The 72,089-nt window shown below is 34.8% G+C and overlaps 5 protein-coding genes and 2 non-coding genes across 8 annotated transcripts; 1 reads left to right on the top strand and 6 right to left on the bottom strand.

The window, feature by feature from the left end:
• Positions 1–4,906: 4,906 nt before the first annotated feature.
• LOC145602937 (thioredoxin H1-like) lies at positions 4,907–6,124 on the bottom strand. The gene is made up of 3 exons (XM_081659079.1): positions 5,640–6,124; positions 5,412–5,534; positions 4,907–5,295 (listed from the first exon to the last, which is right to left on the bottom strand). Exons 1-3 carry the CDS (start codon positions 6,003–6,005, stop codon positions 5,161–5,163), a joined length of 624 nt encoding a protein of 207 aa, XP_081515205.1. The 5' UTR covers positions 6,006–6,124; the 3' UTR covers positions 4,907–5,160.
• Positions 6,125–16,578: 10,454 nt separating this feature from the next.
• Positions 16,579–18,143, bottom strand: LOC145602119 (thioredoxin H-type 2-like). The gene is made up of 3 exons (XM_081658280.1): positions 17,651–18,143; positions 17,130–17,252; positions 16,579–16,997 (listed from the first exon to the last, which is right to left on the bottom strand). The coding sequence occupies exons 1-3, from the start codon at positions 18,056–18,058 to the stop codon at positions 16,866–16,868; spliced, it is 663 nt and encodes a 220-aa protein (XP_081514406.1). The 5' UTR covers positions 18,059–18,143; the 3' UTR covers positions 16,579–16,865.
• Positions 18,144–37,752: 19,609 nt separating this feature from the next.
• Positions 37,753–37,825, top strand: TRNAA-UGC (transfer RNA alanine (anticodon UGC)). Its single transcript has one exon. It is a non-coding gene; the product is annotated as a tRNA-Ala (tRNA).
• Positions 37,826–38,641: 816 nt separating this feature from the next.
• TRNAA-UGC (transfer RNA alanine (anticodon UGC)) lies at positions 38,642–38,714 on the bottom strand. The gene has a single exon. It is a non-coding gene; the product is annotated as a tRNA-Ala (tRNA).
• Positions 38,715–41,362: 2,648 nt separating this feature from the next.
• Positions 41,363–42,264, bottom strand: LOC145601920 (thioredoxin H2-like). Its single transcript, XM_081658009.1, has 3 exons — positions 42,012–42,264; positions 41,805–41,927; positions 41,363–41,705 (listed from the first exon to the last, which is right to left on the bottom strand). Exons 1-3 carry the CDS (start codon positions 42,114–42,116, stop codon positions 41,574–41,576), a joined length of 360 nt encoding a protein of 119 aa, XP_081514135.1. The 5' UTR covers positions 42,117–42,264; the 3' UTR covers positions 41,363–41,573.
• Positions 42,265–42,714: 450 nt separating this feature from the next.
• LOC145601744 (uncharacterized) lies at positions 42,715–49,015 on the bottom strand. Its single transcript, XM_081657813.1, has 4 exons — positions 48,160–49,015; positions 47,862–48,064; positions 43,809–43,883; positions 42,715–43,725 (listed from the first exon to the last, which is right to left on the bottom strand). Exons 1-4 carry the CDS (start codon positions 48,860–48,862, stop codon positions 43,336–43,338), a joined length of 1,371 nt encoding a protein of 456 aa, XP_081513939.1. The 5' UTR covers positions 48,863–49,015; the 3' UTR covers positions 42,715–43,335.
• Positions 49,016–50,172: 1,157 nt separating this feature from the next.
• Positions 50,173–62,380, bottom strand: LOC145601326 (AMP deaminase-like). Of its 2 annotated transcripts, none has more exons than XM_081657324.1 (19): positions 61,681–62,380; positions 61,197–61,303; positions 58,343–58,550; positions 56,825–56,997; positions 56,639–56,690; positions 56,424–56,551; positions 56,153–56,332; positions 55,850–55,917; positions 55,628–55,770; positions 55,436–55,497; positions 54,469–54,582; positions 53,508–53,648; positions 52,429–52,581; positions 52,228–52,281; positions 52,021–52,131; positions 51,403–51,576; positions 51,247–51,327; positions 50,523–50,621; positions 50,173–50,435 (listed from the first exon to the last, which is right to left on the bottom strand). In XM_081657324.1, exons 1-19 carry the CDS (start codon positions 62,162–62,164, stop codon positions 50,364–50,366), a joined length of 2,604 nt encoding a protein of 867 aa, XP_081513450.1. In that variant the 5' UTR covers positions 62,165–62,380; the 3' UTR covers positions 50,173–50,363. The 2 variants fall into 2 exon arrangements, with proteins under 2 accessions (XP_081513450.1, XP_081513451.1); XM_081657325.1 differs by having other exon boundaries at positions 61,197–61,300.
• Between the last annotated feature and the right edge of the window lie 9,709 nt (positions 62,381–72,089).

The raw sequence follows: 72,089 nt of genomic DNA, 5'->3' as shown, positions 1-72,089 counted from the left end.
ATTTATCGGTAACTCGTCCAGAGTTGAGTTACTCTGTTCATACTCTTGCACAGTTTTTGAGTAACCCACAGGTGCAACATTGGGATGCTGCAATTAGAGTACTACGCTATATTAAAGGTAGTCCTGGTCAGGGTATATTGTTACGTCCTATGAAGGACATGTGTTTGACGGCTTTTTGTGATAGTGATTGGGCAGCATGTCCTATGACTCGTCGTTCTTTGTCTGGTTATATGGGTTTTCTTGGTCGTTCTCCTGTCTCATGGAAGACTAAAAAACAACCGACAGTATCTCGTTCTTCTACAGAAGCTGAGTATCGTGCCATGGCAGTTACTACTTGTGAATTAAAGTGGTTGAAATCTTTGTTGTCTTCTCTTGGTATTTTGCATTCCAAGCCTATGAAGTTGTATTGTGATAGTCAATCTGCTCTTCATATTGCTAAAAATCCTGTTTTTCATGATCGAACTAAGCATATAGAGGTAGATTGTCACTTTGTTCGTGATGAGTTGGTGAATGGTAATCTAGCTACTGCATATGTTCCTACAGGTCATCAGTTAGCAGATATTTTGACAAAGGCACTTGGGAAGCGACAGTTTAGTTTTCTTCTTAACAAGTTGGGCGTTCGTGATTTACATGCTCCAACTTGAGGGGGAGTGTTAGGATATAATTAAGTTAAGTTAGATATATTTTGTGAATATCTTTGTATATATCTTGTTAGGAGTTTTGGCAAGTTAGGTTAATGTTGTAAGCCTATATATATGCGTTTAATGGTAAAGGCACATCAAGCCGTTTTCTCCTAATTTTCATGGGAACTTAACAGAGAGAGTGAGAGGGGAAAGTGAAGAAATTGGGACCAAAGTGCTCAGAAGATCAATCCATCAAATACCAATAGCACAACATGCATTCATAAATTCCCAAAAATTTCAGGACAAAAACCCGATTATAAACAATTTATCAAATACCAATAGCACAACATGCATTCATAATAATTACAATCAAACATTTTCACAAAAAAAAGACCATATATAAATTAATAACAAGAATTCAAAGAGGAATTTCATCGAATACCTTGTATGCAACACTCTTTGAGACAATTCCGGCCACACCCACCAACAATCCGAGAAGACCCATCAACCTCCTCCTTCAATTCTGATAATTCGAAAAAATCGTCGCTTCAAAGGAAAAATCGGAGTAAGCTTCAATGGAAGACTGAAAGTGGTAGGAAAATAGAAGAGGAAAGAGAAAGAGAGTAGGAAGAGAGAGAACGGGGAGTATGCTTCAATGGAATCAAACAAGAAAATTTAGAGGCTGAGAGTAAATCAGGGAAAAAGAAAAATGAGGAGAGAGACTGAAAAGTAAAGAGGAGAGAGACCACCCATGTGCACATGTAAATTAATTAGAGGGTAAAATAGTTCGACCACTGTAGATAAGGAATTTCTAGGCTAAAATATAGGGGTAATTTCGCCTTGGCACTGTTCATAAGTATTCCAACCTTTGAGCAATTCTAATTTGTGCTCCCTCGCTTTTATAGGGTGGGGATTCAACTAACATGATTATGTACTCCCTCCATTTTCAAATACTTGCTCTAATTCTTTATGTGCGGAGTTTTAAGAGAATATGGTGAAAGTAATAAAATATGGAGATAGTGGGATAGGTGAATATTAGAATATATTGTGATATGTTCTAATTTATATAGTTGTTATATTTGTTAGGTGTATATTTAGGGCCTGTTCACATTTACTTAATTTCAGTTCAGTTCAGCTCCAATCAGTTCAGTTCAGTGCAGCTCCAATCAGAAGTTCAATTCACTTCAGTTCAGTTCCTAATTTTATTCTCCCATAAAATATTCATTTCAGCTCAGTTCAATTCAGTTAAGCTCAGCTCCAATCAGTTCAATTCATCTCCAATCAGTTCAGTTCAGTTCAGTTTAGTAAATGTGAACATATCCTTAGTCTTATACTTAGCCCTTAATTGTAGCTAGTTATGTTAGGTCTCTAGTTGAGAGAATTGAATTAAATACTGTAAAAGATTTCCAAATAAGGAAATGGAGGAAGTATCAAAAAAATGGTCAAAAATGGAAAGTGGAGGGAGTATTTCCTTTTTGTTTCCGATACTCCCGTAAAAATCAAATATCAAATGAAAAATCTTGTTAAAAACTGAAGTATAAAAAAAGGCCTAAGGCAGCTTTTTACAACATATATACTACCTTCGTTTTTATTTAGTTGACACGTTTTGACTTTAGCAATATTCACACACACCTCCCTTTGACTGTGTTTTGTGCTTTATACGTAATGAAAAATATAGTCTTGTGGGATCTTAGCTTGTTAAATTTGTCACGTTATACACTTTCAAAATATCAACTTTTCATAATTTTTGCTTATCGATAATTACAAAGGATTGAATAAGTGCATTGGCAAACGTGACTAAAGAAACGTGTCAACTAAAAAGAAACGAAGGAAGTATGTAACACCGAGACATAAATCTTCTTAGTTGTGTATTGGGCACACGCTTTCGGGTTCTTCATCACCAACAAATTAAAGGAGAAGAAGTGAAAAAAGAGATGAAATTCTATGCTAGCTCAACATGAATATATGACTTTAAGCATATTCATATACCTGTAAATGCTTTCATGTTACTATCAACAATTGACGGTTACCAACATAAGCTGTCTGAAAAGACAGGGTAACATAAAAAAGAATTCAAAGGTAAAAAGCCAGTATAAAAGAACGAACGAAAAAGAAGAAAAAACTAAAAGGAATAAATAAGATCATAAAGAAGAAATGCTCTTGATCTTGAACACTGTATATGTAGCTTGTCAAATTCAATTTTGCAACACTTAATTTTTTGAGTATTATAATCAAGCTGTTTTTGGTTGGATAAAATTCAAGTAGTGAAGTTGACTTTGCAGTTGTAATGTTAGACAACATCTTGCTAACAATTTGTGTAGATTCTAAAGACAATGGATGAATCAAATCATTGTATTTTTGTGTACGGTTGTGCTACAATATGGTTATACATAAGTCAAATCTACATTAAATTTCTAGGGGGAAATATATTCGAATGTATTTAATGAGTTGGTGACTAGAAATTGTGGTTCAATTTTTGGCTATTGGGGTAATCATCTAGGCTTATTTTGAGATTAATATATTATATGTGATGAAAAACGAATTAGTGGTCACTGATGCAGGACAGATAGTGCATGCTAATCAATTTAGGCCCCGTTCTTTAGAGCTGCTTTGCTCTGCTCTGCTTTGCTCTGCTGAAATCTGCTCTGCTCTGCTGAAATCTGCTCTGCTCTGCTCTGCCCTGCCCTGCTCTGCTCTGCTTAAAAATAGTACTTAAAAATAGCTGCTTCAATCTGCTCTGCTCTGCCCTGCTGTGCTTCAATCTGCTCTGCTGTGCTTCAATCTGCTCTGCTCTGCTCTGCTGAAATCTGCTTTGCTTTGCTTTGCTCTGCCCAGAAGCTCAAAAGAACAGGGCCGTTGGTTAAATTGTTGGAGAATCGAGACTGAAGATCATATTTTGTTTACATCAGTGTTTCATGTGGTTTTAGCTATTAGTCTCTCCCTAACAAAAATAGGATACTGAAGCTGGATAGTATCTTACTAGCAATATGTTCCTCTTGGGAATTTATTTAGCCTTTACTCCCATAGCTCGCCAGAAAATAGTTTCAACCTACCATGACTTGCCTAAATGACTCACTTTATTTCATTTAAAGTGCTTGTCGACCCACAAAACCATGATCAACTCTATTACTTCCTCTGTTTTATTTTAAGTACATTAGAAATACAAACAAATTAATGAATTACTCCATCCGTTCCTAAATAATGACACATTTGACTTTTTTACTATTTCTATATTAATTTGACAATCAATTTTTATTAACATATAAAAAGCAAATTTCATCATGAAATACATCGTTAATAGGTATTAAAATAAAATTTCATAATATCTACTTTTTTATATATATATTTTTTACTAATAATTAATCATATAAATCTATATTCAAACTAGTACACTAATATGTGTGCATGCTTGATTGTGTCAATTACTCAGAAACGAAAGGAGTATGTAAACTCAAAATTATAAATTTGATATTTGAAAATTAATTATTAAGATGATTTTAAAAGGGTCTTATACTACTTTTTTTTCCAATAAATTAAAAAAGAAGTGAAAAAGTCCAAATAACTATGGAAATACAAGTAGTTCCCAAAATTAAACATATCGACTAAAAACAAATGGATGAAAGTATACGGAGTCTTGCAATTGATGGGGCAGGGAAGGATTATTTTCCGTCATTTAGTGTCATGGCTTGATTTGTAATATTGTGGGCTTTGAGCTGGGTTTAGTCTTTTGGACTTCCTTTATACAAATACTTCGTATAATTGTCATATTATCATCTACTAAATGATTCAATGAAGCAAAGACAGGATTCTCATTGTCATATCTTATGTCGAACACCAACACACATTCTCTTGTTTGTGTTAATAAATAATCAACTCTCGTTTTACAATAAATGTCTCATTTTGACACATACAATAAATGTACATAAGATTAAATGTTGTTATGTGTGTATTTGTTAGAATAGTTTGTTCTTTAAAACAAGTCTTAGAGATTGTATAAAGTCAAATGGGGCAAAAAATAAGGAACAGAAGTATAATTTATGCTAGTGTTCATTTTGAACAGCCATATTCACGTTTAAATTGCACCAATTGTCTTTCAAATATTTCATGTTATACATAGTTAAAAAGTGTACATATTTATCTGTTAGCTAATTTGGTGTACTAGTATCCTCTATGGTTTGGATGACATTATATCATGTTTTTTTTTTTTTTTTTTTTTCATTCTTTTGCAGCCTAGCTGTTATAACTCAAAAATACACATGAATGAACACTTTGTTATTTAAAAATGCAATTCTTCATTTAAATATGAGGCCAATACAGCAGTCCCAAATGTGGGAAATTGAAAGAAAAATGTTCCTAATTTAAAATCGAATATAAGGTCGTACAACTCTAGAAAGTAATCGATAAAGAATCCCTAAAATGAATACTTGAAAAATAATACGCTAGCCTAGCTTTCGAATTAATCCAACCTAACTCATCATTCGAATGATAATCAATTTTTTATACTTCGTAACAGGTAGTTATAGAACTACTCTAGGTATCAATTTGCTCTGTGTTTCTCAATTTTCGTCTGAAGATCTTCGGTCTTTGCACCAGCGACCTTGTCGATCTCTTTTCCATTCTTCATGAACAAGAATGTTGGCATTGTTTGTATTCCATACTCACACGACACATTCTGTTTACATTCATCCAAAAATTTTAATAAGTCAGCAAGGTGTACAAATAAATAAAGAATACATGTCTTTTTATGTTTGCAAGATTAAGCACCAAAAGGGGGTCTAAGGGTCTTACAAATAATTCATCCACGTCAATCTTGACCAACTCGACATTGTTGTACTTAGCAGCGAATTCTTTGATCGTCGGCTCCATGGACCGGCAAGGTCCACACCATTTAGCCGTGAAGTATATCACAACCTTCAAACAATGAAACAAAAACTTAGTATTGCATACACAAAATAGTTATTGTCCAAATTAATTATAGTTGTCACATTGTTAATTCAATTACGAATATTTACTAACCAGCTTGTTGGACTGTTTAGCAGCTTGAAAATATTCCCTCCATTTGGTGGATGAGTGGAAAGAAATAATCTCCTTCGACGTAGTGGCTTTTGAACGTAAAGCAAAACCAGATCCAGAACCGGTAGCAACAGATGAATTATTGGTAGCAGGAAAAGAGGACTGAACAAATCTGTTGTTAGAGGACACACTATAACTAGCTGAAGGAACTGCAGCATAAGGAGCATAATGATCAGGTGTGTTCCTGAATTCTGCGAAGTTATTAGACCAGTGATTCGCAGAATGCCGATTGTTATCAGCAGCAGAAAATGAAACAGGAGATGCAACTGCAGTTCTAACAGATCCTCTGCTTTCTCCAAATGAATACATTTCTAGTTCTGTTTTTTTAGTCTTTTAATTGTTGATCAATAAAAAGACAATTATAAGTACTAGTAATGTATAATAGAGTGCTCTATATTTTGGTTCAATTTGGGTAAAATGTTGTGAAGATTGGGTTTTTATAGCTGAAATTTTACAGCATATAGCATACCTTTTTGACTTTTTTGCTTTATTAATATTCTTATTCTATATAAATGTTACTTGTTCTTAAACTTGATGTTGTTCCAGTTGTGCTTGTTGCGCGTTTAAGTTGATTCCCTCGTGTAAAAGACGGGAATACTTCATATTAATTGACAGGAACAAAAGTTAGAAAACTCGTGACATCTAATATGTTCCATATGATCTATGTAAATGTATTCATCCTTTAATTAGGAATTTAGAATGAGTGAATTGGCCTGGATTTTCATATTGGGGAGGAATGATTATTTGTTAAAATTTTGTAGAAAAATGGCCAACCTTACTTATGAGTTATGATAAATCAATATCAATTAATCCTAGGCTATCATTTACGTTTGTGGTTAGGTCAAAAAACTACTGCGTAGAAGGAATGAAGAAGGATACAAACTACTAGAAGGATGAAAATATTATAGTGCACCCGGGTGCACCATGCGCATGGTGTATCCGGAAAGAACATTAGACATATTTTAAAGAATATGGGTAAAAAAAAGAACATACTAGTGTTTAAAAAAGAACATGCATACTAGTGTTTGAAAAAGAACATGTTTGTGTTTGACAAAGAATATACCTATATTTGTTCTTCTATACTCTATGTTCTTTAACATATATTGATTAAACATGTTTTTTGGATTTCAATAATGCAAAATATGTTCTTTTAATTTGGCTCATATGTTCTTTATTTTTTATTTATTTATTTATTATTTTTTTTTTTTGACAAGAGCAAATGTATTTATAAAATCAGAGTTTACAAATACAGAGCAAGAAATAAAACTTAAAGCATGGCTTTTAACAATTAAGCCTTTACAACAATTTTTGACATTAAAAACGAAATTAAACTTTAAGGTAATGAGTTCTTTAACTTTTGTTATTTTATTTTATTTTTTTTTTAAAAAATATATATATGTATATATGTTATTATTTTGAAAATGAAACCTTATATTATTTTTAGTTGAAAATAATTTTAGAGAGAGAAAACCAAATTATTATGGAAAGTTGAATTTTTGGAGAGAGAGAAAACTATTTTTGGGGGAATGAATTTTTGGTAAAGAGTTTTTCGTTAATGTATAATTTTTCATGAAATTTTAATAAAGTTTTTATCATGTTCTTTTTGTAATGTCTTTATGTTCTTTAGTAATGCATGTTCTTTGTTAAAAACAAACATGTTCTTTTTCAAACAACTAAATGTTCTTTATGAAACACCTAATTTTCTTTCCGCCTTTTTATGTTTAATCGGGTGCACCATGCACATGGTGCACCAACCATACATTACTAGAAGGCTTGAGGAAGGTTTGGTTGACAAAGGAATAAATTTCTTATTGGCATTTATATTTTATGGGAATGAAAATCCCACACATCAAAATTTCCTAGGTTGTATAGTGCGTTTTTGGTGCGGCCAGCCGTACGGTGCAACAAAATGTCGATCACGTCAGTAACCTCTCTAGTAAACACCTCAAGTAACCATACTTAAGTAACCCCTCCAGTATCCCCTCAAATAACCCCTCTAGTCTCCCCTCAAGTAACCCCACTTAAATAACCTCCCAAGTAACCCCTAGTAACTCCTTCGAGTAGCCCCACTTAAGTAACCATCTAGTAACCCCTAACCTAGTAACCCTTGACCCACCACCACCCCCAAAATGCCACTAGCCCCACCCCCAATATGCCATGCCACCACCACCATACACCAAACCCACAAACAAACATAGGTCCAACCAAAGGGGCACAACCAAATCGATAACAAAAAAAATTAAATCGAACAAATACCTTTAATTAAAATTAACAATGGCTTCGAATTTCACTTCAAATATGGCCAAAAAGGCCAAATTCGACCATGAAAACTCTAGATCTAGAGTTTTTATGGCCGACTTTGGCTTTAAAAACCTTTAAGTTGTTTTCTGATGACGGAGTACGAGGAGCTCACGGAGTACGACGACGGGTTGGTGGAGGACATGCGTTCTTCCTTTGTAATTGCAGGTGGTTTGTTTTGCAAGTATGCTGCCCTTTTTTTTGGGGAGAAAGAGGAGAGAGAAAGAGGAGATAGCTTGGTGAAGGGGGTGATATGGGTGGACTAACTGGAGAAGAAGAAATTAAAATTGGGGAGAGAAAGAAGAGAAATAGAAGAGAGATAAGAAGAATTTAAAAAATAATAATAAAAAAAAATTATATTGTGGCTGGCTGTACGGTGCGGCCAGCCACATAAGAAACTTTGTGTTTGGTTGTTATATGGGTATTATAAATCATGGCAATTTTGAGTTACCAAGAGAAATCTTGTAATTATATTCCCATAATTTATGGGAATTGGAAATTCTCACGATCTACGTTACACTTCTCACATTTTCACTTTTATGATCTACCAAACAAGTTTTCTAATCAATATCAATAACATATTGCTAAAACAAACACCAGATTGTATCATTCTTGGTGCTGTCTTTTCCCTACACATTCCCCCCCTCTCATTTTAGCAAATTTTTTTGAAATATTTGTTTAATAATATAACTATAATAATATATATAATAATTGTATTCCTTTTTGTTTTGTGCTCTATTTACTTAAAATATTTACACAAGATTTTGAGACTATTTTTTATAAAAATTTTTTGGGGCTTTGCCCCTCGCGAACACCAAAAAGTATATATAAAAAAAGAATAAGCTATGATTTAGAAATATAATCGAGAATATAAAATAACGGAGTTAATATTAATATTTAAATAACCATTATACATATAGCTGTACAATCAACAGTGGGTTCAATGCAAAAAAAAAGGTTCTATTCATGGTGTTGATTTGAAATCTTATAAACCAATTATAATTGAATTAGTTTTTAGTTATAAATTTCTATAATAATTTACCAACGTATAACCTTTGTTCATTTAACTATTAACTATTAACTATTACTAAAATAGGACATGCTTATAACGATCATTTTGGACACATGTCAAGCTATATCATTAAAAAAATTTCCGCTAATACAGTATATGATGTCAGCTTTAAGTTTTTTATTGTATAGTTTTTTTTTTTTTTTTTTTTTTTTTTTAATTTTTTTTTAATTTTTTTTAATTTTTTTAAGCTAATTAATTCGTTAAAAAAAGTCATATAACATTTACACTGTACAGTTTTTTTGGGAGTAACGTGCATCATTAATGTAACATAATATATACTGTACTATTTTGAAATGTTTTCAACATAACTAGTCAATAAATTTTTTTTTTCAATTTTAGTTTTAATAATTTTTGCCTTATTATTTCATCTTTCATATATGCATTGCTTTTGTTTGCTCCACGTGAATGGACTCATCATTTTTATATTATATAAAATTAATTGTAGGATAAAAAATATTATTACTATCGTGCATCGTACGGACACTAATCTAATGTGCAATTAAACATCAATAGGTGTTATTACTTGTTAGTAGTTGACATGTGATATGTCATTGATCATATAATTTGTCAAAGTTGCTAAAATTTTAATTTCTTCCCTATATTAGAGAATGGTTGAGGGTGAGATATACCAGATAAGAGAATTCTCATCTCCAAAACACAATATATTTTTAGTCCCACAACTTGGAAAGTTATGGTTATGAGAACATGAAACTAGACCTTTACCAATTGTCCATTTGTTGACACCCAATAATTTATTGATGTCACTATTAAAAGTGGGAATTGACTGTATTGTTGTTCTATGATAAAGAAAGTGTTGTAATTCCTCTCTTTTTTTGAAAAATAGTACTTGGACTTCGTATAAGAAAAAGAAAGTGTTGTAAATGAATTTTTTTTTATTTTTTTATTTTTTTTGGGGACGTGGGGTTAAGATTCTTATAAATATCCCCTACACGATAGAAAAGACCAACCACTCTAATAGCATAACGGCAAACATTATGTTAGATTATTATTCCTCCTTTATTTTTCCCCCTTACATAATAATAGTATAATACACTTTAAACTTTATTTTTTCTTGTTGTTTTCTTAGAGGATTTTTTTTTTTTTTTTTTTTTTTTTTTTTTTTTTTTTTTTTTTTTTTTTGATACAAAGTTTAAGGAATTAATCCCCTTTAACTTACTAAGGGTATGTTCTCTTTAGCTTAAGTTCAGTTCAGTTCAATTCCTAATTTCCTCCTCATAAAATATTCAGTTTAGTTAAGCTCAGTTAGTAAATCAGAACAAGCCCTAAGTTCGCCGTTGTCAATATGTATTTTTGAAATTTAATAGTCCCTCGTCCCTCCATTCATAAAAGTTCGACTCACTTTGCATTTGCACGATTTTCAATAAACATCTTTGACCATTAATAACTTCGATTATATATATATACGTAAAATTTTTAAAAAGTTGATATTTGAAAAAATTATCATAAGGGGAATCTAATAATAAGAACAAACTTGTTAATTTATTTTGATTATACAAATCATAAAATATTAGTAATAGTAATAGTAATTAGTGAAAATTACCAAAGATTAGTAATAAATCTGTTATTTTTTGAAAAAAATAATTCAACTTATTTAGAAGCGAGATTTGACATGATGAAATTTTTATTAAAAGGATGGCATCTTTAAGAAATGAGACATGATTAGGTCGTCTTATTATTATTATTAACTCTGTCAAAACGGTTTGACAGTTCGGTTTCGGTTCGGTTTGAAATCGGTTCGGTATTCAATCGGGTCGGTTTGTAATCGGTTTAATTGTCTCACGGGTCGGTTTTGATTCGGTTTAAATAGTTATCGGTTCGATTCGGTTTCGGTTGATTCTTAAGCAGTTTTAATTCGGTTCGGGTTGTAAACAGTCCGGGTAGTAAACGGATTGGTGCAGACGGGTTGCGGTATGTTAACGGTGCGGTGTAAACGGTTTTTATCCCGATTCAAACAGTTTCGGGTTGGAAACGGTTTTGGGTTAGAAACAGTTCGGTTCTTTTTTGGTTCAGTTTATAACTGGTTCGGTTCTTTTTTGGTTCAGTTTATAACTGGTTCGGTTCTTTTTCAGTTCAGTTTTTAACTGGTTCGGTTCTTTTTCGGTTCAGTTTATAATTGGTTCGGTTCTTCGATGGTTTAACCACTTTAACGTTATTCATATCGGTTCCATTTCAAGTTTACTAAATTACGGTTCGGGTCGGTTTTCGGTTTCAAAAGATAATTGTTTATCGAGTTGTTTGGATTCGGGCAGTTAAATGGTTTTGGTTTGAAATTTGCTATTACTTGCTAACATTTTGCGTTCACAAGTTTTATATAAAGTCGCGAATCATTTCATATTTACTATTTAGGCATCATATTATAAACAAATTCTCATTGATTTTATAAATACATATTATGTTCTGTTTCAAGTTTAGTCATACTGATCTTACTAGTTTATTACAAAGTAGATTATAAGAGTTAGTGTATTAATGTATTATTGTGTTTACAATTAGGTTATTATATGCTTCTTATTTAATCATTTATATACTACGCATAGTATCATAATCATGATTTGATGAGTTCTTGTGAAATGAAAATTTGCAATTTGGTAATTCAATACTTGATTAGTCAACAAGGCTGATAATTATGACTCGTTTATCATTATATATTTTCATGAAATTATGAAGATATTACAAAGTGCTTTGATTTGTATAATGAAAGAAAACACTAATGACTAATTAACAAGGTAATATTGATTAGTTCAATCGATCATATATACACATTATTAACACATGGCATCTAACCATCTCACAGTTAAATATTCGTATCATCGTTATTCGTATGTATTAGTACAAAGTTATAGACTCATTAGTGATCTTTTTAAATTTATCTATTTATACATTTTATTAATATAACATTTTTATAATCTTTACGTGTATGGAAATAAAGATATACTAGTAGATGTTTTAATACGTGTCTTGGGCACTGATCCCGATCAAATGGGGCAAAAAAATACTAAAGAATTGAGGGAATAATATTTTTGTAGATGAATGTATAACACACAAACACACACGGATCACCACTCTCAACCATAGATTAAAAAAATCAATGGCTAGATTCTTTCTCCCACAACACACACGGATCACCACTCTCAACCATAGATTAAAAAAATCAATGGTTAGATTCTTTCTCCCACAACACACACAGATCACCATTCTGAACCATAGCTTATTTTATGAATGCAGATTTGATCAGTAGTTTGTTGGTTTTAATGCCTAGAGGTTTTTACTGATAACTTGAGCTTGATATAATTTTGAATGAATTTGTGTCATAAGCTCTAAACATTTACAATATTCAGCAATCCCATGATATATTGTTTGAATTTGGATGTTTCTGATTTTCTTTGGAAATAATGGTGGCATTCATAATCAGAAATCTTTCGCAAGACATGGAGACTGAACTTTCTAAATTAATGTTGATAATAAGTGAGTTCTGTTGGTTCCATTATACTGCAATTTCCAAATTATCAGGGCTATGCTCAATTGTATTTATCGTGGAATATTTTCAATAAACAAATTATAGTTGAATCTGAATTAAAACATAGCCTAATAGTATATTCATGTCACTAGCACACTCCCATCTTTATTTCATTATTACTCACAGAATCAATGTAATCATATGCTTAATAGTCTCCGTGAATTAATTTTATTTATTACGCCTTCAGCCAAGCCTTGGTACTTAATATTACAAGCTTTTTGTTCATTTGATTTCATCACCTCAAATGTATACATGACTAGAGGCAGTAGTGTTGCTAATAGTTTGAGGCAGGGCCTGAGCCTGCTTGTTTTGCTCTTGTTTGTGAACACTGATTATCCTTAATGAATGATTTGCCTTGCTATTTTAAAAAAAATATTCTAAGATTTCTAATATTTAATCCATTTAATTATATTCCCGTCAAAAAAAAAACCATTTAATTATATAAAAAAGTTTGTAAACGGTTCGATTTAGAAGCGGTTTGGTTCATAAACGGTTCGGTTTTTAACCAGTTCGGTTTACAAACAGTTCGGTTTTTAAATGGTTCGGTGCAAACGGGTAACAGTTTGCTAACGATTCAGTGTAAGCGGTTTTTTTGCCAGTTTAAACGGTTTCGGGTTGGAACCGGTTTCAGGTTAGATACGGTTCGGTTCTTTTTCAGTTCGGTTTTCTTTCAGTTCGGTTTATATTTGGTTCGGTTTGTTAACGGGTTCGGTTCTTATACGGTTTAACATTATTCGGGTCGATTCGGTTTAAGTTTACTAAAATACGGTTCGGGTCGGTTTTCGGTTTCAAAAAAATCGGTTTTTAATCGGTTCGGTTCTCATTTGGGTCGGTCAGTTTCGGGCAGTTAAACGGTTTCGGTTTGAAATTTGACAGCACTGATTATTATTATTTGTGCATTTTCAAATTTAGAATTGTGTTTCTTTAATCTACTGAAATTCAACAACAAAAGTTAGAATAATATTGTTTTCCATTGACATGTGATTTCATCTCTATTTGTAGTATTGCCAATTTATGTCTATATCTATCTATACTTTATTATTATTATTATTATTATTATTATTATTATTATTATTATTATTATTATTATTATCTATATCTATATCTATACTTAGTTAGTATTTAAAAAGTATAACCAAGAAACTAAGAAAGACACATGTCTCCATCCATTCTATTACACTTCTCTAACCATAGTGCCACATGTCATCTTACACTATTAATTATTTATTACACCATTTTTTTTTTAATTCTTTCACTAAACCTATACTTCATCTCTTCATCTTCTTCTCTCCCCTTTAATTATTCAACCTTTTCCTATCCTCTCTTTAAATTTAGCACTTCCACCTTCTATTTAAGCCTCTTTTTTTTTTTTTTTTTTTTTTTTTTTTTTTTAATTAAAGTTCCAAAATTTTAATTTCTTTAATCATGTTTCCGATTACATATTATAACCTATAATGATTTACTGATATTTCCTCACTTATCTCTCAATACAATTTTATATGAATAACCCGTGCATTGCACGGGCCAGAAGGCTAGTTATATATTAAAAAGCGTTCTTAAAAATGTCAATTGCAACGTGTATCTCATTCTTACACCACCATAATGCCACATCATCATTCAATATGCCATGTGTACTTCTAGCATATTTTTACTTCATGTCATGGTTAACCAAAAATGCATACAATAAGGTTTGAACACAAGAACTCATTGAATGAAGACCAACTTATTACCATCCAAGCTATAAGGTAATGTTGTTCTATCTATGCACATCAATATATAAATACATATTAGAAATAAAAGCAAAAATTATTTATTATTATTATTGTAATACTATAATTTTCGACAATAAAAAAACTCTTTCAAGCTCTTTAATAATAAAAATGATAAAATACTCAAAATAACACCAGGAGCAACGCCCGGGCCGAACACTTTTTCCATGTTTTGAATGAATTTTAGTTTCAAAATGAAGGAGGTAGCATGCTCATTAAAGGATAAAATAAATGTATTCACCAAAAAAAAAAAGGGTAAAATAAATGCACTCATATAGCCTACCAAGTTATTACAAAAATAATGTGTTCAAAGTTATTCAATTCTAAGTTAAGCATAAACTTTCTTAGTATTTATTTTTATTTCATTTTTCTAAGAGTTACTTCTTTTGTGGTCCTTGTTATTAAATTTAAACTAGCTTTTTGGCCCGTTCAATGCACGGGTTGTTACTTGGGTTAATTATGTTCATATGTAGGTATGCTTTATTTCTATAACTTAAAAGGAAAACAAATAAAGGGTGAGGATAGAACTGTGAAAGAAGATGAAGGAATTTAGTTATATATATATTTATATACATAAAGATTGTGGGATATGAAATGACACTCTCTCCGTCCCTTAATACAATGCCTCTTTCTCTTTATTAAGTGAGGAATAAATGCTCAAAAGAGGCATTGTATTAAGGGACGGAGGGAATATTAATTAAGATTATATTTCAAGTCTATGAGATGAAAAGACAATTTTTATTATAATTCATATATATTTATGTAATGCGTAGTTTTTTTGTTTTTGTTTTTTTTGTTTTTTTTTTTTTTTTTGAATAGATGTAATGTGTAGTTGTGTACTAATTAAGTAATTAATTGAACATTATTTTGTTATGGTGGAAATGAAACAGTTCACTTTCTTAATTAAATTTGCAAGTTGTAGAATGCATAAAGATTTAAATATAAATATTTATGACATGGGGCATATGGGGTAATGAATGACTTATGATGCCACTTGTCATTTAAAAAAGTTGTGGTTTGTGTTTTTAAATACTAAAAATAAAGTATAGAAGTATAGATATAGATGCACAAACATTGCATAAATGGACGTAAACCAAGGGTCATAAGGCCCATAATAACAACAGATCGCAGCTTGCAACGAGAGGATCTAGCTCAATCTTTATATACACACCATTAAATATGCACGCGTAGCATCTAGCTAGCTAGCAATTCAAAGTAGCAAGAGCAACCTTTTTTTTCCCTTTCCCTACACACTACATGAGTCATTTTAGGACTTAATTCTTTCTAATTTTCAGGTTAACGATAGCAACCCATTATTCGAAGAGTACATGTATGGATATAAACTTTACGTACTTCCTTGTTTTTTCTTTCAATCAATTTGCAATTAGAGAAGCGAAAAGAGCAAGAGACATGCAAGCCTTTACATACGGAGAGAAAGAGGCCGGATAAGCAAAAGGTGCAAGCTAGGGAATAAAGAGAAAAGGCTTGCAAGCCTACTAGTTGCAATGATACGGCCGAAACACAATTGTGTCCACAATTGCTAGATTGCTCATGCCAGAAACTATATTTTGAAGTTTAGGAGCCTCACAATACAATCTACACATGGTCGCGATGGTGTAGATCCAACCTGAGCCAGTAATTGAATAAAAGGACTTACATGATTGTGATTACCTTGACACTACCATGTTTGCCACTAGTGCAACCAATGTTGAAACCTAACTTTTGACACAATTGTGTTCGTTGCCTCAACATTGATGTTGAACCTCATCACCACTAATCATTATGTGCGGCAATGATTCTACTTATGCTCTTTTCGATCACAATACTTTATTACTTGTCTCGCTTTGAGGTGAAGTATGTTTGTCATACTTAATAGTTAGGAACTAAAACTAACCCCTTGCCCTTCTTTATAATCCCTTCACCAAAGCATGACTCTATTATAGACTTAAAGAATAATTCAAAAGGAGGTTGGACCGGCCGCTTCATCCTAGTTGAAATGTATACCACCTTACTTGCCCTAGCTACTACCAAGCTAATTAAGGAAGTCATTTTTTTTCATCATATTCCATACATCATATGTATGCATGCAAGGCTAGGCTAGGCTAGGCTTACAAAGTATGTATAATGGTGCTTATACAAATTAAATAAACATTTACATTTTTGCATAATATACTTTGTTGTCTTAATGTTAACTTCAATACATGCATATATATAAATGTACTATTACAAAATACAAAGTAGGTTTTTACATATGCTTAACTACTATAGCAGCCACCGTATTAAATGGCATGATTGAGAAATGAAATAAAGAAAAAAAATCCTTAACCTCAACTCCTCAAGTTTACAATAATGCTATACCAGCAAATATTACTACTACATACGTACATATATAGTATATGGTAAAGAAAACGCTCGCTCATTGATCAAACATTTATTGATGCTTCACTAATTTAAACTACTTAAGCTTAATATCTCTATGAACCAAGCACTGCAAATTAAGCCCTGTGCTTCTCAACCTTATTCTGAAGATCTTCCTTCCTGGCTCCGACAATCTTGTCGATTTGCTTCCCCTTCTTCATGAGCAAGAATGTTGGCATTGCTTGTACTCCATACTCACGCGATACATTCTGTTTTCATTCGTAAATATAATTTATATGTTAGCAATAATAACGCGAACCATGTATATATATGCCTTAAAACTATGTTAGCAAGAATAATATGTTGTAACAATAAGATTAGTTTAGAAAAAAGGATCGTACAAATAACTCATCCACATCAATCTTGACCACCTCAACATCATTGTATTTAGCAGCTATCTCTTTGATGGTTGGCTCCATGTAACGGCATGGTCCACACCATGTCGCAGTGAAATATATCACAACCTGAAATACATTTTCTCAAGAAATGAATTAATACTTCCTTTGTTTTATTTTAGTAAAGTACATACTGAAAACAACAATATTCAATAAATTAAATGACGGACAAAAAGTACAATGATGATACCTAATTAAAAGAGTAAAATTGTTACGTTTTTTTTTTTCCCTCATATATACTACGTATATCCTTTTAATTAACATTTGAACAATATTGATGCATTTCAAGCGGGAATATTTACACAAAAATGTGGCGTAAAATTAATTCAATTGATTGTATATGGTGTAATAAATATGGAACATAAAACCAGTTTAACGTTATTTCATTGGCTACTCTTGTCACAAAAAAACAAAAAAAAAAAAAAAAAAAAAAAAAAAAACAAAGACAACTATGGTAAAAACTTTACCAGCTTGTTCGACTGCTTGGAGGCTTCAAAGTATTCCTTCCACTTGGTAGAGGAATGGAAGGTTATGACTTCCTTTGCACCGGCGGCTTTGACAACACCACCAGTATCACCACCGCCACCACCAACATCGCCGCCTCCATTTACAACAACAGATGGGACCCTAGAGGCAGAAAAAGAAGGGGCCATAAAGTTGTTATTATTTTTAGAGGGGTTGGAATAAGCAGGGGGTAATGTAGCACAAACAGGAGCAGCGGGTGCCCTATTATTATCAGTATAGGTGTTAGACCAACGGTAGCGGTCGCGATTAGCAGCCGGTTTATTGTAAGCCGGAGGGCATGGAGCCGGAACTGCGGTTGCTGTAACCACAGATGATCTATTCTCTGGGATTGTAGACAATCTTGCTCCCATTTTTTCTTACACTAGCTATATTTTGGTGATATCACTAATAACAATGTGAAGTTGTAGTAAGGAATTATATTCTATGGTCTGTGAAATGTTTTTGGTTGATGTATTGAGGTAGGAATATGAGGGGTTTATATAGAATTATAGGTGGGGCTCTACAAATTGATTTTGGTGTTATGCGTTCATCATGCATGTACGATTATTCTATAATTTTGGATACGATAATCGAGTATATATTCTAAAGCCACAAGAAATAAATTTTTATAGGAAGTTATATTTCATAAGAAGTTATTTCATCTGTCCTTAAATATAGTAGTTTTTATTTGAAAATCAACACATGAATTAAGAAATGGGAGGAGAAAATAAATCTAATCTTAAAATTATATGGAAAAATCAAATTGATAATTACTTGGAAAAAAAGAAGAGAGAAAGTCTTGAAAGTATACTGGAAAGCCATATTAATATGCATAAGTCACTGAAGAACAAATTAAATAATAAGACAAATTAAAGGGTACTTTTGATACTTCACTTAATAAAGACAAAAGAATGAGGTTAAATGAGTAATTTTTTTTTTTTTTTTTTTGACAATAGCAAATGTATTTATAAAATCAGAGTTTACAAAATACAGAATAAGAACTAAAACTTAAAGCATGGCTTTTAACACTTAAGCCTTTACAACAACTGTTGAAATTAAAAATAGAAATAAACTTGAAATGGCCGGACATGTTGCAGATAAGGTACTCCTTACAAACCAAGGAGCAAAAACATACTACACACCATAAGGAGAGCAACGGAGAGGATCGAAACTGTTTGACCATGGCTAGCTTATCCTTACCTGGCGGGATCAACTCATCACCAAGTAAGGTCTTCAAACGGGTCACTTGAAGTAGTGACCTTCCAATCAATAACATTCCTTGTTGGCAAGAAAGCTTTGACAACGTCGAGGCTCGAGAAACCCCAAAACAAAGTTTGGGCGCCTGCTTCAGATAACAAATTTCAAGAGTAATGATCAAAAGAATCATTACAACCGAAGGGAAAGGGACCAAACCAATACCACTCCAACAAAACACACACTTCACCTTAGCCAAGGCCAACTTCTTGTTCAAACCCCCAACAACCAAACCTGTAAACTCTCTTACCACTAAAACCACACCACAATCCTTCATAAAGGATCTTAACTCCCTCTGCACACAACCATCCAAAATACTATAGCCAAAACAACTCAATAGCCCGGAAAACAACCAAAGAAGGCTAAAAATTACCATAAAACAAACTAAAACAAGTAAACTTGATTAATACCAATAAAAAAACATACTTAGGAAAGAGAACAAACCCTTCGGCGAGCACCGTTCGAACCAAGAAACCCGAGACCACGAACACAAGGGACCTCGATCCCTAGCCCTAACTTCACCGTTTCCGTCACGAACTTCTCTTGACGGCGGCGTTAGGCCTAGCCCTCTAGCGCAAGGACCCACAAAACCCTAACCCTAACTTTACCGTTTCCGTCACGGTCAAATTTACCGATGACCAATGACGGCGGCGTTAGGCCTAGTCCTTAGGCCTTGTTTCACCGGGAGACCCTTAAAACGATATCCTTCCACGCACGCTAAGGTGGGGAAGGGGCGGAGTCGGCGTTCGAACTTACTGCTCTCGCAACTTTTTTAAGAGGGAAAGCTCACCCAAACACCTTCAAACTAGAATAAAGAAACTTTGGAAGGTGAGGGCTTCGGTTTTTGTAGTGTGAGAATTAAAGACTTCCAATAGAAGAGGGGGAAAGGGAGAAAGAAGGACTAGAAGAAGAAAACAAGGAGAGGAGGCTCGCCGGATTACCGGAGTCGCGGCCAAACTCCGGCGACAGCAGAAGGCCGAGGGGTTGACGGGAGGTTAACTAAAGAAGATGCTCGAGGGGGGAGGGGGAAGGGGAGAAGAAAGGACAAGAAGAAGATAAAAGGAGGAGGAGGCTTGCCGGAGTTCGGCCGCGGCGCCGGAACTCCGACGAGTTCCTAGGGTTAGCAGGGGGAGGGTTTTAATGGGTTGAGGAGAGAGGACAGAGCATTGGGCTTTAGAGAGAAGAGAAAATAGTGTTAGAATTCATTAACTATCAATTGAACGAATTATTTAAATGAGTAATTTCAAAGGAACAACAAATGGTAGAAAAAAAAAAGAAATAAAAAGATCATTCAGGATAGCCAAAAATGAGAATTGAGAAATACGAACTATATTTAGAGACAAAGGGAGTATTTGAAATTCTCAAGAATTTCAATTAAGTTATTTGGTTGTGACAATAAGAAATGGAAATTCTCATGAATTGAAATCCTCCTCACAATAATAATGCTATAACAAAAAATGCTTAAATTGTTATATATATATATATATATATATATATATATATATATATATATATATATATATATATATATATATATATATATATATATATATTATTTATATAGTTTTGGAATTAGAAGTTGAAAGTAGCAATTTTGATAAATAGATTTTTCTGCACTACCCAATAATTCTCAATGGTGACCCTCAACTTGTGAGGCATAAAAATGGTTACTCTCTTGAAAATGAATTATACAAATTGACCTTATTTAAGAATGTTTTTCCACTTATAACCTTATATTTTCATAAATAATTATTAAAATTAGGAAAATTGGCTTAAAATAATACCAACTATCAACGGTGTGTGCAAAATAATACGAACTTAACTATTTGCTATTAGCGGTACCACCTTTTATACTATATGTGCAAAATAGTACGCCAATCCCCGAAACGAATTAAATCAAAAATATCCTATTTACTATTGTATAGTAGACTGGTAGTAGAAATAATCACTACATGTATTTTGAAATAAATTATTTAAATACATATTGACAGTTAAAAAAAAACCTAACAAAGGGGGTGGGGCAGGCATTATTAATTTGATTGTAAAGGAAATTATTAATGCAATATGTATTTTGAAAAAAAAACAAAATTAATAAAATAATAGTAATAAATATAGATGAAATATTACTCAAAATACGTTTTTGGTGACTTGCATACTATTTTGCACATATAGTATAAAAGGTAGTACCGCTAATAGCAAATAGTTGAGTTCGTATTATTTTGCACACACCGTTGATAGTTAGTATTATTTTAAGCCAATTTTCCTTAAAATTAACTATGGTTAGATTTATTCTAAAAAATAAATAAAAATACATTAACCCAACCATACCCTAGTCATCCCAATCACCACCTCCACCCCACCTGCCTAGTGACCCTCCCCCCCATTGTCGACGCCCAATTTCCCCCTACTGGCGCCCAGGCTTCCCCCCGCCAGCGATTCTACCCCAATATTCTAGCCCCCACCCCGACACATCACCCCCTCTGATTTCCCAAATCCTAACCACCTCTCTATCCTCCGACCACGACCACTGCACTGAAACCCAAACAAGACCCACGACCCGTCTCTCCTCCGCATAGACCTAAACCATAGCCCACAACCTAAACCACTTTGGTTAGGGTTTCGATTAAGGTGGGTTGGTTGGGGTTAAGGTTTCGGTACGTAGAGGTGCATGTGGTAGGGGTGGATGGGGTTAGGGTTTCGGTGTGGTGAAGGTGGTGGATCGAGGTGGCTAGGTTGGTGGTTGATTGGTTAATTTTTTTATAATTAATTTAACCCTAGTTAATTTAAATTAACTTCTAATGCAAATAAGATTATATTCAATCAATCAAAAATTTAATCCTATAAGTGGTGAAAAAAATTCGTAAATAGAGTCATTTTCTATAATTCATTTTTAGGAGGGTTGCCATTTCTGTGTCTCACAAGTTGATAGAAAATCTAATAATAGTGCAATATTCTCTAAATTTCCAAGTGTGGGGGACAATAATTAATATTATTGTTGTGTTAAATATCAAAGTTATAGTTATCTTCACAAGTTAGTGACACCAAATAGAATCTCAATCTAGGCAATAATTTTATCAACTTGGCAATAATGCCAATAACCATTCATTTTATATATTATAATTACTCCTAAAATTTGTTGTCTAAGAAAAATGAGTTTTTTAAGGAAAAATTAGATTTAATAATTCAAACTTTGGAAGATTTTCTTTTTAAAATCAATCAAAATTTTAACCTAAATGATCGGTGAACTGATGAATGGATTAATTTTTAGATTTTTGTTTAAAATTGCCACGTGTCACATTATTACTAGTTTATGTTTCTTTCTCTCTTCTCCTTTCCCTAAGATTTTCTCTTTTCTCCCCTACCCTTTGGCAACCCACCTAGCCACCCCTTAACCCCCACCCCTTCCCCTTTCCCCATCCTCCACCGGTTGCACCCCCACCACTTTCCTTATCCCCATTAGAAAACTCCGCCCCCCCCCCTCCAAAACCTCCCCCTCCATTCCTCCACCCCGTAAAACCTAACGACCCACCCCCAACTTCAAAGATTAATAATCAGTTCAGGACTTGTGTTCTTGGCGGTGATGGTGGGAGGTGTAGGGGAAGCGACATCCAGTGAAGTTGGGCGAGTGAGGCTGCGGAATTGATTGTAATGGTGGCGGTAAGGATTCGTATGTACTAATGGTGAGAGACAGGAATTTGAAGTTGGCTGCCGCTATTGGTGTAGCTAGGAAGGGAAGGGATGAATTTGGGGATTGGGGAGGGGGTGAATTACGTAATTCTACAAATCCCTATTGTTCTCTACACTTTTCTGTGCTTTTCCGACGCTTATAAGTGTCGGAAAAGTTACTACCGACGCTTAGAAAAACGTCGGAAGTTCGCGTGTCGAGAATTACCATTGTTTCCGTGGGGGAAGAGGAGGGGGTGAGGTGTAGCCGATTGGGTGGGGCTAGGAATCGGGTTGGTTGCCGGCGATGGGCTCGTGTTTGGCTAGGTAATTAGCTTTTTAAATCTAATTTTTTTGGACTATTAAGGGATTGTCATGTGTCCAGTGACTTGCTATAGTAGATTTGGTAACCTGTTAGGTCTGATAATAGTAAATACCCTTAAAGTTGGGATTATTCAAGAATAATCCAAAGTTAAAATATTTAAAATAACATCACCCAAATTGGGAGTACTAAAACCATTTTTTTTCTTTATTTTATGATAGAGAAACAAATCACTTATTAATACGAGTAGTATATTAGAGAGAATATGAATACTAGTATATTAGGACATGTTCCTCTATTTATCAACAATACAAGTTTATAGTCTAATCTGAACGAGAAAACCAGCTAGTTGTCTGAGCTTTTCGTGTACGTGAGAAGTATGTTTACTGCATCACATTGTGTTCCTTTTTTCCTTATATTATGACCTATTTTTAAACAAAATTATCTTTCAAGAACTATGTAGTGTTTAGGAATAAAATGCTCCTAAAAAGGATGATAAAATCATGGTCAAAGATTGTATTTGTATGAGAACCACTGAAAACTATAATAGTATAACAACATTAAATTAATTGTATTATTGCTGTTTATAAAATTGGAGGACTATATGAAAGTAGTATTAGCTTTTCAAAGCATATCGTTTTCGGAATAATATTAATGGTGATACATAAAGTGGTTTACAATGGGATTAGAGAATGGAGAACCATTCATTACAATCTCTCAAATTTAAATATAATACTCCTCATAATATAGTTCTATATGTATTTTTTCACGATATTTAAGAAATAAGAAGAGAGTGTGGATGAAGTATATATTAATAAAAGTGAAAAAAGTAGAATTATACACAAAAATTAGCGAGAGAACATGGAAAAAAGTACAAAATATGTGCAAAATTCAAGTGTAATTTAGGAAGTACAGTGAATAAAGTAAAAAAAAAAAGTGAGAATATAATGCTATTTACATGCAATCTAAAAATAGAAACAGGATCAACATTTTGGAACTTCAAAATAGGAAAGTAGGAACTATATTATGGGACGGAGGGAGTACTGCATAATAATACTTGTAATTAATAATCAAATTAATGAATTAATAAGACTATTATTAGAAGGTTCCTTGTGTAAGATAAGAAATCTGAATAACTGTGGTCTAGGCCCGTTTATCTTGGTATCAGAGCCAAGTTGAAGCCAACGTGACATAAAGGTTACGGGTTTGAATCTCATTTACCCCTCCTTTCAAAGTGGAATATTAAGCGCAAGGTAAGAGGTAGGCCCATGTTGCATCCACATTTCAAGCCTAAAGGGCTCTCGTACATGTGAGCGGGAGTGATAGAGTATAAAACATGTTTTTGAGCCTCAACCATCAGCTTAACCGTTTGATTGAGTTGATCCTTTAACATTTAACATGACATCAGGGCCCAGATTGGGTTGTATTGTGATCTGGGCTAGTATTATGGACAACTCATATGTGAGGGACAATGTTGAGCCTATGAGAAAACTCACATGTGAGTGAAAGTGTTGTCCCACATTGAAAGAGTATAAGTGAAGACAAATATTGGGATATGTATCTCAATTAAAGAAAAGAGAAAGACGTGTTCACTTTATAACGCTAAGGGGCTACTCCCCTCATTGCTATATGGGTTTGAGGTGGAACCTCCGTAGTCGAATAAAGTGGACACTTGTGACGGGTGTAGCCCAGGCCCGTTTATCAATAACTGACACTACTGACTTCTTGATACACCCATCCTTGTCTTGGTAGCGTGTAAACATGGTATGAATTACATCTTCTTAGACAATTATAGGTACGGATAAAAAAGCTCATAGTTCTCTTTGAAAAATAAAAAATAAAAAAAAGCCTCGGCCAAATTGCTTGTGTTCCTATTTGATTTATTATCAAATCCAGGCTCTCTATCGAATGCATCAACTATGGACTTGATAATAAGTTTAATTTAAGTAATTTTGTCCATACAACAAAAAACCAACAATTTTTTTTTTTTAATGCTCCGTATGTGTGTTAAGGAGAAAGACTTTGTCAGATGGAATTCTCTCACAAGTGATCTAGACTCTAGAATTTGACAAAGTAGCACGTACTATTGTAGAGTCGTCTTTACATACTATCTCCGTTACATATTATTTGCAACGATTTGACATAAAGTAGAGAGGGAAAATGTCTAATCGTTGCAAATAATATGAAACGGAGGTAGTATAAATATATCAAAAATTGCAACTCGGATGGGATGTAAAGTTAAAACCAATGTGTGGCAGAACTGCAAATGAGAATCTTCTTTAACTTTACTGCTTGCAAAATGCAAATTATTCAAAAATCTTTCAAACTCCATGCTTGCATGTAATTCAGCCGTTCTCCATCTATAGGGCGTTGCGAGTTTAGGAATATGTGCCAAGGCCTAGACACAATTGTAAGCCCGTCTATTTCTTACTATCTCCACCTTTTTAGTTAAAGTGTTTGTTTTAATTAATTGAACTCAGCTAAACTGAACTGAATTGAATTAAACTGAAAATTAGCTGAGGAGAACAGACCCAAAATCTTTCTTTTATCACTTTTATTAATGTAATGTACGAGTACAATTTTAATGATAGATATCTTTAATCATCATCAAATAAAATTTGAATAAATGTGAATTATAAACTACCTAAAGCCCATCTCGATGGATTGAAAATCTATATATATATGCACTTTTAATTAATACAAACCATAAATGGAGTATATATTTTAATGTGTGTGGTGATGTATGAAAAAATAAGGTTGCTTTCATAAATAAATAGAAACTCTGTAGTATTAGCTGAAAATTTTAAAATAATAGTGTATAGGTTAGCTGAATAAAAATGAGTTATTTGTTTTAATTAATTGATAACAACTGTATAACAAGTGTGGGTTATTTATATGGACAAAATGGAGTTGATATTATGAATAAACGAGATCACTCATATATATAGGCCGTGTTTTAACAATAATGTTCGCTAACATCCAAATGATGCTCATCGACAATTTGAATAAATTAACATTAAAAGTTTGAGACGAATAATCTATAAATTATACTAAGGTTGTGTTTAATTTACCATATTTTTACTTATTTTGAAATAAAAATAAGCTAAGATTAGATCAGAAAAATAAGGCTAGATAATATCAATTCACAAAAAATAATAAGTTCGGATCATATTATCGTTTTATGTGCAGTTTTTAATCATTAAAAATATTTAATTTTGTAATGAAAATAAAAAAAATGAAATTACATATTAATAAAACGAATCTAACAAAACCCACTTGATAAATTTTATAAGATCAAATTTTAGTCAAATTAAATAAATCAAAATTTCCCCCAAAAAAAAAATAAAAAACAAAAAACAAAAAAATTAAATTAGATCAACAAGAATAAGGTATACTAAACAAGCCCTAAAAATTTGATCATTTGTAAATGTAGCTTTAATATGGAATTGAAGTTTTCTATTAGAGGTAGAACTTAAGTAATTTGTTGAAATAAATTCTTTAATTATTCACGATCAAATTTCACCTTTATTAAGATGACAACTAGTGTATGGCTCGGGCGATGCCCCGCGTTGCTAGTTTGTACATGTTGGTTTCGAGTTTAAGTCTTGCTATAAACATTTTTTAGTTGTCAAACTCAATCATTACATAATGGAAACAAATAGCACAATGAAATACCAATTAACTTATCTAAGTTAACTATAATTTTGTTGGATAAAAAAACACAATTAATAAATGGCTAAGATGGTAAGACTTGTTGGTCTTGAGTTCAGGTCTTGTTATAAGTATTTTTAAGATGCAAACCATGTTGTGAAGATGACATGTCATGTTTTGTTTATAGTGACATGTGGCACATACTGCTGACATGTCGAACTTAAAAAACGTGACATGTGGAACTGAAAAATTGAATAGAAACGCTTGACTTTCTCATTCACCACTTAAGAATATATATAGTTACATAAGATATTCCTAATTAACCCTAACATAATTAGGAATAAGATAAAATATTAACATAACTAGGAAATCTAAAGATATTATACAATATTTCCTAATATTATCTTAACATCCCCCCTCAAGATGGAGCATGTAGATCTCGAATGCCCATCTTGCCAAGTAAGAATTCAAATTGCGCCTTTCCTAACGCTTTTGTAAAAATATCCGCCAACTGAATCTTCGTGGAAACATACGATGGCTTAATCTCACCTTCTTTAATGGTATCCCTAATAAAATGACAATCTACCTCAATGTGTTTTGTCCTCTCATGGAACACTGGATTATTATCAATGTGGAGAGCCGATTAACTATCACATTACATGTTCATACCTTGTTTATGTTCTACACCCAAAGACCGGAGTATTTGTTTCAAGTGTTTGAACTCACATTGCAACCCTGTCATTGCCCGATATGGAACTTGTGGAAACTGTTGGTTGCTTTTTAGTTTTCCAGGACACAGGTGACAACCCAAGCAATACAAACCAACCGGTCAACGACCTACGAGTCAAAGGAAAACTCGCCAAATCTGAATCACACCATCCTTCCAATTGTAATGCACTATCTGATCTCAAAAGAATGCCTTGACCCGGACATTTCTTCAAGTATCTAACTACTCTCAATGCCGCCCCCCAATGTTCCTCTTTCGGACATTGCATAAATTGTGACAAAATATGCACCGAATAAGCCAAATCCGGCCTTGTGACGACCAAATATATAAGGCGACCAATCAATCGCCTATATCGTTCACCATCTGCGAACTCTTTCCCCTCTGCTAAAGCAAGTTTTTGATTTTGCACCATCGGAAAGTCTGCCGGCTTTGCTCCTAGTAACCCTGTCTCAGAAATAATATCTAAAGCATACTTACGTTGGCACACATAGAAACCATGTTTACTACGTGCCACTTCTAGCCCCAAAAAATATTTCACGGTGCCCAAATCTTTCATTTTAAAACATTTACACAAGTATGCTTTAAAACTCTCCAATGCAATTGTATTATTTCCTGCTATTATCATATCATCTACATAAACCAAGACACTCAAATGCATTCCACCTTTTGAAAGAGTGAATAAAGAATAGTCGGAATACGACTGTTTAAATCCATATTTCTTCAAGGCTGTAGACAATTTTTCAAACCAACATCTAGGAGCTTGCTTCAATCCGTATAAGGACTTATTCATCTTGCAGACCTTATCTGAATTGCCTTTTTGAAATCCCGGTGGTACTTTCATATAAATCTCCTCCTCCAAATCACCGTGCAAGAAAGCATTATGTACATAAATTTGATGTACATCCCAATTTTTAATCGCTGCCACTGCTAAGAAAGTACGTACCGTAGACATTTTTGCCACTGGCGCAAATGTTTCATTGTAATCGATCCCTTCTTCCTGATGATTACCAAACACCACAAGTCTTGCTTTTAATCGTAACAAGTTACCAGCTTCATCTCTCTTCTCAGTGTAAACCCACTTGCTTCCAAGTGCTTTCTTTCCCGTCGGAAGATTCTCCAAGGTCCAAGTGCCTTGATCTTCGAGAGCCTTTATTTCTAAGGCCATAGCTTCTCTCCAACCTTCATGTTGCATTGCTTCCTTGAAAGACCTCGGTATGCGTGCCTCTATTATTGCAGCAATATAATTTCTATGTTTTTCGAAAAACCGATCATAATTAACAAAATATGTTATAGGATAGAGAGTACCTGAGGAAGATGATTCTGCGGATGACCCCGACGAGATTTTATTTTTCCGAATGGTATGTGTGACACAATCTCGAAGCTTTGTCGAAGGAAATTTTACACGTTTTCCCCGGCCTAGATCTTCTTCACCCATTTCTACTCTCCTATTCTCTTCATTCCTAGCCACGGGCTGCTGTACAGGCGCCTCCGCAGCCACCCCGCGGCCTACTGCCACTTCTTGCGACCTGCCCGCGGAGTGGTCTGCTTGGAGCTGCTGCACGGGCTGCTGTACAGGCTCCTCCGCAGCCACCCCGCGGCCTGCTGCCATCTCCCGCGGCCTACCCGCGGAGTGGTCTGCCTCGAGTTGTTGAGCAACGCCCTCTGCAACTGGCTGGGCAGTGGATTGGCCACGTAGTTGCTGCTGCCCAGCAGCTTGCTCTGGTGCTCCAGCAGCCTGCTCACTCTCCTTATGCACCCCAAAATATGTACCCATTTGCCACTCTTCAATCCCATTATCACTTGCAAAAAAATCGAGCTCACCATTTACCTCACACGCTGTCGAATTCGTACTTTTTTCCTCCCCAAACGGAAAAACCCGTTCATGAAATTTAACATCTCTAGACACAAGAAATTCTCGAGTCTCTAAGTTAAACAATTGCCACCCTTTTTTTCCAAATGGATAACCAAGAAACACACATTTTCGACTTCGAGAATCAAATTTGTCACCCTTACTCCGTTGATTATATGCATAACACAAACACCCAAAAACCCGAATAGACTCATAAGACGGGATTTTACCAAACAACATCTCATACGGAGTTTTATTTTTAAGCAGAAGACTCGGAGTACGATTAATCAAATAACAAGCCGTTAATACACACTCCCCCCAAAATTTAATAGGTAATCTACCTTGAAATCTCAATGCTCTAGCCACATTTAAAATATATTGATGTTTTCTTTCCACTCTCCCATTTTGTTGAGGTGTACCAACACAAGAGGACTCAAAGACAATACCATTGCTAGTAAAATACTCTTTAAGATGATTACACTCTGTACCATTGTCACTCCTAACCACCTTAATATCTCTACCAAATTGGCGTTTTATCAAAGCAATAAAATTGAGAAAAGTAAACTCAACATCAGTTTTATTGCGAATTAAATAAATCCAAAGACCTCTAGAAAAATCATCCACTATTGTCAAAAATAATTTCGAACCACAAGACGATGCTATCTTGTACGGACCCCACAAATCAATATGAACTAAATCAAACAAACCACTAGCATTATTCTCACTAATAGGAAAACTATCTCTAGATTGTTTTGCCCGAGGGCATACATCACACACAGTATTATTCTTCCTAGTAGAGTTACTCACAGGAGGAAGTAACTTTAAAATCTTCTCCGACGGATGTCCCATTCGTTGATGCCAAAGATCCACCACACAATCCACTGCTAGCACCTTCACTTGCGGCACACCACGGAAAAAATAAAGTCCATCTCGTCGTTCACCCACACCAATCACCGTCCTCGTCGACTGGTCCTGAATAACACAAATTTTGTTAGTAAATTGTACATTACAATGCAACTCATCACTCAGTTGAGTAACGGAAATCAAGTTACAATTCAAGTAAGGTACAAATAAAACATTATCAATCACCAAACCACCATCTAAAGTGACCGAACCCAATTGATTCGCATTCACCGTTTGACCATCCGGTAAACCAACCGGACAATTTTGTATCGTTTTAATATTTTTCATGATTGATATGTCATTAGTAACATGGTTAGAGGCTCCTGTATCCACAATCCATAAGCCGCTTGTATTACCTTCCAAACGTGCCTTGGGTTTCGATAAAATATCTATTATTTGTTGTGCTTGCTCCGACGACACACCCGCAAGTTCTAGTATAGAACTTGCCAAAGAAGATGAATTGCTTGCATTCTGAGACGATCCACCTTGCAACGCATTAGCACGAGTTGCAGCAGGGGCGTTTGATGAACCACGCTCCCCCCAACTGCCACGACCACCATTATTACCTCCTCGATTGTTGGAGCCTCCTCTTCCACGGCCTCTACCGCCTTTCCGATTCTCATCCCAACTGGGCGGAAAGCCAATAATTTGATAGCAACCTTTCTTCTCATGTCCCATACGATTACAATGAGAACAAAACGGCCGATCTCCATCATTTGTATCACTCCTTGTACGGGAATCCACCTTGAACGCCATAACGTTCTCCTTCGGTTTGCTATCTCGAACACGTAATCTCTCCGTATTGATCACCGTTTGGTAAGCACTATCAACCAAAGGCAAAGGTGATTGTGCTAGTAATTGTGCTCGAATTGCTTCATACGGATCATCAAGACCCATCAAAAAATAATGGAGATAATCCTTCTCTCGAATTTCTGTAACTTGCCGAGCAATGTTACACTTGCAACCACCACAAGAACACTTCGGGACACGACAGTATTGCACCAATTCCTTCCAAATTTTGGATAATCTACCAAAATAGTCCGTCACTGACTCGGAAGGGGTCTGCTTACACTCCCCTAAAGATTGTTTAAGTTGACAAATTCGAGTACCGCTTACTACACAGTACCTTTGTTTAAGGTGAATCCACAAGTCACTTGCAATATCAAAATCCTCAATTTGAGAACGCAAGCCATCATCAAGGGTATTAGTAATCCACGACACAAGCATAGAATTCACAGCCACCCAATGCTTCTTCTTTAAATCATCTGTCGGCTCTAATATAGAACCATCAACAAAACCAAACTTGAATTTTGCAATCATCGAACGACGTATTGCTTTAGCCCACTCATCATAATTCGGCCCTTTCAATTTCACCGAATTAATAACCACACCCAGAAGATCGCTTGACCCTAGAGAATATTCTAGGTCCACCGGCGGTGGTGGTGGCGGAACATCATCATCCTTGGCCATCACTCACGACCCTCTGTGTTTTCCTCAAAAAAAAAAAATTCTTAACCTAAGCTCTTGATACCATGACAAATTGAATAGAAACGCTTGACTTTCTCATTCACCACTTAAGAATATATATAGTTACATAAGATATTCCTAACCCTAACATAATTAGGAATAAGATAAAATATTAACATAACTAGGAAATCTAAAGATATTATACAATATTTCCTAATATTATCTTAACAGGAACATATTCTGTTTTAGAACGCTTTTTAATATATAAGTATATAGATGTCCTAATATGTAAGTAATGCTCCACAATCTAGCAACATTTCGAGAAAGATTCTTTTTCATTTTTTCTTGGTTGGCCAATATGAAATTCATCTTATGTCAATTCGATCTCCTAAATTTAATCTGACACTTCCATTACTGAATAACTACTTATGTTGCCCTATTTTTGTTCTTTCCTCATCTTTCTTCTTGATCTCCAAAAGTCCAAAGGTCCAAATCACAACCCTAATAATATACCTCCTTTCCTATTGCGGCGTATTTGTATGGAGCTCGCTGCTCGCCCATTGTATGATCCGAACATAGTAAGTATAAGACTATAACTTACGAAGTGTAGGAGGTGTCAATTTGGATACATGGATCACGTCTGATAAGGTCGAGTCGGATCTAATTTGTTTAAAGTTATTTAATTTAAATGTTAATTTTTTTTAACTTAATTTGATTTTTTATAGATAAAACTATATTTGTTTCAAATTATTTGAAACAATTTGACATAAAGTGTGAGCAGAAAATGTCTTATCATTGCAAATAATATGAAACAGATATAATACTTTTTCTAAACTTATCTAAACTTCTATTTTCAACATTTAAAAAAAAATAAATAAATAAATAAAATTTATTTTTTAAAATAAGTTTAAATAAGATGAAACAAACCGACTCTAAGTTATGTTTAGTTACCTGACCATTTTCATGAGCAATTTTTAACTTGAAAATTTCCATGGCGCACAAAGTAATCATTCTAGGCTAATTCACTAAGTAGGTTGTCTATCATTTCGCTCAATGTTATTGACAATACATATAGCATTAAGCTCCCAACTTGAAGAAGTCTACCTGACTAATAAGTGCTATGGTATCAGAAATGCTATAATTTAGGCTATCTATTCAGTATTCGTTTAACAGGAATGCGTTGTCAAGGATTAAATCATAAAATTACATGTTCGTACGTATTAAATTTGTAAATTACACACTTTTTTAAGTATGTGATACACACTTGTAATCATGTTTTAACATCCTGAAAATAATTTTTTTAAAAAAAAAAAAATTCATATTCCGATTTGCTAGTTGGATTTCATTCGAAAGCTATCTCAAACAAAAGTTAGCTAGTTTTGACTTCAATTGAAAGGGAACAGTAAGCACCAATAAGATTAAAGCACAACTCTTGGCAAATCTATCTACAAATATTACGCTGGTACTTGTTTATATAAAGTGCTATGGAGTACCATTTTTTTTTTTTTTTTGGCTTTTGACTTTTTTTGCGAGCTGAATGCTCACATCATCATATACTAATCCAACTCCAATTTCATTACTTATACTACGAGTAATGATATTGGGAATTTTTTTTGTCTGTGCATGAACATACATTGTCCAAATTATCAGGCTCACTTTTAACTTTTCAAACACAATTTCAGACATTAAGATTATCAGGCTCACTTTTAACTTTTCTAACACAAATTTAAACACAACTTCAACACATATAATCATATATAGTCACTTCTTTGCTAACCCACCCCAAGATATTAAACGAATGCCTGTTGTATAAACATTATGATCATTTTGTGTCAGCTAGCCAAGGTGATTTGAGTGTGTGTGTTTTTTTCTTCTAATTGATGATTGAAAAAAAAAAAAAAAAAAAAAAAAAAAAAAAAAAAAACACCAGTTCAGCTCCTAATTTTCTTCTTTCATAAAATATTAATCTCAGCTATATTCAGTTCAGCTCCAATAAGTTCAGTTCAGCTCCAATAAGTTCAGTTCAGCTCCATTCAATAAATGTGAACAAGCCCTAAGTGTTGAAGGTGGTATTAATTGAATCTGATTTAATCAGCGAGCATTTCATGAATGTCCTTTGTGCAATGAATATTTACATAATTCTCATAAAATATTTCACTCGTTTAACAATAATAATTTACCTTTTACGTTTGCCAATATAAATCTTTAAGTAGGTATACTTAGTTATGTATTTGTAAATAAATCGAATACACATATTAACTGCTCCATATTAATTAACTTGAATCTCATAAGACCTCACCAAACTTACATGTTGTTTCTAGAGCTGTCAATTCGGGTAAATGGGTCGGGTTTGAGTCGGGTTTGTGTGGGTCGGGTCATCTCGGGTCGGGTCAATCCGGGTTAATGTCAGGACCTAAATGGGTCGGGTTTGGGTTAGGTCATGCTTGAGTCGGGTCACGTCGGGTCATACATCTTTTCGGGTTCGGGTCGGGTTTAGGTCAGGTCAATAAAAGGTCGGGTTACATTCGGGTCGGGTGAAAAACAAGTCGGGTTAAATTCGGGTTTTTACGGGTTTAAATGAGTTAGGGTCATGTTCGGGTTCGAGTCGGGTTCGGTTCAAGTCAATTATTTTCGGATTATAATCAGGTCGGGTCATTATCGGGTTTGAGTCGGGTTCGGTTCAAGTCAATAATTTGCGGGTCATAATCAAGTCGGGTCATTCTCGGGTTCGGTTCAAGTCAAAAACTTGCGGGTTATAATCGGGTCATTCTTGGGTTCAAGTCGGGTTTAGTTAATATGTATTTCGGGCCTTCTTAAGAGTTACCCAGACCATACGAGTGTTGCATCCAGGCCATACGAGTGATGCATTCCGGATTTGTTTCTCGAGGGAATACACACCCCCAAGCAGGGCTGTACACCGGTCCAAAACCGGACCAGAACTGACCCGGACCTGAATGGACCAGGACCTGAATCCTTGATTTTTAAGGACCAGAGACCGGACCTGAATCAACAGGTCCGGTTGAGGTCCAGACTTGAAAAATCAGGTTTGGTCCGGGTTTGGACGTGAATAGACCTGATTAATTTTTTTTTGATTTTTTTAAAATAATATGAAAGTGCTGACCTGTTTAGACCTGTTTGGACCTGTTTAGACCTGCTTGGACCTGTTATGGACCTATTTGGACCTATTTAGACCTGATTGGACCTGTTTAGACCTGTTTGGACCTGTTATGGACCAGTTTGGACCTGTTTATGGACCTATTTAAACTTATTAAATAAAAAAAGTAGTTTCACCGGTTTCAGGTCCAGACCTGAAATTTCCGGATTTTACCCGGACCGCCTGACCTGAAATTTCCGGGTTTTACCCGGACCGGACCTAAAACCCGGAATCCTTGAATTTCAAGGACCGGGACCGGACCTGAATCTACAGATCCTGATCAGGTCCGGTCCCAACAGGTCCGGTTCAGATCGATTTTAAGGTCCGGGCTAGTTTTTGTACACCCCTACCCCCAAGGGAGTGTCAAATATCCCCAAAAGACATGTAACTCATGAAGTGTTAATGAGATTAGTTTTTACAAGTATTAAAATGGATAATTGGTGAGTCTTGTGTGTAATTAGCCACATGAATCGGAGTAAAGACATTATTTTATAAGTGTAATCTTTATTTATTTGTATGGGTTCTTTATTTATTCATAAGAGTTACCCTTTTGTCCATAAAAGTAACTCAAATTCATTAATATCAAATAATTAAAAAATAAGTAACCTTTTTTGTTCATTTGAGATCCTATTTTCAATCCAAAAACAAAAAAAAAAAAAATCCAAATGGTTATCACAGAGTCATATATATATATATATATATATATATATATATATATATATATATATATATATATATATATATATATATATATATGTATATATATATGTATATATATATGTATATATATATATGTATATATATGTATATATGTATATATATGTGTATATATATGTACGATGCCCGGGTTGTTTATGGATTTTTAAGATAAAATTATGATTCAATTTGTATAAATGAAATATTGGTATTTTATTGAAATAAAACTCTAAATAACAATAACAATAAACCAAATTTGATTAAAAATAGAATTTTAAATTAACTTTTTATGCTACAAAATCTATCTTATATCTATCCAACGTGGTACGACACTTGACAAAAAGTTGAAACGCTAAATGTTGTCTGGTGGCCTAATTATAAGTTTATTATTTGGTATTTTATCGAAAATAAAACTCTAAACTAACGATCTTATTCTAAAATTCTATCCTAATTTGATTGAAAATGAAATTCTCAACTGACTTTTTTATCTTATGAAGTCTATTTAAATCTGTCCAAGATGGCGCGACACTTGGCGAAAAGTGGAAGTCCAAGTGTTGCTGTTTAGTGACCTAGCTAAAAGTTTAGCTTTATATATTAGTTACTCCGTATATGATATATACTTTGTTGAAAGGGAAAACATATTGTATATGGAGTACTCCGTATTTATACCATGCATTAAAATTTGGGTCTCTTTTATTTTACTGTGTGATCACCTTTCTTAAATGAAATTTATGTAAACTTCATTCTAACTCATTCTTAATGGTCCAACAAAATGATCGTTTAAACACAATAAAATATGCTTTTTGATTCATCAAATTAAGAAAAATCAATATAAAAAAGCAGCCTGATTATATATGTTGGAAAAATACCTATTGATTCCATGAATGATATAGACAAATCAAGAACTTCCATTAGAACAAATTCGATCGTCATACTCGAATCATAAACATACATGTCCTTCTTTTGTTGTGTCGTGGTTTGAAACTCACTGACTTAAAAGCGAAATACGCCACCACCGGTACAAGTATCCTAGTGATGCACGCCCCCCAAGTTTTACACAACGACCTCCATAACTCGTGTACCCGAATTTGAAGGTTGGAATTGCTCAACAACTGTTCAAATCTCAAAAGGGTAGACTTGTGTTTATGTGTATAGGGTTCAATAATACTGTATTATTAATTTTACAAAGAAGAAGACAATAATCGTATTTATATGTATCCTAAAAATAGGAGACAAATAAACAAACCCACTCAAGAAATTAGGTGGGCCCAATCAGGCAACGGCCCATCTGGTCGGCCGCGAGTATTCCTTGAAACGTTTAATCCCCCACGAGTGCGGATCGTCAGGCCTTGCAATTATCCTTACAATTATCCGATTCAGTGGCGGATCCAGGATTCCGGACTAGGGGTAGCACTAAACGCATACTAGAAAAATTAAAGGGACAAAACAACCAGTATACACCTACGAACTTGAAACTCAAACTAAATTTAAGATGGTAATAACACATCAAGTTAAAGTTTTTGGATAATGTAATTCTAAAATGTTTCCATCAAATTTTAACTATCTATACATTTTGCTATGAGTTATTATTGCGGATAAAATTATGCATGTACAACATACTAGCTATCAAAATATATATTTCGTATTACAATCAAATAAAATTAGTCGATTCATCAAATATTATTAATTTTCTTCACGGACGAATTATTTATATATATTGCATACTATTATTGTTGTTGAACAAAATTTTATGGAAGTTATTTTTATGTAATGTATTTAAAAATAAATGTCAAGAAAGTGAAAAGTAATTTGGAAAAGAATCAAAATTTTGCTAGAAGTCCATTTTATCTTATCTATTTGTATTTTAAAATAAATGTCAAGAAAGTGAAAAGTAATTTGAAAAAGAATCAAAATTTTGCTAGAAGTCCATTTTATCTTATCTATTTAATTATAAATGTCAAGAAAGAGGAAAATTATTGTCAAAAAAAAAAAAAAAAGAAGAATAAAGTGTATGGGGAGAGGATCGAACAACAAACCCCCAGCACTCAAAGGAAGCTTTAATTACCTGCTTTGTACCGCTAAAGCAAGTTCAGTATTCATGAAATAGTTGCATTATTTAATAACTTTAAGTATTAAAAAGGAAAGTTTTTTATACAGTTTTTTTTTCTTTTTCCCGGGGGTAGCACATGCCCCCGGGTTCCAATGTAGATCCGCCAGTGATCCGATTGCATTACCATTTCCAACAATATATAATGCTCTCCCTGCCGTTGACTCGTATGAATATTAAGGAGAAAAGATTTTAAATCAATTAACAAAGTATGCAGTTTTAGTTAGTTATGACATAATCATAATTAGATAACACGTAAAGATTGTTCATCTGGGGATGTAGCTCAAATGGTAGAGTGCTCGCTTTGCATGCGAGAGGCACGGGGTTCGATCCCCCGCATCTCCAAAATTTTTAAAGAAAGTTTAAATATCTTTCACATAAGAATAAGGTTGACGGTCTACAACATGATTTCCCTCATAATTACGTAAGAATGATTGTACAAAACATTTTACACAATCTTGATTATCTTGTCTGTACCAATATAGGAAGAAACAAAGTCTCAAGAGCCCGTCGGGGTGAGGCGGATGTTGGTCTTTCCATCCCCATTCTCACCTAACATTTTCATCCCCATTCCCATCCCCGAGGCAGGTCCAATATGATCCTCATCCCCACCCCGGCAGGTACAACTTCAATACCATCCACACCCCATCCCCCACTTGGATATCCATCCCCACCTAATCTCCACCAAAGACCCGTCTAATCCTCACCCAAGACCTGAAGACCCACTTAATTTCCGTCTCTCAAATACACAATCCTACATAAGAAATACATATTATAACAAATATATATAAATAAATAAATAAACATTGTTAATATTACACACAGTTTTGTTTATAATATAAGTGTAGTACAAACTACAAAGTATTATAATTAATATTTTATTTCACGTAATTATTTTATAAACTAGTATAAAAGTATATAATTTTGCTTTTAAAGATATATAGATATGTATATGAGATGGGATGGTGCGGGTAAAAAGTGGGGCGGGCATAACTTAAAATACACCCCAACCCCATCACCCATGACGGATATGGTTTTTATCCCCATCACCGCCCCACTACCCGCCAAACCGAGACCCATCCAGTGGGGATGGATTGACATCTCTAGGCATTATTAATAGATTGAATATGCAAACAAATCAAAAAAAAAAACTTAAAAATTTGGAGATGCGGGGGATCGAACCCCGTGCCTCTCGCATGCAAAGCGAGCGCTCTACCATTTGAGCTACATCCCCTGTGATGTTATAACTAGAGCTTATTAAATTCTTAAACAGTATTACTGTTAATGTATTTCACTCATTTTGTGATCTATTTTCTTCCCTGGTATCAAGACAAAACATGGGTCTTATTTGCAGTTAAAGCCTAATGAATTTGTGACTTACTTTGCAACACTCATGTTAGTTAATTTAATCCAAATAACTAGATTTACTTGAAGTTTGAAAGAATTTGCTTTGTTATACTAAGTACTAGTGACTCTCCAATGTGATATCAGCAGAAATGCTCTATTTTCTAGGCCTCTCTAAGAGTCACTACAATTGCAACATGCACATATTATTACATGCTGGATTAATGTAACTCACTGGCACAATAGTTAATGATTAGCAATTTATTTGCACAATTATCCAATTTACTTGAGTTTTATAGATCATTAACATGATATTAGAACTCTTATTAAAGATCATCCTTTTTTTTCTTGGGTTGTAAAAATTGATCTTACTTTCAGTAATACATAAATAGTCATCTTGGATGAGGTTCACATGTAGTGGAATAGAAATACTGTAATTTGCTGGTATGATGGACTAATGACCTACACAAACAAGCACATAAGCTGAACTCCAAGGTGTGTCGAGGAAACACACTGGTGAGTAATGATTAATGAATGACATGGCATCTTCTTAGCTTAGGAGTGCAAGTAGGCCAAGTATAAATGTGAATTTGTTACCTATGAGAGAAATTGTTACAACTATTAGTAGGCCAAGTAGGTTCAGAAAAATCATTATATCGGGCTAACTAAGCTTTGGGAGCCTTTAATGATCGAATAATTGGGCCATTTTGGTATCCAAACATCTGGTATACTATAGCCTAATTATAACAAAAATAATAACTTTTTAAAAATAGGAAAAATAGGTAAAAATAATCTAAACTTTAGGTTGTTCTCTTTAAATACTTTCAACTTAGGAATATTTATAAATAGTCAGAATCTTGAAGGTCATTCACTTTCTTATCCCAACTAGTCACCAACTTATTATAATAGGCCACGTGGACACAGATCAATACCTAATTGGATAAAAATACTAAAACTCCACTAGCCCAGCCATGCCTCCACCCCTCCCCACAACTACCACTGTCAACCAACCACACCACCACCATAGCTACCACAGTGCGGGTGGTAGCTATGGTGGTGGTGGTAATGGTGTGGTTGGGTTGGTTGACACCACCACCATAAACCCAACGTCTCACTTCCACCACCACCGATCGAAAACCCTTGCTTTCACTTTCCTCACCACCAAACAGCACCCCCTCTCCTTACCCCCATTAAACCCCACTTTTCTCTTCCTCAACCATCGAAAACCACCCCCGTCTCCTCTCACACCTAGGGTTGTACACCGGACCGAACTTAACTCGGACTTGAATGGACCGAAACCTGAATCATCGATTTTTAAGAACCAGAGACCGCCCCCGAATCAACAGGTCCAATTCCGGTCCAAACGTGAAAAGTCAGGTCCGATTCGGGTTTAGACCTGAATAGATTAGATTATTAATTTGTTTCGTTTTTTTTATTGTTTAAAACCTGTTGGACCTATTTAGACCTACCTATGGACCTGTTTAGACCTGACATGGACCTGTTAAATTAAAAACAAAAAAACTTCACCGGTTTCAGGTCCCGACCGGAAACCCAGAATCATGGATTTTTAAGGACCGGGACCGAACCTGAATTCACCGATCAGGTCCAATTCAGGTCGATTTTCAAATCCAGGCCAGTTTGTGTACACTTTATTCACACCTACGAAAAATCCCTCCTCTTAATTACCCTCCTCCATAGAAAAGCCCTTCATTTCCCTTCCCCCACCACTAATAACTACCTCATTTCCTTCCCCTATGACTGAAAACCTTGTTTAGGGTGGTTTAGGGGTGCGTCATAGCCTCATAGGTGATATTTGTGGTCAAAGGTAAAAACGTTATTTAATATAAATTACCTTTCCATTGAGTCATTTGGGACAAAAAAAAAAAAAAAAAAATGAACCCTAAAAGTTCTGATTTTTAAATAATAAATCCAAGTTGGGATAATTATTAATAATTTTTCCAAAAAGAATTTATTATATTTTGCTCTACTTAGTTGTAAAATATATCATCTACAGATAAAACAAGATATACCACAATCGTCTGAAGTAGTATTCAGAAGTTCAAAACAAAGATATGTAATATATTGTAGTACAAAAACATCAAAGTTGTAGCCACTTAGGATGTTAGATAAAATTATATGGCTACTTTGTGTTAGTTAATACTCCCTCCGTCCCTTAATACAATGCCTCTTTTGAGCATTTATTTCTCACAAAATAAAGAAAAAGAGGCATTGTATTAAGGGACGGAGGGAGTATTGTACTTTGGAGTATTGATCTAATCATAATCCATTGCTACCCTCTCAAATTTAAGATAATCAGGCACGTGATAAATTAAAGTTGATGGTTGATAAACCTTTATAACAGTTGGTTATATCTATAATTCTATCAATTGCTTAGACAATAGTGACATTTTAGGAATTCTAATTATATACTACTAATAATACTATTACTATAGTTCGAAATATTACAATTTTGTCTAAGCATCCAAATGAAACATGATTACTGATTATGCTTATCCATTGATTTAGTATTATCCGGACTAGACAAATCAATTATACTTCAATAACATCAAGCTTTAAGTTCAATCAACATTTGGGACTGATTTTCAATTCGAAATAAACCAAGAATATGTAAGTCATTCGAAGAAGCGAAAAGAAAACTTCTCCTGCAGAACACTAACACTCATGCAGTGAGCCAATTAATAAGATACACAATGATCACAGTTCTTACAAATTTGAAATAAGTTTTCTGTTAATTTCGGTTTTTTGAGATTCTCTCCTTAAGTTCACCCTTATTAGCACCAATAAGCCTGTCAACCTCTTTCCCCTTCTTAAAAAATACGAAGGTTGGCATTGCATCAACCCCGAATTCACTGGCAACATCCTGTAACATACGGGATGTATAAAATTAATTCTAGAGCACTACAGAAGATAAGATGATTCGAAACAAACAGCATCAATTTAGGAGTGTGGATATCTTTACCGAAAGCTCATCTACATCGATTTTGACAAACTCAACATCTCTATACTTTGTTGAGAGATCTTTGACAATCGGTTCCATGTATTGGCATGGTCCACACCAAGAAGCTGAGAAATCTACAACCATCTGCAGCTCGCAGAATGAAACAAGAATTGAAACTTATAATACACATGCTGACAGAAACAAGAATTAACAGCAAACAGAACTCACCACTTTGTCAGAATTCTTCGAGGATTCCAAATGTGAACTCCATTGGTCTGTAGAATGAATTTCGACGACTGCTGGTGGTATGCCACGGGAAATGCGAATCCCCATTTCAGGAAGCAGGTGGAAGCTAAGTTTGGAAAACTGTAATTCTTGGTGAATGATAAGCTTGAAGGAGGAATATATAGAGATGACAAGTTGATGATCATTGTAGATTCCCCTTCTCCAACCTGGTATCAGATGCCTTCATTTCTGAAGTTGACATATATTATAGTTTATGTTGAAAGAGATGTAAGTTTTTTGGTTTTGGAATATATGTTACATGTCTCCGAATGAATTTAATCACTAGAAAGAATATAGCTTTTAGTTCTGAAACTGGGTCTTGTAGCCGAAACAACTACAGAATTTCAATTGTTGCTACAACTAAGATAATACCGCAAATTAAAAACAAAAAGAATTGTCACAAACAAATGCTTTCACCATACTCCTCAAAATGATGCCCGAGAAAAGAAGACGATTAAAGCATCTTTGAAAAACAATATAAGGCCAACCCACTCTGATTAACTAGAATCCACTTTTGCTATCATCACAAAGCACAGATACTGCTCAGTTTTAGCATCCTGATTCAATTTTAATAGTGACACATGATTCATATTATAATCTTACTTGCATAGAATATTAAGTATTATGTTCAATGTTCAGATCAAGGTACATAAGACAATAGACATGAACGTATATAGATTTAAACAGTGAAGTACACAGTCAATAGAGCTTTTAAAAGCATGCACGAAGACAAGAAGATGTGAACAAGACATTGGATTAACAAGAAGACGAGACATTGCTCAAGATAGAAGTTGCTTCTACTACATAGGTGAGCAACTACTACTTCAACCAAAACTACCTACACTTCCTAGGAAGTGCAACTCCGACAAAGTTGCAAACCCTTGATCCTGCAACATCTTGGGTCCATTCAAACAACCATCACACCCTCAGGTAACCCTATACTTATCTCTGCACCTGTAAATTAGGATGTGAGGTCTGATTCAGCAAGAAAGTTTAAGTTTTTAACATAAAGCATATAACAAGAAATAATCAAGCAAAGAAATTTGCTAGACAAACGAGGATGACTTCTCCAGGTCATGTTATATTAGAGGGTTTTGATAAAAACCATCCATTCACTTAAGTACAAAAGAGCAGTGCCCAAAGGAGGCAACTAAATTGGTGAATTCATAAATAGACCTACAAATGCTACTATGCCCAGCGCACAGCAAAATCACCAGAACCCACCAACAATGAGCCAATAACCAAAAGACAGCCTATTTTGCATGTGTTATGATGCAACCCCCATATTTGCTTCAGCATGATTGCCTTGTTCTGCAGAATGGTTGTAGTATGGGTTCCCACCATTACCACTTCCTCCCCTGCCACCTCGTTTATTGTAGAAGTTCCTAGGATTGTAATTGTCATAATACTGACCACGTCCATTCTGGTAAGGCCCACCTCCCCTGCTGCTACCCCTGCCTCCTCGGCCATTAGGGTAACCTCTACGACCACCTACACCTCCACGGCCACCTCTCATGCCTCTTCTTGGAATATATTGCTGATCCCTGAAGTCCACATTTCTGTAGCCATGCTCTTCCTCAGCCTGTAATTGTCCTTGTTCTGGTTGGGGCCGTTGGGCTGAGTTTGTTTCAGGAGCATTTCCTGCCTCCAAGTCATCCTAAGAAACAAAAGCACCAAATATTTAATTCACTGATAAACAATTAAACAGAACAAATTAGTGCTATCAAACCAATAACAGACCTTCTGAAACTCCTCAGCACTGCCAACTTGATGTTCCCTTGTTTCATAATCTTCATAATTAGCCAAATTCTCCTCCTGTAATAATAATCCAATAATAAAAGTCAGTAAAGCTCCTAGGCATGTATCCATGCTACTGCACAAAATATATCCCAATTTACTAAGAATTTAAGAGAGACTATATTTGCGATAGAAGTGGTAGTTGTGGCGAAGTTAGTTAATTTAATTTGGTGTTATATTGTTTTCGGGGAGAGTATGATTATATACCAGTATATTTAATTTTTAAGAGTGAGAGGTCAGATATTAGGGATTCAATAGAGCTGTTTACTTGTAATTAATAAATACATTAGGAATACTGATATAGCCTCATCTTTCTCCCAAAAAAAAACCAGGCTGCTAATGTCAGTGATTTTTCATTTTTTTTGGTTTGGGGGAAACAAAAGTGGCACTGAAACTGAAATATAACAGCCCATCAGCTCAAGCATAGCAATGAAATCCAATAACATCAGGAACAAAGCCACATCATGTTACCCCCAACATGCCAACCTTTTTAACCCCCCCCCCCCCCAAAAAAAAAATATAATAATAAAAAATAAAAACACACACACACACACACAAAAATTAAATGGACCGAAACAGCAATTCACAGTTAATTTTGTTAGCCAAACTTGAAAGACACTTGCTCCGCACAACTAATAAAGCAGCCCTTATGAAGCCTTTTATGCCTAATCCCTCAAGGTATGACTATTTCTGCTGTCCCACAATAATCAGTAGAACTACAATATTACATGGAAACCTATCAGCAAAAGACATTTTTAATAGACTTCATTGACACTTGCATTCAGCTCCTAGAAACTGTAACCATCTTGAATTGGTAATGACTACCTAACTATAAGATATTAGGTTCAGTTTAAGCCAACTAGCAGCAAAACACAAGGTAAGTGACATACTTCTGATGTGAGGTAGACATTCAGACTTTGTGACCACATAGTAGTTATTTGAACAAAACTTAGAGATATATTAAGTCCTATGACAAGGAATACAGTACCTTAATAGCTACCGCATTATAGGATTTCCAAATGGTGACAAGACTGACAAAATAGAAAGTTACAAGGAATAGAGCACTTTAATTGCTACTGCATTATAGGATTTCCAAATGGTGACAACATAGAAAGTCACATAATCTTAACCCACTTAATTTTCGTTCTCTTTTAAATTCTATTTATCTGAACTAAACTGAAGCTGTTATCTTTAAATACTTTTGGTAGTAAAATGAACTGAGTGGGACTTATTTATGATCAACATTCTCAAAACATATGATTTAATTGTGAAGAGAACAAAGCCCCAGATGATGATGATTTAAAAAATAAAAAATAATAATAATAAAAAAAATTTAAAAAACAAAAAAAAAGGAGAAAATAATTGTTTTTTAAAAAATATATCAATTGCAGACTAGAGATCTTAAAAAAGGAGATATATCAATACATTGACCAATAAACACATGAAACACACTCAGACCACTACTAATTCTACTTAAAACAATAATTAATAAACGACACAAAACCAATACCAACTACTACCTCCGTTCTTTTATGTTCTACTTACTATAGATACAAATTAAGAAATTATTGAACAATGTGGGTAGGTGTAAGGAAACATATGAAGAAAAATAATGTAAAAAGATGGGTTTGTGCAAGTAAAAGATGAATACAGTAAGAGAGAGTATGTAAGGTATAATTGTTGTGGATTTGAAGGAGTAAGATGGTAAAAAGGGTATATCATAAATAGAATAAAGTAAAATGGGTAGACCGGTTCAAAAAAAAAAAAAGTAAAATGGGTAGATAACACTGTCAAAACGGTTTGACAGTTCGGGTTCAGTTCGGTATGAAATCGGTTTAAGTGTTTCACGGGTCGGTTTCAGTTCGGTTTAAATAGTTATCGGTTCGATTCGGTTTATTCTTGAACGATTTTAATTCAGTTCGGGTTGTAAACGGTTCGGTGCAGACGGGTTGCGGTTTGTTAACGGTTCGGTGTAAACGGTTTTTATCCCGGTTTAAACAGTTTCGGGTTAGGAACGGTTTCGGGTTAGAAACATTTCGGTTCTTTTTCGGTACAGTTTATAACTAGTTCGGTTCAGTTTATTCGGTTTAGTTTATAACTAGTTCGGTTCAAGAACCTATCATCAAATGCAAATCTTCTAGGTTGGATGCACACTCTTTGCTCTATAGACTATATAGACTGCACCCCCCGCATACCAAAACAGCCCTAACTTACGAGCCACAAGGAGCCAAGCCATTAAACAAACAACATTGTCCCCATTTGTATAGTGCATCATCAAAAGAACTTATCCAGCATCATTGTGCTCATAAGCCATTCAAAAAGCACAAAATGCTAGATTTTGTATTAAACAAACCAGAAAATTTTTCTTCCATTACCAAAAACTAAAATAATATCTTTATTTTTCATTAACTATAATCAGACAAAAATTTTGGCTCTAATCTCTTATGTCAATCCACCACAAATACAATAAATTAGAAACATAAGTATTCTCTAGTACGTAAGATGACGGCCACGTTGGGCCGAAACCCCTTTACATATTGGAAATAGGGAAAGTTCAGGGATTCCCCCGAAGTGGGATTAAACCCTAATTTTGAGGTTTTAAGGTGCTATCCTTTACACTAAGCCAAGTTGATTTGGTAGGTAATGTTGACAAGTTCTTTAAAACCATCCCCTAAACCAAGATTTATGGCAATTAATATTACTATACTATATTATAGCAAAATCGATTAACATTACATCTAGATTCCTTCTTGAACATTTTAAAAATTGATAGAAAAAAATAATATAGTCTGGAGACATAATTTCCTAAAAGTTGAATATCAATAAATGTTTGCATTGGAAATTAGATTCTACTTTATGTTATGCAGAATTTTTCATACAAATTGCACCAGAAATTAGAGTTTAATACAAAAATGGGAAATCGTTAGGGCTTAGATATTAGCTAGTCTATCAGTACTTACAGAAAATTATATACGACTTAGTTGGTGCTCTTGGTGGCATAAAAAGTATAAAACTAAAATCCAAATATATTAAAAAGAAAAGGAAAGATAATCTATATGTAATACTTCGTATGCATTACAGACTCTTCATTCAAAGTATATAAACAGTAAAGAGCGCCAAAGGAATAGCTAGCAACCTCCCCCTGTTATTGGTGTTATCTATGTCGTTCATGTATACACCTGGTGGGACATTGACTAAGAAATTGAGACACGCCAAAACCCCCTATAGATCTATACAACAAGAAAACCACAGGGCAGAAAACACAACTTCACAATACCCACTCTTTAAAGTAAAATCAGGCCTCAAATTTTCTCCTAATATTGAACAAATCAATTATATGATCAAGTTGTGAAGTCTACATAGTTGTTGCATTTAAGTTATAAAGCATGAGATGCAATGCACCAAACGATCACGACATTATGTAAGATTTTAAAATTACTAAGTGACAGCAAACAAGCACCAATATATAAGGAACGAAACTGATTTAAGGGACCCCAAAGCACGTCATAGTGTCAGTCTTATACAACGATACAAGCAAGGTCTGAACTATCAATTAACAAGATAACATATCTAACAATACTAGCAATCTTCATAGGGTTAAGCAAGAAGTTTGCAAAGGTACTTCGTAAATATATAAATAGTTGCAAACAAGGTTTATCTGTGTTCCCAAATGAGAGAATTTCAATATAAGGTTCACTTATTTTAATCTAATTTATTCTCATTACTAATATTGCACAATCTTAACAATTCCATAGCTTGATCATCTAAAACTAAATCGGATACAGAGCATTCTCATAAACCCTAAAATAAAAACCTTTTTTTAAAAAAAAGTATGAAGCATCAAAAATCTTTTGATTTCTATTTCCATAAGTCAATAATTTAATTTCACATGGTTTGCAATGACATCAACACCTTATGCACATCACAAGAAAATAATCAAACTTGATAATTTGGTGCCACAAAAGAATCAAACTAGTCAATAATTTAGTTATTTACCGTTTCCTGATATTGCTCAGCGGATCCCTCAATGTGCACGGGTACCTCAACAGGCACCATATTCTCGTGCATCGGAACCTGGAAAGACCCGAAATTTCCAACCGCGGCGGCAGCCGCCACTTCCCCAGGCCCCTTCATCTGCGGTGTAGCAGTGAAGTAGTCCGAAGCCATAATCTTATTCAATTTCTCCTTCAAACCAGCATCTGAACAAACCAACACAACACTCCAAACATCAATTCCATAAAACAATCAAACAACACAATCAAAACAAAACAAATTAGAATTATGCTCAAATTACATGTAATATTGGATTGAGGATCAATAGTCTGATCAGAATTGTTTAACCAGAGTTGAGCATGGTGAACACACATATCCAACGCATTTTGATGCGACAAAGCGGAATTCGCCGGCCGCGAAACCATCAAACCCTGCAACGCCGAAATCAAATCCAAATCGCGCTCAACAAGGAGATCAGTAGCATCATCAGTAACATAATCGTAGGTCAAGCAACAACCACGCTCATGAGTCCGCGTCAACATCAATGAAGTGAAGTCACCTTGAGGCTTCACATCAAACAAGCTCCCAAAATACATCAAATACAACAGATCCTTAACAACACCTTCTTTGTTGTCATCATTCTTCTCCGACGAAGGATGATCGTCGACCTCCGGCGAAACTTCCTCCGGCGCCGGTAGTTCCTCCGGCGAGGAAGACGGCGTCGTTTTAGATGCAGCGACAGCGAGGGAGTGTTCTTCTTCAACGGCGGTGGTGAGAGGAGCGCGAAGCTTATCGAGCTCGTCGATGAGAGCGACAACAGCGGGTTTAGAGCGAAGAACGTCTTGTTGTTCTTTGTTAAGGGTTTTGCCTTGAGCAACGGAGTCCTCCATTTGAGAGATGCGGTTGAGCTTCTTGCGGAGAGCGCGGAGACGTTTGGTGATGACGCTGAGGACAGGGCCTTCGGCGGCGGAGGTGGGTCCGGAGGAAGTAGATGTTGCCGCCATTGGAGGAGAGAGAAAGAGAGAGGATTAGGGTTCGCCCTCAGTGAGGGTAGCGGCGATGAGGAGGTTTTGGAGGAAAAGTGGGGAGTGGAGACAGCTTTGATGGGCTTACTTATACTTGTACTCTTACTCTCACACTCTAGACTCTACAACTTCCAAGTTTATATTCTATGGAGTATGGACATACGCTTATCTAATGGCAATTTCGTAATTAATTTTTCTTGATTTTATTTAGAAAAACTAGTACTTGCTTGTTTTTTCAGTTAACATCAATTAACTTTTGCTCTCACCATCGGAGGTCTTTATATAGGGTCTGTTTTCTTTAACTTAATTCAGTTCAGCTCTATTCAGCTCCAATCTGTTCAATTCAGCTGAGTAAATCAGAACAGGCCCATAGTAGTTTTCTTTCGTTTGAAAATTTTGAAAAATTTATAAGAGTGAAATTCCCAAATTCATGCACGCATCCAAAAGACAGCAGTCATCACCATGTTGTAGTTCTGTTTTACACAAATCCTAAACGATATTGTTTCGTATCATCCAAAATCCATCACAGTTGAAGAAGAATTTCAAAGCACATGGGCATGCTGCACATATGTCTGGCCAACTTTGAGAATACATCATTGGAAGCGGGGCTGACTAGAATTCGGTTGAGCGTTCATATGAGGCTTGATAACAACCATGTAAGTCATAACATATGGACCAAAGAGGACATGCTAGAGCCTCTGAAATGCAAGGCGGAGTGAGCTAGGCAAAAGGCGCAAAACCACAAAAGGGTGCCTCTCTCTTTGAAGGGCCGTGTAAATGTGTAATATCCCTTTAGATCCTATCAAGCTTTGCAAGGAAGAAACCTGATGGACGGTCATCTTGTGTTCCTATGGATGAAGTAAACCTAAATTAGGTCCCAGCTGAGCAAGGAACAAAGTATGCTGATTAAAGGGCTTGAATTATACAAACAGTGACAGATCTGGAATTCCGTGGTCCCCTTGAAACACCTGCACATTTCTTGCAACCTAAAGGCCCCATAAGCTCTTCTAAGTACACTGCAGCAGTATCATCTCTCGTAACAGCAGCTGTAGTTTTGGATAATGCTAGAAACCCGAAAGATACTTTCATGGCCCCAAAGGATCTTATAATCCATGTCAATTGACTTGGTCAGGTGGAAGGGGTCAACTAATGCAGAAAAAGGTGTGGATTTGGATAGATTCATATGGCAGCCAGATATACTGATCTAAACATACTATGTACAACCTACTTATACAAGCTCCTATCGAATATTCAAAGTCCGAGGAAGGCATGACACGTGGACCTTAATATACAGAAAGGGTAGGGAGCAACATGTCGAATAACAGCAAGAAATTTTAAGGATATCCATATAATATATACTTGAACAAAATGCAACATTCTTTCCAAAATTTTGGACATCTTTTTTATTGGAAAGACCAATATGGTGAGCACCAACATGATGTTAGAATATGAAATTTCACATCTACAATTATCTCTTCGCTCAATAATCATTGATTTCTTCTGAGATCCTTGCTTTTCCAGAGTAGACATACTGCATTTCCTCCTTCCAGGTCTGTAGAAAGAAATATAAGCATATTAATTTAAGGCATCATCACATTCGAGTACAATCAGACCAGCAAGTTTGCAAATAAACAATTACTTCATGTCGGAATGCGATGCGCAGTTTAGGAACATTTGTCTTGTGGATATCATTACTTTCTGGACCTCTCAAGAAATATTTGCCTCCAAGCCAATGCAGCTATTACAAGTACCAGAATAAACAAGGTCAAAAGGATAATTGTAGTTGCATAAGACAAAAAATTACGTAGCAAATACATCATAACTAAAGACACCAAGAAGCAGAATTCCCAAAAACATAATTCCTTTAACTGAAGTTATTTGTAATTCTTGTAATTCTTCTAATCAATCTAATACACTGAAGTTTACAAACTGAATAAGCAATTTGATTAGTAGAGTATTGTTTTTCGAAAAATTGGCTCAAAAAGTTCAATGAGTATGGACAGTATGAGCAACATAAGTACAAATAAACCAAGAAAACTGTATCCACTAACAGCAACTCTATATTTTTTTTTTCCTACTAAGGATGCTTTCCCTGCTGTGATAAAAATAATGACAGTTGTTCTTTTTATCATTGCAAAATTGCATTGATTATTCCCTTATAAATTTTCTCCATACTAGAAAACAAAAAAAAGTTCTGGGCACAAATTACCGAGTTCAAACAATGTAGCACATTCTGCACACACTTCAATTTCTTTAAAGCATTTTCTTTTTCTCTACGGAGTACAGTTTCAAGAAGCCCTATTAATAGTGGTCCGCACTTGTATACCAATTTTAATTCAAAGAAAAAAATCAAGGTTTATCACCTTTGCTGCATGCGAAAATCCAGACTGGTAGACAGAATTCCTGGCTACCTCACACAAGTCACAAGCACTGAGCTTCCAAACCTGGAGGGAGAAGAGGAGTAAACAACAGTGTGCAAATATAATCAACACAATCATGCCACCAGGTATGATGCATACCTGTGCAGCAACACTGTATTCTTCAACAAGTGCCTCCTTTGTCAAATGAATTTGTAAAGGATCATCAGACGAGAGAGAGACATTTAGACCTCGCTGGAAAAACATTGGAAATGGGTTGCGGTGATAGTCAAGGAAAAGGGAGTTATTGCTCAGTGGAGACATAGCCAATCCAACCTGCACAATAAATATAATAAAGGTGCAATTGATAAGAGAAACTACCAAGAACAGGTAAACAAAGAAATGAGAAGAGTAAGCAGGAATTATTGAGTAAACTAACCTTCCATGTCTTAGAAAGCATACATGTTTAATTTATACTCCATACTAAAACAGAAACATAAAACAACCTAGATCTACATGTGTGAACTCTTCATTAGAAAAGTTTCCTGCCTAAGTTTTTCTACATTTCTAAAACAATGAAAAGATCAATTATCAGGAATACCTTTGATAGTCTTAATTCCTATTTCCTAATTTTGTTTATAAAAATAATTGAAGGATTTTAATATGCAAATTCAAAAAAAAAAAAATTAAAAAAAAAAAGTTTTATAATAGTATTCTGAGCTTGGCTCCGGCAGACACTAGTAAGAGTAGTAATTCTAAATATAAGTAGTAAAACTTAACCTGAGCAAGATAATACAGATATTGCAGTACTGGAGATTTCCGCAAATTGATCCCATGTGATATATTATGGCATAAAAGGAACCCAGCAGACAGATGGTCAACATCACCAGCCTGTAAAAGATTACAAATGTCTGAATCATTTCTAACTAAAATAATTAATAATGACATGACAGAAGCACACAAACAGAAATGAGTGTAGAAAGCAACCTCTCCACAATGAGGACGAAGTTTGATTGTTGGGAATCCTTTTGATTCACGAAGCTATGGATGAAAAAGGACAAGAGAAGTTTAGAATCCCACAAGAGTTTAAACAAGCGATGAAAAGGATGACTAATGAATGAACACAAAAATCAAACTGCAGAGATCCACCCTAAGTGCAAGCTCGATTCATGTGCTAAGAGAACAAACCTTATTAAGGGTATACAAGTTCGCATAAACGTAGTACGTGTAATATGCAAATGCAGGATTGAATTCATTAGTCCACTCAGCTGGTGTAGGCATATGTTTGGTTGGTCGCCTCTCTGGTTTACTCTCATCATCTACAAGATCAAATCCAACAACCTGCAGAAAAACAAACAGAAAGAATTGAAGCAGAATACAAGTTCCTAATTTTCTAACCTAAACATTCTGTCCTTTTTTTGTTGTTTCTGCTCCAAACCTGACATAATCAAGCAATTGCCATAGAATCTTAGTTTTAAGAGGCGCAAATGGTCCTTGCAGCCTAGGCGCAAGGCGAAGGCGCGGGCCTTTTTTATGCAAGGCGCATGTATTTATATATTTATTTCAAATTATTTTTTTACTTTGGTTGTACTTAATACCAATCAAAAAGATTCATAATAAATGAAATAATGACATATGTAAAGCTAAGGTAGTCTGAATTTGAAAAAATGTCCATCATTCTTCAATTCATAACTTAAATCTTAGTTATTTTCCTTGAGGCGCAAAGGCGCGCCTTACCAAAGGCTCTTTGAGGCGCACGAGGCGTGCGCCTTCTGTAGGTGACTGAGCCTCACCTAGCTAAAGCCCAATTCCCATAGCCTGGGAGCGAGGCGCGCCTAGAGGCGCGCTTTTTAAAACCAAGCGATAGAACTTAATTATAAGTTTATAACACAGTGACAAGCACTTGCGCCTCAATTGAATAACAAGAAAAGCTTCATCCGAACAAACCCATTTAAATGTTGTATGAACTAAATTGACTCTGGGTTTTTTTAAAGGATCAATGAAAATTGTAATAATCTAATCCTAGCTACCATGAACAGTGCACATGATCTTTGAAACAGTGTTACAAGGATTCGTCATAATTCCAGTGGATGCATAACTAGGCACAGTCACAACTTACAAGTACACTGCGATTCTAAAGCCAGCTGAAAAGAGCCAGCTAATCTTAACCATCAACTTGAGAAAAACAGCACTCTTAAAATTAAAACAATGGACACATAGATAATAATTATCTCTCCATAAATAATACAATGAGCAAAAGAACTTACCTGCATCAAGAACACGTGTAGCTGGGGATGAGAATTTGGATCAACTGTGACCTCAAAGAGTGGGATGAATATATTATCAATGATGTTCTGGAACGAGGTAACAATTCCCATGTTCTTGTACACATTGTACAGCCTTGGAAGCTAGATAAAATAATATAGACATTAGTTAGAAAAAATCTTGGTCAACAGACTGGCTATACAGAAGCAAATAGCAAGACAACGAATAGATCTCAGCGCTACTAATAAAACTTCACCTGGACCATTATAATGATACACGTGCTAATCTTAAGCTAGCCGTCTACAACTAGGAGCAGCATGTGCCTATAAAACACATGCTTTTAAATTTAAATACACATATTTTAAGTGGTTCAGTGGTTTTTGTTACCTTTCCTCATATGACGATGTGTTGTCTCTCCTACATTTGCTAATTCCCTTAAGAGCCTAGTACTCCTTCAAGTGGTTATGGCATTTCACAGGAGAATTACTGGATACCCGAGTTAAACTTTGCACAGTTATGACATCTAAGGCAATGATATTGTTCAAGAAAGATAAAATTCCTTAAAGTTAAACGTTTATAAAGGGAAGCATACATTAGATACACAACAATTGTCAAAGGTATGACTTTCTCCAAAAACGGGGAGGGGAGGGGGCGGGGGTGGAGTGCTCCTCAACTCATGTGGACTATGCCAGAAACAGTTCACTCAAAAGAAGAGTTCTGCCAAGTGTAATTCACTGTGTATGGTAAAATTAGAGAATGTATGATTTAGATACCTTCGCCATTTGCTTAAAGTGATTTCATGCCAAGGATGAATTTCAAACATCAGCCGATTGATTATTACTTTGTTTATTAGTTATTAGCTTCATAAACACGTAGTAAGACTGTCTAGTGCCTACCGCCTACATATAAAGTATATACCCTTTACAAGGCTGGCATCAAATAAGCTGCAACACATAACTATACCTGAATCAGCCACACTGCATTTTCACTGTATATCTCGTTGTTAATAAACCAACTCGCTAGCTGGTCCCATTCACTTTGCTTCCTCCCATATACGGAGATCCTATACTCTGCCATCTGAGAAAAAACTCACAAAGTTATCTATACGTTCTCTTTAAATCAGGAAATGACAAGCATGACACTTACACCCAACATGATATAAGGTTTTAAATCGAGAGAATGGCATGAGTTCATGCGTAAGTTTATATGGGATATACCATATGAAAGGCTATGGTAATGCATCTGCATTTCAGAATACCTACTTTTTCTTCATTAATTTTCCTTACCAGTTACTACCACTAAAGAAGTCAGCACACAATGAAATATTAATGAAGAAAATAAATACTTGGTGATACAAAATTATACAGAAACTGAGTAACTTTCTCATGGTTTATGACCTAATAACAATTGACCCGTTAAAATAATTTTAGTGGAATAAAAGTGCAAGGGTCATTTCCATCAACTCATGGTAACTCTAAACTGATGTAAAGTGGTTTCTTTCATCAAATTCCCCACTTAATCTGACCTTAATATCCACAATGGAATTTTGCATGTTCGTAAATAAAAACCACAGTAAGTTGCAGTGCTCTTTCCATGTCAATGCTGAAATAAGTCATATAAAGCTCAAGCACCCTTAATACTTCCTCCGTTTCGTTTTAGATGACACGTTCAATTTAGGCACACACATAAGAAGAGGAGAGAGAATGTTAACACAAGTGGGTAGACCATGTGCTTAGCTTATTTAATCAAGTTTGTAGTGGGGTCAACTAAAAATAAACTTCCTAAAAAGGAATACGCATCAACTACAAAAATTCTTAAAAAGGAACACGTGTCAACCAAAAAAACGGAGGTAGAAAAATCTAAAAGTAACACCAAGTACAATATATTCTTTCTAGAAGAAAAAAAATTTATATTTTGGCCAAGTTCAGACCTGGTATTTGCTAGCCTCGAGATCAACTAAAACTTCTTTTGTTACTTCTGCCAAAAAACGTCCTGCAAAATACTTTATTAGCAATATTTAAGATATAGCATTGAAATTTGATCCTGATAGATTTCTACAGAGATGAAAAGTCTCCTTTGACAAGCCAAGTTAACAAAAGTACTGATTAAATCATGCATAAACCTTGGATAAGATTGTCCTGCTTTAAGAAGATTTCTCTGAGTCTGCTCTGTCCACAAGGATTGTATTTGAGATTGAATTTATCGAATCGATGAAAGGTAGTCTTATCAGCATGTACGTCCAACAAGTCAACATTCAAATCATATCTGAAAAGTTGATGAAAAATAAGACATGGATGGGTCAGGAAAGCAAAGAAGCATTTCAGAAGAGTCAGGCCTAACTTACCCTGTCAAGTCCAAACTCTCAAAAACTTCTTTTAAAGTAAGGTACTTTCCATCCCGAAATATGACAACCTGCAATAAGGCAAACAAAAAGTGAACAACCTTGCAACAAAAATGAAGACTAAGGTCTTACAGGATTCACCATTGAAAAAGAGAAAAGAAAAAAAAAAATTATGTGAAAAGAAAAAAAAAATTATAAATAAAAAAAATAAAAGAAACTCAAAACAGGTTACAGGGAAGTTTTCCAAAAGAAAAACTTTACTAAGGTAACAACATCAATAGATATCAAGATAGAAAATTAAACTACCTCGTCAGGTTCCTTTCTCAATTTGGACTTTATAAATCGAAGAAGATGTTTCTGATTCATGCAAGCAGAATGGTGGATATGTGTATCCACCTTTCTAATATTGTAAAAATCACGGTGTGGTGCACTCTTCTGAGCCAGAAATTCCCTGTCTGCATTTACTAACAGATAAAGACGAAATTTCTGCATGGGGTTAGGATATCAGATGCATGTTATCATAAGGCAGACACTAAATGGCTGCAAAAACAGAAACAAATTTATTTTAATAACATACCTCCTCAAGAAACCGTAATCGATGGTAGCAAGCGGAACTGACATTTCCGTTTGAAACAACCTTTAAAACTTGATGCATGTCAGTGAAGAATTGTGTTGCACTTGGAACAGGAAAAAGCTCTTCCATATCTGAAATATGAGGATAACGATAAAGATATAAGAAAATAAAGAAAGATTCCATAGAGATACTCTCTCTAATAAAGCTATGCTGCTCACCGTCTTTGCTTGCATAAACATGTACAACACCATCTTCCATCCTAAAATCATGCTGCTTCAAAAAGGGAGTAAATTCAGTCAAAGCTCAAGGTTATGAACCCAGCCAACTAAAGTATTTCAAATAGGACTAGTAAGTAACTAAGGTTTAGACACATGCAATTCCTTCACTAGAAAAGAAAAACTTACATTAGACTTCTCGACTGGAGAAAAGTGAAAAGGGTCTTCAATCTTTCCAGATGCAGTGGAATCAACTGGTTTGCTCCATGGTGCAACTTGCTCCTTGTAAACATAAGCCTCCCGTAGTTCTAAACAATCACGAAGCAGTTTTTGGACTTCCTCCTCTTCCACGTTTAAAGGAACTGTTCACATTTTAGATAAATATAATATCAAGCTAGACTAAGAGGGAGGTGAAATATCCTATTGCAGAATAAAGTATAGATAACCAAATTGAACAGAAAAACATATATTATGGTACTCGTATTTCATTTGGCTAATGCAAAATGACGAAAAATAGAAAAATGATTGCACATGCATAAATGGCATACACAGAATATTGCTACAAGGTACTGAGAGCATTAAAAAAAGAGGCAAACTAAATTGCAGACAACCTGTGAAATACAAGTAAATATGAGTTAACAACCAGTAGCAAGTCATCTTCAATAAAATAACACTATCAATGAAGAGCTTTAAAAGTGACCTCGTGCAGAACTTTGCAAGAAAGCTCCACCAGCAAATAAATTATATTCAGCTTGCCAAGCCCACTTTAATTGTCAAACTATTTCAGATTCAAGTACTCTAAAGAAAACATTTTCTTTCTTCAACAAACTATATGACTGGCCAAGTAAGGCATCAGGTCTTATCAGATCTGAACCTAAAAGCGTATGACACATATTCCTGAATCCTGATTAGATTTTTTTTATATTTTCTTCTAGTCACTACAACTTCGTTAGTTTTACAACTTAACAATTTCAGGTTGCCCTCACATCTAGTGAGCACTTTCAAATTTGCCTTTCACAAAATTCAAGGTTCTCATATCAAAGAAAAGTAATAGTGACAATAGCAAATAAATAAGGCTATCATAGTCTATGTAATGTAGTCTTCATGGTGCTTTAACTATGTGCATAACAAGGTAAACAGTCTCATGTCCTACCTCTTTTTATTTTGCAAGATCATATAAAGCTGATCATTTTAAATAAGTTACATCTTTCAAATTGGTACTACAGAAAATAAAAGTTCAAGGAACGAAGGAGGCTTCGGGGGTTGTTCTTTTCACTGAAAAATAAGGTCAGTCAAGGGCTAAACAAAACATAAAAAATAGAAAATGGCTAACAACTTTAAAAGTTCAATTTCAGTATGAGTTCAGGGGATTTTAAGTGGAAAGGCATTAAAAAAAAATTAAATAAATAAATAAAAGCCAAAGTGGTCATAAAAGTATTGATCCACGTCACTTATATGATTGGTGAAAGAAAGGAGAGACCAAAACTATAATTTCAAAAGTCATTCTAAATGGAATGAACTTTTCCTTCTAATCTGACAGCTTGTCTGCTTTCTACTTCATTATCAAACACTATACTGCATTTCTAATTAAATGAAAGTTTTCATATCTTGTACAGGAGGGGGCACTGCAGAGACCCTCCTCTAGCCAACACGTTAAACACAAAAATTAAAGAAGCTAACATTAATGTTTCAGGATGATCAGCTAACCAGGTATTGGGGCTTTCAGCGGTAGAATGGTTTCAGCATCATTGCCACCAGTAACAGTTGAAGGCATGTCTATCTCTACATTAGCAGGCAAATCTAAAATAGCTTTTCGGTCACAAGCAGCAACTCTGGATTTCTGATCTTGCATAGTGTTGTGCTTTTCGTATCCAACTGGTAAAGCAGGTGACTTTTGAACTGTCACTTTACTATCCTGAAACTCCATATGTAGATAACGTCAAAAGGAGTCTCAGTTATGTACAACTAAAGTATATTCAATTTGTGAAACTGCGGAACATAATCCAAATAGAAGATATTGTGGCAGATAGTTAAAACAACTCAATGATTTGGGGTGGAATTTTCATCAAATATAGGGGGAAAAACAGCTATTTTTTTTGAAAGATAAAAATGGGAAAAGGGGGGATACCCCAAGCCTCTACCAGACCATGACCTTCCACAACTTCTCCTCCCCATGAAGAATACTGTCAACATATAGAGCGGTCTATGAGAAAGACACCAAGATAGCCCCCCCCCCCCCCTAGCGAGGTAATTTTTTAAAATGCCCCCTAAAAAGTTTAAGAAGGGAAACCCATAAATGATTTTCAGATCACCATATGAGCTGCATCTACCTACAATATGTCCTCGCACATCCCTTTCGACACTGAGGCACCAACACCAACACCAGCCCAACTGCTACCAACCAACCACATCATCCTCTCCCTTCTTCCACTAAAGAGGTCATGATCACTAAATCTCAGCTCTACATATCCCCCAATATGCCACCTTCTCATCCTCAACCCCAGACACAACCTTCCCCAGATCCACCAGCATCACAACCTTTCTCCTAATTCTCTGCCTTTCATTCTCCCTCCTCTACATACAACTCCTCCCCTTCCCAGCCTACATCAAAGACCAAGAGCGGACTCTTTATTTTGTTCACTTCAAATATGGGGAATGCCTCCAAAGTCAATTCCTATGTGAAGGTGTTAATGTGTATGGATAAGCAGAGGGAATACGGAGGTCAGTGGGGTGGCTGTTGATGGTGAGAGTGTGCAAAGGACGTGAGTGAGGGACCACCAGAGGAGTCATGCATAGCTAATAAACCACATAAAGGTTTTTCCTTGACCAATGATGACGTCATTGAAGGGGGCAAAAGGGCAGCGAAGTTAATATGGAGGTTGCCAGGTTGGAGCTTTACAGGAGAAAATGGAGTAGGGATAGAGGGGGATTTAATTTATTTTATTTTCTTATTTCCCCTTACTAAGCTTTATATTGAAAATGTCTTCTATATTTTTTCTGTATCTTGTCCTTCATAATCCATTGACGAAAAAAAAAAAAATAAACACAAAAAAATAAACACAAAAAAAAAAAAAAAAAAAAAGATTATAGTATGTACCTTAAAGTACAATTTTCTAATGCATATTCGTCATTAGAAGACTACAAGAAAACATTCAAAACTAGTGAATCAACAGTGGCAGAATAGATTTTGCTTCAACATAATATATTTTTTTATTTCAGAATATCCGAAAGTGTTACTAATTTGAAGTCACTGATCTTTACTTTCTCATTAATTTCAATCCCAAGAATTAGGCTTTGTTCTTATCAACTTAAATTACTTCGTGATCAATAATACTCGGTTTTAATCCATCGATAGTAAAATGATAAACTTCAATTAACAAATAACACTAGTGAAAGATTGAAATATCAATTTTAATATGCAACATCAGTAAAAATTTAACTCCGCCAGTGGGTATTGCCAGGATAAAGGAGGAGGGTTTTGGTAGGCAGCAACAGCCATTGTAAAACTTTGTCACGTCACTTGGCATGAGTCACAATGATTAAGAGTATTAGGATCATTGGCGGATGCAAGCTTGGTCATGGTGGGTCACAAGACCCACCATTTTTATTAAAAATAAAATGTTTTTTTTTTATTAGAATAGGTAATCTAATAATATATGATCATCAATAATCACTATAAAATTTTATTATTTAATCTAATCCAAATTGTTACTTTTAAGTATCTATTAATTTGATAAATTGAATATTGAATTGTTTAATCTTTTTTTTTTTTTTTTGAGGGAATTGTTTAATCTATTTAATGGTTGTAATATGCACATTTTCTATTCCTCTTACGTATTATGTTTATGTTTTGAGCATTTTTTTTATTTATTTATGTTTCCTTTTATAGAAATTGTACATAATACTCCTACCAATCTACCATATGTATTCCTACTTTTTTTCCATTAAAAAATGCCATTATAAATTATATGTTCATACAATTATATATCCCATATTTTACCTTGTCTTCATTAAATTAAGGTAATCTTAAAAAAATAAAAGTAATACTTAGTTAATTACGAAGTATTTCATTTATTAAGTTAAAAATAAAATTATCTTCACTTTAAATATTTCTTAATCATCATGAATAATACCAAATGTAAATAATATGAAAAACATAGAGGATATATTTATTATAGACTACTCCTAATTTTCTTTTTGTTATCAGTGGACAATGGTGACCCACCACCCATAATGAGTGACCTCCTGGGAAACCCTTTAAAATTTTATAATACCAAATCAATCAATTAACTAAAATTATTTTTCCTGAACTAAAATTATTTTTGCTGAACTAAAATTATTTTTACTCAACTTATATTAATTTTACTGAACTTAAATTATTTTTACAGATTTTCTATTATAAATTTTTGAATTTTACTGAAGTGAATTTATTTTTACAGAAGTGAAATTATTTTTACTTAATATTATTTTTTTTATGGTGAAGAGAACAGGGCCTAAATCAACCAGGTTCTAAAGCATCAATCCAAGACATAAGCTAAAATTAGCATACACAAATACTTACAGAATTATTGTTCTCTTGGGAAGGAATTGGATCTCCATTGTTAAGCTCTTTAGCTTGCCCATTGGAAGTTACTGTATCTTCCAAAGGAACGGATGAGCAACCATCTGCTGCAGATACAAAAACAACACTCAGAAAACAAGCTCTTAGCATCTAACCAAGTTCACGGGTCAATACCACCATCAATACTCTATGCAACTAGCTCCAAACCACACAAATTTTTTTGTTGGCGTGTAAGGAGCAGCTAAGGGCAATAATGTAGACGGAGTTCCATCCGCGTCTTGGATACCAGCATATACTGCCCGATAAATTTAACCAAAGAAGCTAGTTGGCATTAAACCCATACTTATTTTAAAACATACAAGCCTCAAATGCATAATTTCTAGTTCATTTTTCAATCAAATAAACAATCAAGTATAATGTAATCATTTAATATTTCCTAATCAAATCATATCAACCATTATTAACAGAAGATGAAGAGAAATACCACTTCTGAGATATCTATGAAGCAGGGGCAAGTGAGACTTATCAAGAGAAGAAGATAAACCATGATTATTGGAATCATCTTCAACCCAATCATTAGAAAACTTTCCAAAATTAGGCACTGATGAAGAAATCCCATAACTAGGTATCAAATTCATGTCCAAATTTTCTTCCACCCCATTTTTACTTGGGACACCCCAAATTTGCCCTCTAATTTCTCTCTCCTCTTCCTCATCATCATTCCCACCTCCCCCATAATCTTCTACCCCTAATTCTTCTTCTTCTTCCTCTAATACTGCAATTTCCTCCACTTCACCATCCATCAATCGAGCGTCGCGATACACCACCTTTCGACGCCGAACTTCGATTAATCGTTCGAGGATTTGATCGACACTGCGCTTGTGAATAAACAAAGCAGAAATCGCCATTAATGAAGCACCAAAGAAGGCCGCCATTGCCAAATGAACCATTGAAGGTGAAGGTTCCATGACTAAATAACTCTAGTTAAAATTTCTGGGTTATGGTTGATTTAACTTGAATCGAAATGGGTTGTGCTCAGATTGGTAAAAAATGGAGGAATTATTCTGGGTTGTTATAGTTAGGTTTACGGCATTTTCAAGTGAGTAAACCCTTAATACAAAAAATTGAGGGTTTTTGTAAAGAAGAAAACTGCTAATGGGAGGGTACGTGTGCAGACAACAAGAACCCTGAATTTGCAGAAGTTTAATTTATAAAATTTCCCTCAAAAAAAAAAGTTTAATTTATAAAATCACTTAGTATTAAATAAAATAAATACTCAATACAAGTAATAATAGTGACAAATTATAAGACCACTAACGAAGTGATTCTTAGATCATGATTCATGAGTGTATTGATTTATAAATGTGCCACTTGTTGAAAATAATTATAGATATATAGGTGAAATGTGGCCCTTTGTGGCTTTGTGTATTGTCACTTGACTTTTTTTTGGATTAGATAATTTAATATTGTACTATGATATGAATATATGATCTATGAACGATGTTTATTTTCTATAGGAAAGCAACAATAATGACTTCTTTATAGTCTTTCCCTATGGTGACGAGGATGTTGTTAGCTAGGATACTTTCGATCTTCCTTTTGATGGATTGTTTATTTGTTTTGCTTTTTTAATGTGGCATTATATAGTGTAGAGCTTATTAAACTTTGAATAATAGAATTATTGAATTCAATTTGAGGAAAAACTTTTTATAAAGTAAAAAAATGTTGTTATACTCCGATTGGGTTTTTTGAACTTGAGACTTTAGATTAAATATGATTATAGAAACAACTTGAACAAGTCTATGACTAACGTATCTACAACTTGTTGGTTTTAGAATTAAATCCGTCTACAAGTGTTAACATTAAACTTCCTTTCACTTTTGGTATATATTTTGCATATGCGACATAATTCATATATTAAAAATACAAAAAATTTAAGCCTATGTTTTCAAAAAAAACAAAAAAAAAATCTCTATTTAAAGAAGTTTTATTGAAATGACAATTTTAGTCTCTACTTTTCGTTATATATGCTTCCAAAGTTCCAATTCCTCAACCTCACTCACTCTTTTACCTCAATTTCCATTAACTTACTTCCAAATAATCAATTGGCAAAACAACCGTCCAAATACTCTATTTCAAATGCTAAAGACTTCTCCATTTTTGTTTTGGACAAATTGATAAAAATAATCTCAGCTTTCGCCGGTTCACTCAAAATAATCCCAACTTTGAATTATTTTTAAATAATCCGAACTTTGAGGCTTATTCGCTTTAAACGGTCCCAAGTGACCGGCAACCTGTAAAAGAGGTTATTTTATTTTATTTTATTTTTTGTTTAAGTGACACTTGTCACCACATGATTGGTTGATTTTGTTTGTTTTTTTTAAAAAAAAAACACTTGAAAACCACCACCACCAACCCAGATTCCGACAGACGGTAGCCTTCTCCCACCGCCCAGCCACGTACTCCCGCCCCTAACTGTCGTGCCAGACCATCCCTCTCCCGCATTGGCGCCAGCTCCGGCGCGTCCCCTTCCCCTCTAACCCCTGAACCACTTAAACCGCCACCACAAACCACCTAAACAAAACCCCCGAAACCCTTAAAATAACCCAGCCCCACCGATAAACCCTCCAATCGGCCCTCCCCCACCCTCGGAACCCTAGCGCCAAGGGTTCGGAGGGTGGGGAAGGGCCGATTGGAGTGTTTTTGCGATGGGGATGGGTTATTTTAAGGGTTTCAAGTTTTATTTGTCGTGGAGGTTAGGTGCTTTTAGGGGAAGGAGGAGGGAAGCACTAATGACGGCGTGTTGGAGGGAGGTTCTGGGAGCCGACGCCGGCGTGAAAGAGGGTTGGCGGTGATGGTTGGGAGCTTCGGGCATCAGCCAGTGGTGGTGGTAGGGAAGTGGTCGTGGGTGGTTTTTTTTTTTTAAAAAAAAAAATTCTTTTAGTTTTTTTTTTTTTATTTAAGCCAATTATGTGGTGTCATATGTGTCCCCGTAACCTGATATAACAGGTTGGGTGACCAGTTGGGACTGTTTAAAGCAAATAACCCCCAAAGTTCAGATTATTTAAAAATCATCCAAAGTTGGGATTATTTTGAGCAAATCGGCGAAAGTTGATGGAATTATTTTTATCAATTTTTCCTTTTGTTTTTTGTTTTCAATTTTTATTTTTCAGAGAAATAAACTAAGGAACATGTAGTACGAGTAATAGTATCTAGATTTTTGTTACCGGTTTTATTCAAATTATAGATAGGATAAAATATAAGTTTATTTTTCAACCTAAATCAATAAATCATATGGTTACCGGCAATAATATTGAGTGGGCCCTAAGTAAATGCTAAGATATATACGAAAACTATTTTTATGTAGAGTTTTTACGTAATTGAATAGGTTTAAATATCGATGATTTTACCAAATGTCACTAAGCTTTTTAAAAATTCATCAAATGTCTTTCAAAAATTCATCAAATGCCACCGAGTTTTAAGAAATTTACAGAGTGCCATTACTAACTAACGGTTGTGAACTCCGTTAGTTATTAAGATAAAATCATGACACACATGTCATGATATGATTGATTCATTTTAATGATTAATTTTAATTTTATAAAGATAACATTTTTTCCTCGATTTTCGTGACAAAAATTGCTCGGTCAAGTTTTGGGGTCATTTTGATCCTTTATGGTTTCAAGTTAAGCTCGATTAACGTTCATTATTTTTTAATTATGAAAATTAATCGAGTAAGGTTTTGAAGGTCATTTTGACCCTGTATGGATTCAAGTTAAGTTCAGATTTGGCACAAAAATCACGTAAATTTGAGTGTCGGGAAATATCTCCATTAGCGTCTCGTTTTTTTTCTTTAAACTATGAAAATTAATTGGGTAAGGTATTAGCCTATTAGGGGTCATTTTTATCCTTTAAGGAACTAATAAAAGCTTATATTTAGCAAAAATTAACGTAAAAGCCCTGTTTTGCAATTTTTTACGGTAAAAAATATACGATCTTACACACATAACAGGGCATTTATATAAATTTTTTTGCCAATTTTGAGCTATTTTTGGACTCGTAAAGGACCCAAATGACACGCAAATTGATATTTAATCCAACACACGAAACGGGGCATTTATGTTATTTTATTGCTAGTTTCGAGCTTAATTTCCAAATCTTACTCGATTAATTTTCATGGTTAGAAATAACGACACGCTAATCAATATATTTTTTGACACACAAACGGGGAATTTACGTTATATGTTTGCCAATTTCGAGCTTAATTTGAAACCATAAAGGGTAAAAATGACCCTCAATTTACCCGAGCAATTTTCTCACAAAAATCAAGAGAAAAAAAATGTTATTTTTATTAAAAAAATAAATGATTAAAATGAATCAATCATATCATGACACACATTTAATCCTAATGACTAATGGACTTAACGACCAATGCCTGTAATCATGTAATAAGACAATTCGATAAAATTGTCATTATGTAATTGTGTTACTTTTTAGTCATACAGATATAATAAATAGTTGATAGCAGTGGCAAAAACAATAAACAAATAAAAGGGGAAGTTTTGGAAGGAAAAAAAATATTTGATACTGAATTAAATATTTATGACTATTTAATTCACTATCAACTATTTAGTATCAACTATATATAGAAAATTCACAAAATTATATAGAAAATTCACAAAATTATATAATTGTCAATAACCCTGATTTTTTTTTTTTTTTTTTTTATATATATCTGAATATGTGTGTAATCATGGAATAGGAGTATAAGACAATTCGATTTAAAATTTTATTTAAAAAAAATATGTATCTCCAATATTTTCAATATTTTGTTAAGAGAAATGACCAAATATTATTAAATCAGGGTTATTGTTCATACAATCATACACAACTAGGTTGAGGAATTTGAAGTTATGAGAAAAGATGATTGAGTTATTGAAAGTTATTAAGATGAAATGTTTTATTTGAATAACCAAGAGTTGATGATTATGATTTAAGGTTGTATTACCATGATTAATATAATTGTTGGAAAAATTGTAAATATTTTTGGAAATTACCTTGAGACAAGCTACTGATTTACAAGAGATGAGTAGATCGAGATGAGAGATGTTTTTATGGGAGTATTTGGTATGAAATCAAATATGTGATTATTAAATTATAGAGCTCCTTTATGATTATTAAGTTATAAAGATGAAATGTTGTTTTGTTTGAATAACCAAGAGTTGATGATTATGATTTAAGGTTGTATTACCATGATTAATATAATTATTGGAAAAATTGTAAATAATTTTGGAAATTACCTTGAGACTAGCTACTAATTTACGAGAGATGAGTAGATCGAGATTAGAGATGTTTTTATGGGAGTATTTGGTATGAAATCAAATATGTGATTATTAACTTATAGAGCTCCTTTATGAAAAAGATAAACTTTTCTTCAAACACACGTTTTAAAACAAATTTTAGAATATTGACTTTTAAAAAGTAAAGTTTTGTGTTGAGTTTAAAATAATTATTAAGATTGTGAACTTCCTAAAAATTCTTTAATTATTAAGATTGTGAACTTCCTAAAAATTCTTTTGTTAATACATAATAAGTTTAAATACTTATTGGTTAATAAAAAAAAATTAATAATACTAATTCATCGTTAATTTTTTTTTTTTTTTTTTTTTTTGATCCAAGTGAAGATGCTTACATCCAAAGAGAAAGAAAAAGAAACGAAATAAAAAACAAGCAAAACAAACAACCTAAGGAGGGATTAGCCGTGGCATAGCCACACCTCGAATGTCCTCCTCTAAAATACGACCAAGCTCCACCGGAGAGTTATTATTGAAATTTTCAAGTTGAGAGTCTTGGATGACTCCGCGGTTGGCCAACCAATCCGCCGCTCTATTGCCCTCCCGGAACACATGAACCAACTTCACTTGCCATCGATTGTCATTGAGGAGATCTAAGCATTGCATGATGTCATGTATATTCTCCCCATAGGCAACTTGCTGCGTGTTCAAGGCGTGTACACAAGCCTGGTTATCAACTTGGACTTCTAGCTTGACAATCTGAAGATTGCGAGCAATTTCTAGCCCTCGAACTAAGGCCAACACTTCAGCTCGAAATGCAGAGCAATACCCAAAGCTAGCTGCAAAAGCAGTCACCATGTTTCCAGCATAATCTCGAATTATACCCCCTCCCCCAGCTGGCCCAGGACATCCCTTAGCAGCTCCATCACAGTTAAGCACATACCAGCCATAGGGGGGGCATGCCAAGTGATGTTAACTGGCACCTTGTAGCGTGGCTTAGCATTGCTGTCATCTAAAGCATCCCAAATTGCCCGTCTAGCCTCTTCATACCTCACTTGAAGAAAAGCACCCGCATCAATGGGAAGTTCATTGCGTCTATTGTACACATAGCAATTCCTCCATCTCCATATCCACCAAACCGCAACTCCAAAGAAGGTTGCCCAGGACTCCTTTCCTTCCAAAGAGTCTTCTTTTATATTCTCAGTGATCCACTCTTTCAAATTGCCATGATAGAATCTGTCCCTAATTGAATCATCCACCACATTACGCCACACTACTCGAGCAGCCGCACAGTCTCTAATAATGTGGAGAGTACTCTCATCAGCAGCACCACATATGTAACACCTCGGGTTATCAGTCATTCGCCTCTTGAACATATTTGAGTTACCAAGCACCCTATCGTGACAAGCTAACCAGAGAAAAGCTCTAATACGCTGCTGGACAGGGGCATGCCAAACCGCATCCCAGCATTCTTCATCCAAGACATCGGTATGATGTTGCATAATCTGGATGGCCGACTTGATTTTGAACTTCCCCTTATCCCCATCCTTCCAATACACCAAATCTCCAATCGAGGCATCAGGTCTCACCTCATAATTTTGAATTTTCTTAAGAACACTTTGATCAAGGAAAGGGGCAAAGATATTCCACCGCCATCCGTGCCCATCCTCCCACATTTCACCCACTGTCGCACCTGCCAACTCCAAAGGAAGAGGTTGAGTAACAAGGTTACTCAAGGGTTCATTAGTAGCCCACTTGTGATCCCAAAATAAAGTTTTTTCACCATTGCCCACCGCAACTCTTAGACCTTCATTAAGGGTTTTCGAATTTTCTGTGATCCCACTCCACACATTTGAGCATCCCACCTTATGTTCAAACATATCCATATCGCAACGGCCCTTACAATACTTAGCTCTCAACACTCTAGACCATAAGGCATTAGGCTCCGAGAGAATTCTCCAGCCAAGCTTTGTTAAGAAAGCCGCATTAGCCTGTTTAGCCGAGAAGATACCAATTCCACCTTTCTCAATGGGACGTTGCAACACCTCCCATGAAAGCAAATGCACTTTTCTTTTTTCATCACTTCCACCCCAAATAAATCTACGGGTTTTTCTATCAATTTCTTCACAAGTTGATCTCGGAATCTTAGCCGATTGCATAGAATAAAGAGCCATAGTTGAAATAGAGGACTTAGCTAAGGTAATACGGCCCGCCAACGACAAATACTTTGATTTCCAACCCGACAATCGCCTATCAATTTTTTCACAAAGGTGGCTGAACGTTTCCTTCGTGACTCGACTTGTAAGCGTGGGCATACCGAGATAAGAACCAAGATCAGGGGTAGCTTCCATGCGCAAGGCTGCACTTATCGCTTGTTGAGAATTATCATCCATATTTGCAGAAAAATAAACTCGTGATTTGGCAAAGCTTATTTTTTGGCCAGAGGCTTGACAAAATCGGTCTAAGCATTTATGAATATTTTCTGCCTGTTCAATTGTAGCCTCAGCAAAAAGAATTATATCGTCGGCAAAAAAAAGGTTCGATAATGCTGGACCATCTCGACTGGCGTATATAGGCTTCCATTTACCTTGAATAATAGATTCCTCAATTACTTGGTAGAACCTCTCCATACACATTACAAAAAGGTAAGGAGAAAGGGGGTCTCCTTGCCGTATACCTCGGCTCGGCTTGAAGCTTTTTGAGGGCTCGCCATTCCATAAAACTTGCAAAGAAGCTGTGGAAATACACTCCATAATAACCTCAATCATAAAAATAGGGAGGTTCATTTGTACCATGGTATCCCTAATAAAAGACCATCGCAATCTATCGTATGCTTTCTCAAAGTCGATCTTGATTGCCATATACCCCGTTTTTCCTTGCTTCCGTCTCATCGTGTGAATTACTTCTTGCACAATGACAATGTTGTCCGTGATTTGGCGTCCCGGGACAAAACTAGCTTGGGTATTAGAAATCAAATGAGGCAGGACCGGTTTAAGTCTATTAACAATCACCTTGGTGACCACTTTATATGCCACATTGCATAGTCCAATGGGGCGAAACTGGTGGCATCCAGGACTCTATCTTGATTTCCAGAGTGTGGATCAGGGGGTTCACCATCACCAAGTATGGCTTCTCCATTAATTGCCCCACACATAGCGATTTGTCTGGAGGGATCACTAAACTTATCGGGGAAAGTTGAGGAAACATGAGTATTGGCTATTTCTTGGCTATCGATGGCCTGAGTAGATCTTTCAATAGCTTCGAAGGGTCTTGGGCTGGCTTGCAAAGAACTCAAAGATACGCCTTGGTGGTCAAGAGAAGAAATTTCCTTATTTTTGGCATGAATAACAGCAGAGGGGGATACGCTTCTTGGAATATTGGGATTTATTTCCGAAAGAGGAGTGATAGAATCTTGGGAAAAAGATTTGCAATTATCCTTGCTTATCTTTGAATCAATCTTTTAAGATTTTTTCTTATTTGCCACTTTCGAATCCTTCCTAATTCCCACATTAATATTACCAATATCAAAATTTGCAAATTTATCTCCTAAAGCTGCCTGTGAAGGGTCATCCAAGTTCACAACTTCCCTTAAATCACTCCCATTATTCTCTATTTCCATATTATCATGGTTATCTAATATGGAAAATCTAGAACCTCCCTCTTGGAATCCGCTGCTTTCCTTAACCATCTCACCCTCCTTCTGAGTTGTCTGAGCATCACGCGCCACCCCATTACCACCCAAAATGGGTTTTTCAGCAGCTGGAGCACTCTTGGGTTGACGAGGAGCATACTTTCTAGTTGGTTTTTTCACCAACATCCATGAGCCAAAGTTCTCCAATTCCTCAGGCTTTCCTTGTTGATTAAACAGGGGATTTTCTTCCATTCGAACATGAGGATTATTCTCAAAAGACTCATCTGGCTTGCAATCATCTTCAACATGTCCAAGTTTACCACATTTGAAACAAACCATACGAATTCCTTCGTATTGGATTCTCCAGACCTTTCCCTTAAGCCAAAATTTCGAGAGCAAGGGTTTGGACAAATCAATTTCAACACTGATTCTTGTGAACTGCCCTCTTTCTGCTTGTGCAGTTGTTTTATCCACCCTTAATACTTTACCGACTTTCGATCCTATTTTGTTAAGGAAGTTGATATCGAAATATTCAACTGGAAGATTGGGTATCCTAATCCATACAGTTAGAACCTTAATAGGAGCATCATCAGGAACAAAGTTCGGGACCCATTTTCGAATCGTGAGGTAATTATCATCCAACAGCCATGGACCTTGAGTAAGAACATAATTGTAGTCGGCCTCATTAGTGAATCTTGCAATATAAAAATTGCAGCCAATATCAGTCAGAGCCAATTCTCCACGAATGTTCCTTTTCTTCTTTAACCTCCTCATCAGCCCCATGTAACCAAGCTTTCCACTAAACATCTTGATAATTAGGGAAGTAGTCCATGGTTGTCTTAGCCTTTTTTTCTCCTCTTTCGAAAGGCTAATTACAGGGCACCTGCTGTCATTGAGGATTTCCTCCGGAGGTTCCTCATCATCCGAAATTTCATCATCCTCAATCTCCCTACCAATAGTCAATGATTGATGCATCAATTGAGTATTACCATATCCCTTCAGAAGATCTCTAAACGAGGGCTGGGATTTTGGTAATTCAGCAGGTTTAAACATACCATTAGGGCTATTTTCCATAGCCTTATAATTGGTCCCTTGATGTAAATTCTCCACTTCCATCACATCATCATTGGAATCTTGGTTCCCACCAAAAATTTGATGAGTTATTTTTCTCTTAGGCTTCTTATTAGAGCGAACAATTTGGTCATGTTCTTCATTTGATTTTCCATTTTCACCAGATGCGGCCATCGAGAGCGTTTTTTAATAAACACGTCTTGTGTGTGGCTGGTCACACCGTGTGACCACTTATATAAAAAACAAAGTAACCTCTATAATATTGACAAAGTAACCCCTGTAACATTATCAGAGTAACCCCAATAACACTGACCAAGTAACCCTTGTAACACTAACCAAGTAACCCATATTACACTAACGAAATGACCCCTATAATAATTGGCCACACGGTGTGGCTAGCCACATATAAGACTTTGTGTTTTTAATAGTTTGCACCAAATTACTACTTAGTTATCGTTAAATTTTTTTAAACACTGTACTCATATAGTGTAATTAAGATGTAGTTTTAATTAACGTACTACTCTGCCTTATCGACTCTATTTAGTCTTGTGTAAGGCATATGTACATTAAGTTTATTGTAAGACGATTAGTTTGAGAGTAAATTTAACTATTTTTATGGCAACTTTATTCCGTAAAGAGGTAACTTTTACTTTGTTGTTGGTTTGAATTTTATTTTAATGTGTAATATCTTATTGATTCATGATTACTTATTATATGATTAATTTAATACATTATTAGTTTTTTGTAAAATAAAATATATTATTAGAAAAATAATAACTTTTGTAGTATAAAGGATACTTTGAATACTTTTAAGTTTTAACATAGCAACTTTAAATTGTCTTATAATTAATCAACGCACACCCATCTTTTTGGAGAATTTGTGTATCGATCGACTAT

Source organism: Chenopodium album, chromosome 21 (genome assembly GCF_948465745.1).
Source record: "Chenopodium album chromosome 21, dcCheAlbu1.1, whole genome shotgun sequence".
In the NCBI taxonomy this organism is placed as follows: Eukaryota; Viridiplantae; Streptophyta; class Magnoliopsida; order Caryophyllales; family Amaranthaceae; genus Chenopodium; species Chenopodium album.
The sequence above is the reverse complement of the archived record's forward strand: the minus strand, read 5'-3'. Positions and strand labels throughout refer to the sequence as shown.

Bases quoted from the DNA above. Each gene is read 5' to 3' on its own strand.
- LOC145601326 (XM_081657324.1), bottom strand. From the start codon at position 62,164: ATGGAACCTTCACCTTCAATGGTTCATTTGGCAATGGCGGCCTTCTTT. The intron at 55,771-55,849 runs GTAAGTTAGGCC...TCAACTTTTCAG, and splicing joins GAGAGTTTGGACTTGACAGG to ATATGATTTGAATGTTGACT. The intron at 54,583-55,435 runs GTCTGAACTTGG...GTTTTTTCTCAG, and splicing joins TCGAGGCTAGCAAATACCAG to ATGGCAGAGTATAGGATCTC.
- LOC145602937 (XM_081659079.1), bottom strand. From the start codon at position 6,005: ATGTATTCATTTGGAGAAAGCAGAGGATCTGTTAGAACTGCAGTTGCA. The intron at 5,535-5,639 runs GTTAGTAAATAT...CATTGTTTGAAG, and splicing joins CTAAACAGTCCAACAAGCTG to GTTGTGATATACTTCACGGC. The intron at 5,296-5,411 runs GTAAGACCCTTA...GAATGTAAACAG, and splicing joins TTGACGTGGATGAATTATTT to AATGTGTCGTGTGAGTATGG.
- LOC145601920 (XM_081658009.1), bottom strand. From the start codon at position 42,116: ATGGGGATTCGCATTTCCCGTGGCATACCACCAGCAGTCGTCGAAATT. The intron at 41,928-42,011 runs GTGAGTTCTGTT...TGCGAGCTGCAG, and splicing joins CGAAGAATTCTGACAAAGTG to ATGGTTGTAGATTTCTCAGC. The intron at 41,706-41,804 runs GTAAAGATATCC...CGTATGTTACAG, and splicing joins TCGATGTAGATGAGCTTTCG to GATGTTGCCAGTGAATTCGG.
- LOC145601744 (XM_081657813.1), bottom strand. From the start codon at position 48,862: ATGGCGGCAACATCTACTTCCTCCGGACCCACCTCCGCCGCCGAAGGC. The intron at 48,065-48,159 runs GTAATTTGAGCA...TGGTTTGTTCAG, and splicing joins TCCTCAATCCAATATTACAT to ATGCTGGTTTGAAGGAGAAA. The intron at 43,726-43,808 runs GTCTGTTATTGG...TTTGTTTCTTAG, and splicing joins GTGCTGAGGAGTTTCAGAAG to GATGACTTGGAGGCAGGAAA.
- LOC145602119 (XM_081658280.1), bottom strand. From the start codon at position 18,058: ATGGGAGCAAGATTGTCTACAATCCCAGAGAATAGATCATCTGTGGTT. The intron at 17,253-17,650 runs GTAAAGTTTTTA...AATGTATTTCAG, and splicing joins CCAAGCAGTCGAACAAGCTG to GTTGTGATATATTTCACTGC. The intron at 16,998-17,129 runs GTACGATCCTTT...GAATGAAAACAG, and splicing joins TTGATGTGGATGAGTTATTT to AATGTATCGCGTGAGTATGG.